The following is a 72,089-nucleotide window of genomic DNA, read 5'->3' as shown; positions in this document are numbered from 1 at the left end:
TAGGGGAGGATATGGTGGAGAAAAAGAACTGCAGGCCAATAATATCATAATCAGCTCCCATGGATTTATTCATTATCTCTATTCTGATTCTCAAATCTGCTTGTCCAGCCCTGACTTCTCTGCTGACTTCCTGTCTTGCATCTCCAACTGCCTTTCAGACATCATGACACAATTGGCCTGGGCATTCTCTTTAAGACTTCTTAAGCTCAGCATGTCCAAAGCTAATCTCATCTTTCCCCCTAACCCTCCCTCCCTCCTAACTTCCCTATTGCCGTGGGGGCACCACCACGCTCCCAATCCCACAAGCTTGCAACTTAGATGTCATCCTTGACTCTCTACCATCTCTCTCAACTGCCCCCTCCCCATACCCGCATATCCAATCTATTGCTAAGACCTTTTGATTTCTCCTTTGCCCTATCTCTCAAATATACCCCTTCTGTTTTCTGATACTGCCACCACGCTGGTGCAGGCCCTCATCATCTCATGCTTGGAATACTACAGTAGCCTACCGGTGAGTCTGCCTACCACAAACTTCTTCCCTTTCTGTTCTGTCCTCTGTTTGGTCTGACCATCCTCATTCCCATACTCAGTAAACTCTGATGGCTCCCTATTCCCTCCAGGATCAACCACGAAGTCCTCAATTTGGCATTAAAAGCCATCTTTAATCTAGCCCTTCCCCCTGATCTTTCCAGTATTCTTACATATTCCATTACCTCATATACTCTTTGATTCAGCACCACTGGCCTCCTTGCTGTTCTGTGAATAAGACTCTCCTTTCAACTCTGGGCATTTTCTCTGGCTGTCTCCCATACCTGGAATGCTCTCCCTCCTTATTCCTCTGTCTCCTGGCTTTCTTGGCTTCCTTCAAGTCCCAAATAAAACCCTATCTTCCACAGAAAGCCTTTCCCAATCACTCTCATTTAGTGCCTTCCCTCTGTCAATTATTTCCCATTTATATAGTTTGTACACATTTGTTTGCTTGTGTCCCCCTATCAGCTCCTTGCGGGCAAGAACTGTCTTTTGTCTTTCTTTGTATTCCTAGAGCTTAACACAGTTGCTGGTATATAGCAGACACTTAATAAATGTTTACTGACTAACTAACTGACTGAGGTGAAGAAGAAAGAAACTAAGAATTATTAGAGCTACCAGAAAATCATGACCAGAAAAGGCTTGGATATTATATTTCAAAAAATCATAAGTCAAAATGGCCCAGATCTCTTTGAACCATGGGTGAAAAATAGAATCTACCCATCATTTCCTGAAAGAAACCCTAAAAGGAAAATGCCCAGGAATCATAGCCCAAATCCAGAGCTTCCTAGCAAAAGAAAAAAAAATAATGCAAGCAGCCAAGAAGATAGAATTCAAATACCAAGGAACCACAATCAGGATCACATATAACTTGATAGCTACTACTCTAAAAGAGAGAAGAACTTGAAATGTTATATTCTAAAAGGCAAAAGATGAAGATGAACAATCAAGGATAACCTATTTGGCAAAACCGAGTGTAATCTTATATGGGGAAAAAATGGACATTTAATGAAAGAGGATTTCTAAGCATTTCTGATAAAAGGCCAAAACTGACTGGATACTTTAAAATGGAAATGTAAGAATCATGAGAAATAGAGAGAGGTATTCACATTTGGTCAATTGGAAAGTACAATACAAGGATGAATTGTTCACAGGCTAATGTGGAGAGAAGAAATAGACATCTTTGCAGAACCCTAATGCTAAGTCAAGAAGCATTTATTATGCATTTGTTACATTCTAGGCACTGTGCCAAGCACTGGGAATACAAATACAAGCAGAAAGAAAGATAGGTCCTGTCCTCAAAGAGTTTACTTTCTTAAGTGGGAAGACAACACTTAAAAGGAATCTAAAAAGGGGTGGGAGAGAGGGAGATGAAACTACCTGATGCAAGGGTAAGATAGAAAAAGACCAGAAAGTCAAGAGTGCATCCTGGAGAGAAATGAATTCATGATTGTCCTGGGCATCTTCCTTAAAATAGAGGTTCTGAAAGTAACCAGCCAGAGAGGGGATGGGGTTCAGGGCATTTATAATGTGAGAAGTAGTCCAGGGATGAAGTGAACTTTCAGGGTGAAGAAGTTTCTGTGGCATGGAAGAGAAAGTCCAGAGCCTCAAGAGTGCAGCCTGGAGAGGAATGTCTTCAAGGGTTGTGGAGAAAGTTAAATAAGATAATCAGAGGGACCGGGAGTACTTTGTAATAGAAGAATCTGGAAATGGAAGAGATGGGGACTAAACTGGGGAGGAAAGAAGAAGGAAGGAGAGAGAACTAACAATTTACATATAGAGGTTTATACAAAGAGGAGTATTCAAATATAGAATATAGAACTCACTCAACATAGAAATAAGTGGAAATAGGGAGAGGAGCTTTAAGAAGGAGGACCAGACACAGGAATAGTCATAAGAAACCCAGACTTCAACATCAGCAGGGGGATTGTGGAGGTGGTATTAAAAGGAAAGGGGAAAAAAAAGGAAAAACCTGTGATTAGAAGAAGGAGCAGAAATGATGGCTTAATTGAACAGATGAAAAGTATTAGGCAGACTCCTCTTTTACCATATTCTTTTTCTTTGTAAATGGAGGTGGGGCCAACAAAAGGAAAAAGTATGAGGACAAAATAAAGGGAAATAAACAAGTAATAATCATAACCATAAACATGAATGGGATGAACTCACCCATAAAATTGAAGAAGCTAGCAGAAGGGATTAGAAGGCAGAATCCAACATGTTGTTTACAAGAAATACACTTGAAACATAAAGATTCACACGGCCTTAAAATGAGAGGCTGATATAGAATCTATTATGCTTCAGATGAATTAAAAAACCAGAATTAATAATCATAACTTCAGATAACAATAAAAAGAGATCAGCAGAGAACCCATTTTATGTCTAAAGATAACATAGAAAATTAATCCATACCAACACTTATTTGTATGTATACACACACATGAGGTATATGTATATATACACATATATAAATACAAATATTATATATATTTAATTAATATATATTATATATAAATACACACACATATATATGCCCTGAATATATTTATATATATATATATATATGCCCTGAATAGCATACTATATAAAGGAAAAATTAATTTTCAGGGAGAAAGACAGAAAAATCATAATATTGGGGGACCTCAGTGCACTTCTTCCAGAACTAGAAAAATCAAACAAAAAGATACATGAGAAAGAAATTAAAGACCTGAATAGGACATCAGAATATTAGAAATTTTAGATCTCTGGCAATTCCCGGATGAGGACAGAAAGGAATTTACATACTTCTTAGGTGTGTATGACACCTTTACAAAAATTGAGCATGTACTGGGACAAAAAAAGTCACCCAAAATGCAAAAAAGAAGAAATACTAAATATGTCCTTTACCACTGATCAAAATGCAATAATCACAAAATTATTTTTGATAAAGGGTCATTGAAGAAAGAATTAAGAATTGGAAATAACCTAATTCCAAAGAATTGATGAGACAAAAACCCAAATAATAGAAAATGTTTTAAAATCTCATTAAAGAAAATTATAACAATGAGAACTTATGGCACTCAGGTAAAGAAGTTATTAGAGGAAAATTCAAATCTCCAAATGACATAAATCAATAAACTGAAGATGCAACTAAGAAAATTAGAAAAGCAACAAGTCAAAATCCCCAAACTAAATGCCAAAGTAGCAATTCTGAAAATCAAAAAGATGAAAAAAATTGGACACAAAAAAACACTCATTGAATTGATAAACAAAACTAGGAACTTTTTCAAAAAATTAATAGCTAATCTGACTTTTAACAAGAGAAGAAAGCCAAATTATTTCTATCTAAAATTTAAAAGGAATCACAACTGAAGAGGAAATAAAGGAAACTAACAAAAATTATTTTATCCAAACATGTAGTAACAAAACTGATAACCTAAAAGAAATAGATGAATACTTATAAAAATATCACATACCCAGATTAAAGGAAGAAATAGAATATTTCAATAACCCAACATCAGGAAATTAAACTGAACAACCCATGTATGAACTTCAAAAAACAAACAAAACTCAGGACGAGATGGATTTACAAGTATTTATTATTGAACATTTAAAGAACTATTTATTCTAATATTTTATAAACTATTTGCAAAAATAAGAAAAGAACAGACCCTTCCAAATTCTTTCTATGATACAAAAATGGTTTTGATGTGTAAATCAGGGAAAAACAAACCAGAGAGAGAAAACTATAGACAAGTATCCCTAATGGAGATTGATGCAGAACTTTTAAATAAAATAGCCTGTAACACATATGACATGGTTGGATTTAACCATAAATGCTGGATTGGTTTAATATAAGTTAAACTATAAACACAATAGATTACGTTAATAATAAAAATGGTAAAGAGCCAAAATTATATCAATAGATGCTGAAAAAGTTTTTGACAAAATCCAACAGCCCCTTTCTGTTTTTTAAACACTAAAAACCATAGGAGTAAATGGACTTTTTAAAAATATGGTACATATTATCTAGCTAATATTAAGAGCAAACATTATTATATGTAATGGAGAAAGTTCCAATAAGAAAAGGGGTAAAGCAAGGTCAGCCATTATCTCCACTTCTATTTAACATAGTGATGGACATGCTAGCTACAGTAATATATAATAAATATAGGAAAAAAGGAAGCAAAACTATCTTTCTTTTTCCTCAGATGATATCAATTCTATCTAGAAAACCCTGTTATCTAAAACTTAATTGAATAAGAAATTTAGCTAAGTCACAGGAATATGAAATAAGTCCACAGAAATAATTAACATTTTTATATATTGTCAACAAAACACAGCAGGTTCTTCAGTACAGAGACCATATTTTTGGCTTTCCTTGTAACCCTAACACTGAAAACAGTGCCTACCTGGTACATAGAAAATGCTTAATAAATGCTTATTGAGTGACTGGCTGATTAATATTTCAAAATATCTTGTTAGGTTAGGGGCTGGGTAAAATGGCAAAGTGCTTTTAAAGTGCTGAAACTATTGTTAATGAGTTCCAAATCTAAACTGCCATTTCACGAGAGGCCCCAGCCATGCTCCCTTCACTAATGGCTCACTCTCTCTAGACTTCTTTATTTCCTCACCTCCCCAGCACCCTTTATGTGATGTCTTTCCCCACCACAGTGTAAGTCCTCTGAAGGTAGGGATTATCTTTTTTGCTTACCTTTGTATCCCACTAGAGGAGCACAGGAATAGAGTTTTCCTTAAAATGATAAGTAGCATCTATCTAAAACTATCAGCAAGCATTATATGTAATGGGGATAAGTTAGAAGAATATCCAATAAGATCATGGGTGAAACAAGGATGTCCATTATCACCATTGTTATTCAATATTGTCCTAGAAATGTTAGCTTTAGCAGTAAGGGAAGAAAAAGAAATTGAAGAAATTAGAATAGGCAAAGAAACAAAGCTATCACTCTTTGCAGATGATATGATGGTATACTTAGAGAATCCTAGAGAGTCAAGTAAAAAATTACTTGAATAATAAATAAATTTAGCAAAGTTGCAGGATATAAAATAAACCCACATAAATCATTGGCATTTCTATATATCACTAACAAAGCCCAACAGTAAGAGATAGAAAGAGAAATTCCATTTAAACTTACTGTAGACATTATAAAATATTTGACTCTACTTGCCAAAACAAACCTAGGAACTGTATGAACACAATTATAAAATACTTTTCACACAAATAAAGTCAGATCTAAATAATTGGAAAAATATCAGTTGCTCATTGGTAAACCAAGCTAATATAATAAAAAATGACAATTCTACCTAAATTAATTTACTTATTCAGTACCATACCAATCAAACCACTAAAATTATTTTATAGAACTAGAAAAAATAACAAAATTCATCTAGAAGAACAAAAAGTCCAAAATATCAAGGGAATTAATGAAAAGAAATGCAAAGTAAGGTGGACTAGCCATACCAGATCCTAAATTGTATTACAAAGCAGCAATCATCAAAGCTACTTGGTACTGGCTAAGAAATAAAGGGGTGGATCAACGGAATAGGTTAAGTACACGAGACACAATAGTAGGTAGTGCTGACTGAGTGTGTTAGGGATTAACCTCCTCTTCTGTTAATTCCCCAGGTTGTTGCCTCCTTAGAGCTCGTCATGTCTTAGCTTGTGCATTATTTTTATTTCAGGAAGTTTTGAGAGGGTGGGAGGATCTGATAAAATGCCTAGTCATCTTCTCATTGATCATGTTGAAGGTAGGCCTTCTGATGCAACCTTTGGAACTATTAAATTCATAGGTTCATTTCCTTGACACTACCATCCTGGAAGACTCATTCACCTAAGACCAGGAAAAAACACAAAGTGACAGAGGTAATATGCTCACGACCATTAAGGCCAGAGGGACTGCTGTCCCACCCCTACCTGATTCTTGGGACCAGCTCTAAGTAGTCCTGCCTCCTTGAAGCTGCAAAGAAGAGTGACAAAGAGGTGGGTTTTGCATGCCCACTCAGTAATATCTGAATCATCAGTTCTGACTCCACAGGCAATTGGAAGACTTTTCATCATCACACAGTACAAGCTTTTCAGTCAAACCTGGTCAGAAATGGACTCCCTGCAAGTTTCTACATGGTCACTTAGAATGGAACCAGGCAACGAATATCCGTGCACACTAACAGACTTCCCCCACCCATCCACCCAAAGACCAATCCACCCGTATTATAGGAGTAAAGAGAAAAGGACGAATTCCTTATTTCCCTCTACTGTTTGCATTTCTGTGTTCCATCAAAACTGCATTACTATAATTCCCCAGTCTAGTCTTAACTTCTTTGCCTACAAGCAATAGCATATACCACTGTACATACCTGGAGTGCACCTATCCTCCCAGGTAGAGGAGATATTAAGCTTCCTAGGAATCTTTTATGACACTTTTTGATCTCTCCTATAAACTTAATGTGATTCTAATGTAATTATTTTACTAAGACTCTTGGTCTTCTTCTACATGGTAAAGTCATTGAAAGCAGGACTGTTATCACTAAAAAAAAAAGCAAACCTAAAACTTTACATTCATGTAGTATATGTTTATATTCATATAGTATTCATATACTAGCATATAGTAGACACTTAATAAATGTAGGCTGAATTGAATGAATTATAGAAGAATTCAATGATTTCTCAGCTATTTTAATCCATTGGCTAAAATAAAATAATGCAGGGATTACTACAGAGATTATTAAATATATGAAACTAAAAGCCATTCTCCAAAAGATAAGTAGTCATAGGATATAAGTGGAGAGTTTTGAAAGAAAGAAATTCTGAAAGCTATCAATAATAACATGAGGGGGGCAGCTAGGTGGCACAGTGGATAGAGCTCCGGCCTTGGAGTCAGGAGGACCTGAGTACAAATCCAGCCTCAGGCACTTAATAGCTGTGTGACCCTGGGCAACTCACTTAACCACTGCCTGCCTCAGTTTTCTCTTCTGTAAAATGGGGATAATAATAATAGCATCTACCTCCAAGGATTGCTGCAAGGATCAAATCAGATAATATTTGTGAAGTGCTTAGCACAGTACCTGACACGTGGTAAGTATTATATAAATGTTATTATTATTATTATTATTAATTGAGGGGAAAATGTCTATTGCTTATCAGGTACAGTGGTAGGCACAAGGGATATAAATACAAAAAAAAGAGTCTTTGCCTTCAAGAATTCTCTATTCTACTGGGAGGAAACAATATGGATGCAGAAAATTAAATATAGAAGATAAATAATTTCCAGGGAGATGGTAGTAGCACCTAGGGGATCAGAATAGGTTTTCTATAGGAGACAGATATCCAGCTGAGCTCTGACAAAAGGTATGATTTCAATGAGACAGAAGTAAGGAAGAAGTACATTGAGGGCGGGAGTTGGAATGTGATCATATCAGTGTTTTAAGAACATCACTCTGGAAGTGATTATTAAAGTGATATTGAAAATGGATGGGCATTGCACAAACAAAGCCAATGCAACCAAGATTAGAAGGAAAGTAGAAAATTGGGAAAGAATTTTCACAACCAGTCTCTCTGATAAGGGCCTCATTTCTAAAATATATAGAGAATTAAGTCAAATTTATAAGAATACAAGTCATTCCCTAATTGATAAATGGTCAAAGGATATGAACAGGCAGATGAAGAAATTAAAGCCATCTATAGTCATATGAAAAAATGCTCTAATCATTATTGATTAGAGAAATGCAAATCAAAACAACTCTGAGGTACCACATCTCACTTATCAGATTGGCCAAGATGACAAAACAGGAAAATGATTGATGTTGGAGAAGATGTGGGAAAATTGGAACACTAATGCATTGTTGGTGGAGTTGTGAAATGATCCAACCATTATGGAGAGCAATTTGGAACTATATCCAAAGAGCTATCAAAATATGCATACCCTTTGACCCAACAATAGCACTTCTAGGGCTATATCCTAAAGAGATCACACAAATGGGAAAAGGACCCACATCTACAAAAATATTCATAGCAGCTCTTTTGGTGATGGCAAAGAATTGGAAATTGAGGGGATGCCCATCAATTAGGGAATGGCTGAGCAAGTTGTGGTATATGAATGTAATGGAATATTATTGTGCTATAAGAAATGATGAACAGGCTGACTTCAGAAAAACCTGGAAAGACTTGTATGGTCTGATGCTAAGTGAAGTGAGCAGAACCAGGAGAACGTTGTACACAATAACAGCCACGTTGTGCGATGACTAATATTGATAAACTTAACCTTTCCCAGCAATACAAGGATCTAAGACGTCTCTAAAAGCCTCATGATGGAAAATACTACCCCACATCCAAAGAAAGAGCTATGGAGTTTGAATGCAGATCAAAGTATACAATTTGCTATTTTTTTTCTTCTGTTATGTTTTGTTTCCTCTTTCTGGGGATTCTTCCTATTGGTGTTAATTCTTCCTTACAACATCACTAATGTGAAAATACAGTTAATAGGAATGCATATGTATAGCCTGTTTCAGATTGTGCGCCATCTTGGAGAGGGTGGTGGGGAGGGAGGGGGAGAAAAATTTTAAACTCAAAAGCTTATGGAAGTGATTGTTGATACATCAAAATAATTTAAAAAAAAGAAAACGGATAGGCAAAGGGAAAGACTTGAGTCAGGGAAACCAATTAGGAGGCTATTGAAATAGTCTAGGTGGGAAATGCTAAAGATCTTGTAGGTAGAAAGAATATATGATAGAGGTTGGAATTATCAAGTCTTGGCAACTGATTGGATGTGAGAGGTGAGAAACGGAAAAGTAGAGAATAATTCCAAGGTCGAGAACCTGGATGACTGGAAGATGGTTGTGTCTTTGAGAGAAACAAGTTAAGAGGAATGGATTTGGAGGAAAGATAATAAATGCTGTTTTGTATATATTGAGTTTGAGATGACCATGGGACATCTAGATAGTTGATGATGTGAAACTGGAGCTCAGGAGCTAAATGATCAGATCTAGGGGTCATCTTCATAGAAGTGACAGGTGAATCCATGGGACCTAATGAGAGAGATAGGGGAGGAGGGACGGAGGCAGGAAGGGATGGAGGGAGGGAAGGAGAGGGAGAGAGAGAGAGAGGGAGAGAGAGAGGGAGAGAGAGGAGGAGGAGGAGGAGGGGGAGGAGGAGGGGGAAGAGGGAGAGGAGGGGGAGAGGGGAAGCAGGAGGGGGGAGGAAGAAAATTAGGTCCAGTCTTTATACAAGACAAAGGATCTGATTGAATTTCCTTTGCATCATGCCTACCTAAAAGAGCTATAAGACTTATAAACCAATTCCAAGTTGGAATTCTGAGTCATAGCTCTGACTTCCTCCACATCAGACTTGGTTTCAAGCCCCACCTTAGGCACTTACTGGTTGTGTGACCTTAAGCAAGTGACTTTACCTCTTAAATGTAGTAGTATTTGAAAAAGCACTTAGCATGTTGCAGGCACTTAATAAATACTTATTCCTTTCCCTTATTCTCCCTCAAACCTCAGTTTCCTCATCTATAAAGTGGAGATACCAATAAGGGTATTGTAAGAATCAGGATCATCATAAGAATCAAATGAAAGAAGATACTTAATAGTACTATGCAGTATTAAAATGCTAAGCAAATATCAGTTACTATGAGTAGTAGTAGTTTGATTTTGAGAATTTGGGCAGTAAGGCAAGAGGATAAAGACCAACTTTTGAAGCTGTACTAGGTAAAAAAATGATTTTTTTTTGTTTTTACAATTTGAGTATTATCATTTTTTTTTTTAAGGCAGAGTAGCAAACTACTAAGGAATAGACCATTATCAGCTAGCACTATTCTTGGCATTGCATAAGGCGTTGTCCCCATAGTATGGACAATATCACAATCCAAATGACTAGCCAGGCTTAAATAGTGCATGTAGCTTGGCAGCAAATAACATTTCCCCTCTTTCCTGCCCTTTATTTGGATTGGAAACTTTACTAATTATCAGTAAGGAGGATGGTGAAACATCTCAAGTTCATGCTATAAGTAGGGTAAGCCAAATGAATTGAACTTGACCCAGGATAAAGAGGTAAAAGATGGAGGGGAGAAGTGGATATATGATAGCTATTTAAGTATCTGAATGGTAATCACATGGAAAAGAGATTAGATTTGGGGACAGAAGAAGTATAATGGATGGAAGTTACAAAGGAGAATTGATGTAAGGATAACCTTTTAACAGCTAGAATTATCTAAAAATAGACTAGGTGCCTCAGGAGGTAATGGGTTCCCCTTCATTGGAGGTCTTCAAGAAAAGACTGGATGACCACTTGTTAAATATGCAGTGGTTTTGAATGGGGTAGACTAGATAAATACTGAGATCCTTTCTAACTCTGAAAATACATGAATCATTTATACTTTATTATTATTATTATATGGTTATGCTAAATACATACAGTTGGATGGCCATTTACATGGACTCATTGTAAGATTGGCTTTATTTAATATGGGCAGTGTTTCAACTTCTACAGTGCCCACAGTTTACTTTTACATGGTACTCAACCTTAGCAAACTATCAAATGAGAAGGCATAAAGATAACTTTAGGTAGTTATAGCCATTAGAACAATAAGTAAAATTTTAAAACAGGTAAAATTTAGTGCTTTCCATTCTCCTCTTCCACCTCTGGGTCCATCTTCCATCTTCTTCTCCAACTCAAGTTACACAGTATTCTGATGCTAACAGATGACTGGACTCCCCAACACCCCCATTTATTGTGCTGAATCTAGGCTTGCTTTCCCCAAAGTGCTCCTCAGTCTAAAACTTATCTCTTCTTCCTCCTTCTCTCCTTAATCAAAACTGCCATTCCAGTAAGTTGTTTGCTAAGTTTTAGGCAATTTGATTAAAATAATACATAATCCCTCCACTTGCTATTTTAAGACACTTAACCAGGGTCTACCAGGACAGGCAAGTTTCTGAATACAGTGGGATATTGTTTTGTAGTGTGTCTTCCAAGGACCAGCAGCCCAAGGACTAGCTAAGTTTAGATAAACATCACAAGAATCTTGACCGCCCAAAGCGATGAATTTTTTCAACCACAGAAACTCAAGAAGAATATTGAGGAAGCCACAGTGTGGTTGTAAACTGGATGGAACACACATACCAATAATTAAGTAGTTCAAAATAATGGGTCGGTTTCTAACAGTTATAATTCTTTGTATCTCCCCTTCCCTCAAAAATAATTTCTATTTTGAAATAATCTCTAATTGGTGGAACAAGAATACATGCTAGAATAATGAACCAAATTTAATAAGATGAAATTTCATAGGAAGAAAGTGTTAAAAAATTGAGAGGTTAATCAGCTGAAAAGATTAGATATACAATAAAATGAAGCAAACAAACACAGTAGCATAGTATACAATAAACCCCGATCACTAGAGGAAAGACTCACTGTTTGACAATAACAGCTGGGAAGACATAAGCCAGCAGAAATGAGGTTTAGATTAATACTTCACACCATATACCAATATAAATTCCAAATCTATCTATAAAAGGTCATATCATAAATTAGATGAGCTAGGAAGAAAATATTTTTCAGATCTACAAATAAGGCAAGAGTTCATGCCTAAACAAGTAATAATGATAATAGCTACCATTTATATAGTGCATTAAGGTTTGCAAATTATTTTACATACAGTATCTCATTTGATCCTCACAATAGCCCTGTAAGGCATTTGCTATGATTATCTCCATTTTACAGATGAGGAACTAAGGCTGAGAAGTTAAGTGAGTTGCCCAGGGTCACAAAGCTAAGGAAGTGTCTGAGACGGGATTTGAACTCAAGTCTTCCTGTCTCCCAAGTCCAACACTCCATCCACTGTGACACCTGTCATCAAGCAGGGGAGTTAAAGGGAAGGAAATAACCATTAATTTTGTGCCTGGCACTATGCTAAGCACTTTCCAAATATCATCTCATTTGATATCTCAGGGGATTGAGATCACACAAGATATAATGGACAACTATGATTATAAAAATTATATAAAAATCCGGTTATCTAAAATTTTTCAAAGTTTTATACAAATCTAATATAACAAAATTTTGTACAAGACTTTGTACAAGTCTAATACAATAAAATTGTAAGAGAAAAAGGTAAATGGGGAAAACGTTCATAGCATGTTTCTCTGATAAAGGTCTCATATCCAAGATACACAAGGAACTGATATAACGGGCAGTTTTCAAAGAAACACATCCAAGATGTTAATGACAAACATGAAAAAAGTTCTCAAAACCACTAATAATTATAGAAATTCAAATAGAAGGAACTCTAAGTCTCTATCTCACATCTATCAATTGGCAAAGTTGCCAAAACAGAAAAACTACAAATCTTGGAGGGTCTCTGGAAACACAGGCACAATAAATGCAGTTTTGGCAGAACTTTGATTGGCCCAGACAGTCAAGAAAACAATTTGGAACTATGCCTCAAAAGTTACCATACACCATAACCTTTGATGTAGCTATACCACTAGTATTTGACCTGCACTGTTGGTGGGGGTACCCTCATCAGGTATATCACAAATTATCAAAGTATTGCAGTATGAGATCATTTATAGTAAACATAGTATGTTGTTGTTCAGTCATTTTTCAGTCATGTCCAACTCTTTGTGATACCACTTGGGTTTTCTTGGCAGAGATATTGGAGTGGTTTGCCATATTCTTCTCCAGCTCATTTTAGAGATGAGGACACTGAGGCAAACAGGATTAAGTGACTTGCCCAGGGTCACACAGCTAGTAAGTGTCTAAGGCCAGATTTGAACTCAGGAAGATGAATCTTCCTGACTCCAGGTCCAGCACTCTATCCACTGTGCCACCTAGCTGCCCAAAATAAAAATACAGAATATTAAACTAAACATGTTAAAATATGTTTAAAAATGTTAAACCTAACTGAATCTTTCTATGATGAATGAAGATCAGGGCTACCGTTCCTGACACATATGATCACTGTTCATTAATTTAGCTACAATTACAGTGTTTGTGTCTAAATTTTGTACATTTCCTAGTGCAATGCTGAGGACAGTAAATGTTTGTGAATGAATTAGTACCAGCATCAGTATATATTTTGGAAACAATGGAATCTTGAATAAATTCTTGATATCAGTTCATTTTGTTGTAATTTATTATGCTCCTATAAGAGGAGTTAAAAAAAGCCCAATAACAATTGCTAATTGTTGATATCATTAATTGGCTTCAAATTAATTAAAGTGTTTTTTTTAAAAATTCAATTAGAAGGTACAAAATTTGGGACACATTTTCAGCCCTGTATTGTTTATGAATGTCTTTGACTATATGAAGGATTGTCCTAATACAAAGGTTGTTCTCAGATTCATCCATCAGACCAGTGGGCAAAATTAGCCCATGGTTTCCTTCATGTCCTTTTATGTTTACTTCCAGAGTATATGTTTAAGTGGACAGAAGCTTCTGGACAATCTCTTGAGGATTTCTGACACCTCTTCTTAATGCTAGTTGAGTTGGAAAAATTTCCTAGTGAAAGAGAAGCGTAATCTGAAACCATCTTCCTTATGTTCTTGTACAAAATTATTTAGAAGACATTGAATAAAACTAGAGAGGCAATTTGTTGTAGTGCATGGAGAGCTGGTCTTATCAAATACTTCATCTGACACATGCTGCTCTGTATCCCTGGTCAAGTAAGTGACTTTTCAGTGCCCCAGGCAATTCTCTTAAGACTATACATTGCAGCCATACCAATCAAACCATCAAAAAATTATATTATAGAGCTAGAAAAAATAACAAAAATCATCTGGAAGAACAAAAGGTCAAAAATATCAAGGGAAGCAATGAAAAAAAACTATGAAAGAAGGTGGCCTAGCCATACCACATCTCAAACTGCATTATAAAGGTGTAATTATCAAAACAATCTTACACTGGCTAAGAAATAGAGTAGTAGATCAGTGGAATACATTAGCTACATGACATATTGTAGTAAATGACCATAGTGATTTAGTGCCTGATAAACCCAAAGACTCAAGCTTTTGGGACAAAAACTCATTATTTGACAAAAGTGGTTGGGAAAACTAGAGAACAGTATGGCAGAAATTAGGTATAGACCAATATTTCACACTATATACCAAGATAAGGTCAAAATGGATACAAGATTTAGACATAAAGGGTGATACCAAAAGCAAATTAGGAGAGCAAGGAATAGTTTACCTGTCAGATCTATGGATAAGGGAAGAATTTATGATCAAACAAGAGACAGAGCATTATGAGATGGAAAATGAATAATTATAAATTATATATCATGTAAATTATTTTATAATTATAATACAAATTATAAAGATATAAAATACAAATATAAATAAAAAAGTTTTTGCACAAACAAAACCAATGGAACCAAAATTAGAAGGAAAGCAGAAAACTCGGGGGGAAATTTATAGTAACTATCTCTGGTAAAGGCCTCGTTTCTCAAGTATATAGAGAACTGAGTCAAATTTATAAGAATACAAACCATTCCCTAATTTATAAATGGCAAAGAATATAAACAGGCAGTTTTCAGACAAAGAAATCAAAGCTATCTATAGTCATATAAAAAATGCTCTAAATCATTATTGATTAGAGAAATGTAAATTAAAACAGCTCTGAGGTACCACCTCATACATATCACATCAGCTAACATGACAGAGAAGGAAAATGACAGATGTTGGAGGGGAATGTAGAAAAATTGGGGCACTAATGCACTATTGGTAGAGTTGTGAATAGATTCAACCATCCTGGAGAGCAATTAGAACTATACCCAAAGGGTTACAAAACTGTCCATACTCTTTGACCCAGCAAGACCACTAATGAGTCTGTATCCCAAAGAGATTTTTTAAAAAGAGGGCAGGGGTAGAGGTCCTATTTGTACACAAATAGTTATAGCAGCTCTTTTTGTGGTGGCCAAGAATTGGAAATTGAGGGGATGCCCATCAACTGGGGAATGGCTGAACAAAGTGTGGTATATGATTGTAATGGAATATTATTGTGCTATAAGAAATCACAAGTAGGATTATTTCAGAAAAAAAAATGGAGTTACATGAATTGATATGAAGTGAAGTGAGCAGAACCAGAACATTGTACACAGTAACAGCAATATTGTATGATGAAGAACTGTGAATGATTTAGCTATTATCAGCAATACAGTTGTCCCAAGACAATCTCAATGGACTCATGATGAAAAATGTTGTCTTAAGAGAAAGAACTGATGTCATCTGAATACAGACTGAAGCATATTATTTTTTCTCTTTCCTTCCTTCCTCCCCCTCCCTATCTCTTTCTGTCTCTCCTCTCTATCTCTCTCTATCTGTCTCTCTCTCTCTCCCTCTCTCTCTCTCCTTTGTTTTCTTGTACAAAATGACTAATATGGAAATGTTTTGCATGACTGCACATGTACAACTTATATCAGAGTACTTACCATCTCAGGTAAGGGGGCAAAGGAGAGGGAGGCATAGAATTTGGAACTCAAAATTAAAAAAAAAATTAATTGTTTTTACATATAATTCGGGAAAATTAAATATTATTTAAAACAAAAAACCTACATATTGCACTAATGTTGACTAAATCTTTGATGTCATTTCATTTTGTTGTAATTTACTACTTTTAAAAGAAGAGTGAAAATAAAATAACCATTGTTAATTTCATTAATTGTACTTGTGTAGGTAAAAGTTTACTCATGAGGCGTTCCCTTTACTGACTGACAAGAAAACTTTACAATGACAATATTAGAGTGAATGCAAATACAACTACCCAGAGTTGCCACAAGGTATAGCGATAATCTGATTTATTAATGCAAGTATAAAAAGCCATCAAGCTTGATTTCTTTGAAAAGCATGGTGATGATGACACTTCTCTGTTGTGGTCAAGACCTTATTACCAGGTCAGTCTAGTGTTTTTAATTAGTTCTAACTTTTTCATTGAAATGATTATCCAAAATAAATATTTCATAGGTTCAGCTCAAACACCACCACCTCCTACTTGAAAGCTTTCTTGATCTTCCCATCTGTTAGTGACCCTTCCTCAAATTCCTTTTTTTCAAACATAATTTTGTATGGGCATCTAGGTGGCACAGTGGATAGAATGCAGGGCCTGGAGTTAGGAATACTTATCTTCCCAAGTTCAAATCTGGCCTCAGACACTTACTAGCTGTGTGACGCTAGGCAAGTCACTTATCCCTGTTTGCCTCAGTTTCCTCATCTGTAAAATGAGCTGGGGAAGAAAATAGCAAACCACTCCAATATTTCTGTCAAGAATACCCCAAATGCAATCATGAAGAGTTAGATATAACAGAAAAATGACAGAACTGTATTTACCATAAGGGATCTCATACTGAAATACATTGAGGATTTGTGACATTCCTGATGAGGGTACCTTCTCCAACAGTGCAAGTCAAAAACTTCTCATCCTATTGGGACTCGCCACACTATTTCCTCTGGTACCTCTTCCACTGAAGGGTCACCAAACATGCTGGAGGCCCTCCTCTAATTCTCATGAAATAACATGGGTCTCAATGGGAGATAGAAGCTATCAGTTATCTCTCACTCTTGCTTCACGATCAGCACTCCTCCTTTTCTGATGGTCTCACACAATTCAGAAATGTTTTCAACAACAAGGGTCAAAGAAAAGGAATTGTCTAGTTCATAGCCAGTTAACCCAGCATACCTCATTTCTGGTGCAATTTAGTTAATTGAAGTTTTACTGCATACAGACAAAAGTGGAAAACAGAAATCAAGAAAGTAAGCATGTTTATAAGACACAAGCATGAATGGCATTAGTCTTCCAACCAAGACATAAAGATCACGTTAAAAGTAAGGAATCCTGATTTGACATACTTTTCTGGCTTTTTTAATATTACCCATCAGCCACATTTAAATATTAAATGATTATTTTAAAATACATTCCAAAGAAAACCAGAATTACCAATAATGATATCTAGAATGCAGTCAACAAACCAGCAATTTAATTCAACCAAGAATTCAAGATGTGGTCCTAGGTCCTAGAACTGCAAAAAAAGATAAAATATAAGCCCTGCCCTCAAGTAATTTTAAATCTAATAGGAGGAAGGAAAAGTACACAAGTAACTATGATACAAGACAGAGGAAGACCTGTGCAAAGGAAAACTCAAGGCAGAGTGCTACAAGAAACTAGAAGAAATCACTTGCACTTAAGAGGTAGGGATAAATAAAGTGTTCTTGGAGGACATAGCATCTGAGTTGAGCATTGAAAAACAGCATTTAAGAGATGAGAACAGAAATGGTGGGTGGATGGAGTAGGGAGGAAGTCCAACGTAGGTATGGGAAAGAGTGAGAAGCCGCACAAAGATGAAAAGGGCAGGATCAAGACTGGGGAGGGAGAATGGTTCAGTTTGGCTAGAATGTAGTAGCTGTAAAGGGAAATAGAATGAGATAGAGATGGCAGTGCTAACACTATAACCCATTTCTATTAGGCTGTGTGGTTACTGCTTTAATCAAGCAGGACTTGCAAGGTACTGCTTTATGCATAATTTTAACTGGACATGCAGAAGACCCAAATTCATACAAAGCAAGATAAACTAGCTCTTTGAATAACATCCTGCAACCTATGAAGCATAAAGAGGTGAACCCAACACAACACTGGCCTGTAAGACAAACCTCACATCTGCACGGCACAGCAGAATTCAGGACTAGCATAGTAGTGACTGTATAAAGAAACCCAAAGTTAGTTTTCTCCTGCCCAGGAGGCAGGGTAGTACAGTGGAAAGAACACTGGATTTGAAGTCAGAAGACCTAGCTTTGAAGCCAGCTCTGCCAAGGCACTGGGCCTCTCTCTGAGCTTGAGTTTCCTCATCTCTTTAAAAAAAAAAAGAAAAAAAAAGAAAATGAGAAGACTCATATTACCTTCCTCTCAGAATTGCTCAAGAAAGGCTGTAAATCTTGAAGCACTACATAAATGACAGGCACTGTGGTATGAATGGCTGGATGAAAAAGCTTTTACCATGTCCTCAGTATACTACAGCCTGAGAATACAAATAGAAAAAAAAAAAGGTAGTCCCTGCTGTCTAGGAATACGTGCTCTAATTGGGGAAGACAATGCAACAAGAGCACTCAGCTGAAGGGTGGACTGAAAGGCTCAGGAGTTCTTCAGAGGTATAGTATTTGCCCTACCACCAATGGGCAGGGGAATGGGACCAAAGGTCAGAGTGGAGAATGGGCCTGGGTTCCTTCTAGCAGTGGGTGGTAGGAGAGAGAGGAGGAAGAAGGGTCAATGTTTAGCCAAGAAGGACCTGGGCAAAAGGGGAAGGAAGCATTGGCAGGAAAAGTTGTGTATGGGCAGTCCCATTTGGTACTAGCCCCGGCTAAGGGCTCCTCCTGTACAGTGAAAAGTACACCGGACTTAGAGGCCCTGGTTTTAACTTCCCCCTCTGACCTTTCTAGTTGTGTAGGGTTGGACAACTCACATAGCTTTCCTGTGCCTCTGTTTCCTCACCTGTAAAACAAGGGGTCAGCCTAGGTAGTCTATGAGGTCCCTTCCAGCTCTGGATCTGTGACTCCAACGTATTAGTATTATCTAGTACATAAAAGACTGATGATTAGGAACTTGTTTCTTCAGTCACACCCAAGGAAACATTGTTAGTAAGCCATCTTTGAAGAGTGAAGACAACAATATCTACACTCATATCACAATAATGATATGCTTGGTATGGAAAACAGCTATAAATGTTAGACAGTGACTTTTAACAAATAACTTACATAATATAGGCAAGTGAACAAGCTTATTTATAACTTCATTTTTCAGAAAAAGCAACTCAGAAGACAGAAAATAATCAGGAACCCTCTATTCCAAACAAGGTCTGTTTAAAAGAGTACCAAACTGGGATTGATACCAGTTGTTACAATAAATGTTACTTATTATTCCTAGCCTATTGAGATGCCCAAGAGGCACCAAGGTGCCATGGAAGGAACAACGGATTTGAAGTTAGAGGTTCTGGGTTCAAATATGAGCTCTGACAGTTATAACCTGTGCGACCTTGGACAAATCATTGCCCTTCTTTTGCCTTAGTTTCCTCATCTGTAAAATGAAGAGGTTGGGCTAGATAGCCTAGATAGTTCCTTGCAGGTCTAAATCTCTGATCTTAGAAAGATCACTATACCAAAACTAAGTAAAGGCCAGTTTTCATCAACAAAGAAATTCTACAGTTAACAAAGAAAAATGACCTGGTTCAAAAGCTTAGCTGCTCATATCCTTCTCATGAACAAAATGATAAACCTTTCTGCCATCACTTGTAGTACTCATTCACACTCTTTCACTGTCTTAGTAACAACTCAGGCTCTGACTGCTTTTTGAAATGGAGTAGTTGGTAGTGAGCCAATTTCCCATCTTACTCTTCCTCTAAAAAAGATAATTTTCATTATGACAAAGGGTTCATGCAACATATTTGTTACCCTTTTTTTCCTTCTTGTAGGATGGTTGTTCTTTTCACATTTCAAAAGTGGAGATAAAAGCACAGCAAAATTATCTAGTTCAAGATTAAAGTTAGTTAGTGGGCCTTAGTTAGAACTTCTCGTTTCCATACTGAATGGCTGGCTCATACATGGAGTTCCCTAACTAGAAAATGTAGTGAATATATTTTAGCTGCACAGAAATAGTTGTAGACAGAAAGTGTGCTACCTCTTCAACTGCTATCCATCCTGAAAATGGAAAATGGTGTAGGTGGGTGATGGAGAAATAATTATCACGTAGAATCATATATGAAAGTTAAATGTAAGTGGCATCCAACATCTGTACTCATTCAACTTCTGAAGAAATGAAGACATCCTTAAAGGAGAGGAAAGCTACAATGAGGGAAAGGGAGAGTAAGATATTACCTTTTTTCTCCTGTATTACAAACAACATCACAAATGTAGCTGCACTAAGGTTCAAACCATAAGCTCTTGGCTAATGCTTTTAAAACACAGAACCCCCCTCCCCAGTCCATAAACTCCTTGGTCTTAAGGCTTACACACTTTAGATGCCTATTACAGTAGGGCATTGTACTGATGTTCATGTTACACTGTTCATTTTACTAAGAAAGTGACCATTATACTTTAAACTAAAACAGTTACACTTTAATGTACATTTAAAAATTTCATATGGTTGGCTAAGGAAAGGTTTTACGAACAAACACTCCAGAGTAAACATAATTCTCATTGACAAGAGAATAAACTCACAATCACCACTAAACCATCAAGCCTCTTCTGCCTTTGACAATATTCTCCATGACAAACTAATGGGCTCATCGTTTTTGTAACCAATCACAGCGTAGTATCTTCAATACTACATCCATTCAATACTGCAATACTTCAATCCAGATTTACTTTCGAAAAGTACAGATTCTAATTGAATTTCACCATGAGCCTGGGAAGCAAAATTCTTGTCAGTTATCACATAATCATTCATTTTATGACAAATAATATACCTTTACAAATTTCACCAAGAAGATACAGGCCCCCTCTGAGGTCTCATTATGGTATAAGAGTGTCCCTGGGCTTTTCAAAGATATGCCAACAAAACAGAAGCTTTTCTACGTCCTACCAAACTATTAGTATGTTTATCCCCAGAGGAACATCATGGCTAAGTTGGGTGACTTTCATTACCAGGCTGGCTGCAGGGTGGGAAATGTCAGGAATAGCAACTCTTAAAAACTGTCTTCCAAACTGGGGAGTGGAGGGAGGTGGGGTGTTGGGGTTAGACGGGAAAGCCTGTTTAGTCAGTCAGAGATCTGTATTGGTGGAGGGAATATCCACACTGATGAAAACACAGATCCTTGGAAGTATATGCAATATTTTTTTTTATTAAAGGCACATTTACACCATGAAAGGTCAGGTTGTGCATAAAGACTGATACAATTAGAGCTACTTGATTTCTTCAGGTATCATTTAAACATACCAAACATGGTTGCTGAGACAAACCACCCAGAAACTGAGCAGGGTTGTTGTACAAGACAGTCATAGAATTAAAAAAAAAAAATCAAAAACCACCTAGCTCCAGGTATTTTATTAGACCTTGTACTCTATTTTCCCTATCTTCCCCCAACAATACTTCTGTGAGAAATTTTCTTCTAAACCACAATTAACTGGACTTCAAAGTGTCCATATTCATTTTAGTGGTAAGATAACCTGAACCATCTCATTAAGTTGTTAGCTCTTGCCTTCAAAGAAAGCCCGCCAAAAATGAAAAACATTAGGATTGATTACAGAAAGCTTTCATTTTAAGAATAACTCAAATTTAGGAATCCATATTTTTTTTTGAGGGGGGAAGGTATGAAAATGTTCAAGTTCTATCCGAATTCAAGCACCATTTTTTGGGAAGGCCACTTTATCTGTCTAGTTTTTGTTATGCAGCAATTCTTGACAATATCTGTACATTTCAATGAAACTAATCCAGTTAATATCAGCTCCGTACACTAGAATTCTGGCTAGAGTCCCACTGCTATGCCTGTATAAGCTACTGCCTTTTCTTTGAAGGAGTACAGCTTCACAGCTTATTATTTGAAAGGTCTGTGGTACTTATGGTGCCTGTGGGCAGGTCGTTTTCCGAAGACTTGCTGATACTTCATTCTGAAAGACACACATTTCAAGATTCAATCCTCTTGTGCTATTGGCAGAAATCCCTTCAAAATGATAAGGAAATTCTAATACAAGAAAATCTGTTTCCAGGACACATAAACCACTTTTTAAAAAAAGGTGATGCCCTTATTCTTGAACTCTAAAATTTAATCAAAGAACAAAATGGCTCACATAAAATTTAAAACTTCTATAAAACTAAAGTACAATTTATTGGAGGGAACTAGATTTTAAGCAAAACCCTCCCAATTCCCTCCAAAACGAAACTAAAAAGGGTATCTGCTTATACAAGAGCAATAAAAAAAAATTAAATATTTATTTGAATAACAAGTTTTAAGTTCAAGCTGCAATGTTGGCAATGTAGATTTAACACAGATCACAAAAAAGCGTGCACAAAAAGTATTGGAGAAAAGGACAAAATAATGCTAGGAATTATGCTAAACAGCTGCTGATTTTTAAGAAAACGAAGGTCTATAACCACTATACAAAATATAAAATGTATTAAACACTACCATCCACAGAACAGTCTTTTTATTATTGATTATATTTAAAAATTATTTGTGTAGTTAATTATATACTGAATTGTAAATGAATATTATACATTAATCCCCTTTTGGTCGGCAATTCCTTGCTGCACTATAGCACATCCAATTATATTGCAAAAAGTTAGCAATTTCCCCCCTTTCAATAAAGAAAACAATTATTGATATTACAGTAAATATTATAAGGTCTACAAATATGAAATGAAAATTTCTCCTTCAACTTCAAAGTGCTTTCCATGCAGAGTTAAGCACTTGCCTTATTTAACTGGGTGCACTACTAAGTCCAGGGTCGGAAGAGATGCTCTTGGATCATAAGACTAGACTTTACAAATAAAAGACTGAAAGTAATCATGCAACCCTCTTGCTACTACTGGGTATACCCATTGTGTCATCTACCCATTCTGCCTTTCCAGAACACCATTCAAGACATCAAAAAATTATTAGACTTATAATGATAAATATACATGTAATGAAGACACAAACTGCTAAATGACACTACTACTGGTAATGTCTGTGCTACGTGAAAGCACCTTTAAAAAGAGCCTATGCGGCGAGAGATAAGTGTCTAAAGATTCAAAATGAATCAACAGTATTGGATAACAATATAATTCTCAACTCAGAAGCTGCCTCAAGATTAGGTGCATCTTCAGTTAATGTAACAGGAAAAAAAGGCAATGGATTTTATTTTATTAATTGCATCCACTCACAAATTGACCTAAGGTCACCAGATGTGTAGACACAATGAGATTTTTTTTTACAGTCTTTAATTGTAATGATGATAAAGGAATAGATCTATTTAAAAACAAAACCAAATAGCTAATTTTGTCTAGATTAAGAGGTGGCACCAGGCGTGGGATTCACATTTTGGGTGGCCACTTGTGGTGCTACTTCGATGATCCGGGGTTTGTCTATAATTCTGGCTGTACGGTTGCCTTTCTCTACAATCCCAATAATCCATGCTTGGTGACCTTCCCCATATTTTGGGGACTTAATCTCTGCGCAGAATCGAGCTGCCTGCTCACGTGGTAAACAGATCAGAAGGCCTCCTGGCAAAGAAAAAAGGATCATTGATTAGTTTTTGACTATTTCTGAGTAACAAAGTATTTCTGTCATCTTTACCCTCTTCAGATATTTGCAGAGAAATAAACTGAATACAAATCAACTTTTCTGTTCTATGAAGCATGTTTCTTTTATTTTCCTTAAGCTGAAGCCTATAGCCTGTTCTGCCTTTCCTTCTGCAACAAATTTTCATTTTATTTAGCTATTTTCTGATGAAATTATAAAATTTAAGGCCTTCTTTTTAATTTTGAAAGCCTTTCATGAAACTGTGCAGGTGTGTTTGGGCACTGAGTTATGGAATTTGGGTTAGTTATTTATTTTTTCTAGTTTGTGATTAAAATAAAAATAAAATGAAACAAAAAACCAAAGTTAATTCTTTTAATTCTAAATAATCCTCTTATCTTGAATCCCTAGCTCCCCTGTCCTTACTAAACACCAATGAGGGATCATTCCCATCATCCAAAGTCTTGGCTCATACGTTGTAGCTAAATGGAACTGGAGGAAATAATGAAATCATACTGAGAGGGTCAACTGAAAATTTAAGCTAAATAATCTCAACTGGGTCCTCACTGGAGAAAAGCAATCCTACTATACCCACAACTGACTTCCTATCCTATCCCACTCATGACATCCAAACCTTTTCTTCTCTCTTCAACCTTCCTACAGTACCACTCCCCCCACCCCGACAACTGAAAACCTCATATTTCACTGAAAAATTTGAGGCCATTTGCTGAGCACTCCCTTTTTCCACATGACATAATCTCCACTGTTTCCTCCTTCACTTTAGTCTCCAATGATGAGGTAGCCCTTCTACTCTCCAAGGCCAACCCTTCTGCACGTACCCTTGATCCTCTCTCATCACTTCCCATCTTCTCTAACACATGCCACCACTCCAACGTTCCACTGACTGTCTCCCTGTCTTTGAATAGGCTGTAACTCCATGCCTAGAATGCTTTCTCTCCTAACCTCCTGCCTTGATGACTCCACAACTTTCTTTAACAGATAGTTCAAAGACTATCACCTGTGAGAGGCCTTTCCCATTCCCCCAGATGCTAGTGCTTTCCCATCTACGGCTACTTTTTATCTACTCTGCATGTGTATCTTTTATGTACATGTTGTCTTCCCCATCAGAATGTATGCTTCTTGAAGGCAGGAGCTGTTTTTACTTTTTCTTTGTATCCCCAGAACTTAGCACAGTGCCTGGCACATAATAAGTGCTCAATAAATGCTTGTTGATTTGATTTCATCTCAATTTGATTTTCTGTAAAGGTGTCTTACCTTAAAACATATCTGAAAATATATTTTCTAAAAAAACCAGAGAAAATTAAAGACAAATGTGAGAGTCAAGTTACTTAAGTACAGCCCTTGTTCTAATGCTATGTGCCTGTGTACCTGACCTTGGGTATTCACCTCCCCTCTGTAGGCTTCAGTTTTCTCACCTGTAAAACGAGGGAGTTGAACTAGATGATCTCCAAGTTCTAACATTCAACGTGCCTACGACCCAAACTAGTAACAACTCTAAGATATATGTGGGGTGTTCTTCTCCCTGACTGCTAGGATCTGGCTGAAGAAACTGTTCTGGAATTAGGGGCAGTAGAAGAAACCTATCTGCCTAGCTTTGCTATTCACATAAACACCACCCCAAATTTGTTAGCCTACTATTTTTTATTAGATATTCATTTCACTGCCATCACTGCCATCCCAAGCTCCAAAAAGAGTAAAACAAATACAAACCGGTCTTTTTTTAAATTACATTTCTACAGAAATAGTGTTGAAAATAATTTTTATTAATTATCACTAGGGAAAACAAAGTTTAATTTGCTGGTAGTTTTCTAAGACAAGAACTGCTGAAGTGCTCAAAGTTTTAGTAACATTAGGAAGACTACTAAAAAAGTTGATGTCTAACATATTCTCTCAGAATTTCTTAAAAAACACACCATCTCAATGTACCTTGTATCTTTCTTTACAAGGGGTTGGAAAAAGAACAAAAGTCATGGTCAAAGAAAATAAAACCGAGAGTGAAGAAACAAAGAGGAAGGAACAAGAAGTCTTAAAAGATGAAAAAGTATAATCAGGAAGTGGGGAAAAGAAACAGATAGAGAGTGTAATAACAATAGATGAGTTCTCCAGAAAGAACACATTTTAAAGTCGGCTGCTTAAAGTCTATGTCTGGCCCAGTACTATAGCAGGTGATTATGTCTATATGCAGTATCTTTGGGATTCTGATTCTAACCAATTTAAAGACCAAATTTCTAAGGATAACTCAGTCATCACACATCACTTTCTACTTCATGAGAGAAGCCGAAGCACCTTAACCACCTTACAAAGCCACCGGAGAGGTACATTTGACCCTCAAACTATAAAGAAGCTCAATGACATCTACACTAATCTTTAATCCAAAAAAAAAAAAAAAGAAGACATCAAAGTCATGTCTTTTGCTTCTATATTGCTTTCTTGAAGTTTCCACAGAATTTCCTGGTACACAAAGCAATATGCCTTTTTTTTAAAAAGACAAATATGATCCCATTGTCCCACCATCAGAATGAAGCATGAGTTTTGAGGAGGTTTGCCAGAATTAGCGATAAATTTGGATTGAGCCACCCATACTCTTGACTAGTTTTCTCCACCTGTCCAATGAACAACACCAAAAGCCAGAAATCTATACGAAGAGAATGCAATTGTAAGACCAGAGCTATAAGGGTCCAGCTTAGTCATAGTATAGAGTAAAGCTAAAGACGCTGTTCCACCCAGAAACTGAATCAATGTCTTTGATCTCATTAGCGACAGGCAAAATGTGCCAAGTGGCCTCACCTGATGTCTCTGGGCAGGTTCCGTGCATAAGGCCAAACATGTTTCCACAGGCCTTACTAACAGCAGCCATCTTCGCCAACACTGGAAGGTTGTGGATGACAAAGGACACTTCATTCCTCTGTTGCTTAGCAAGGTTCTGTGCGTGGCCCAAGATCCCAAACCCTGTGATGTCCGTGGCTGCATGTGCATTAAATGTATGCATAAGTCCAGCAGCTAAAAGAGGGGGGAAAAAGATGCCACTAATTACATATATTTGGTTATCTGACAAAAAGACCAAATTTGCCATGTTTCCCCTGCATAGGCTGTTGGACTTAAGATTTCTCATCTGATAGGTAGTTGGCACAAAATTCTCATGCTTTCCTCTATTTATTGTCCCTTTTCAAAAACTAAATAAACAAAAAAATCCTGGACCTAGTTTTCTATCTTGTATATTAAACTTATGAACCACAACTTTAATCACTAGTAATTAACAGATAAATTTAAAATTTGTAAAGGGATTTATGAAAGATTAAACTTCAGGAGATGATGGAACAAAAGACTATGTAGAACATCTTTAAATGTAAGATAACACAAAATCATGCTGTTTTGTAGTAATGTCTTCTAAAATGCAGACTGGAAAAAGGATTTGGCATCAGAACATGTAGCTTTCAATCCCTCTAGCTGTGTGATCTTGGGCAATCATTTCCCCTCTCTGGGGCTAAGCTTCCTCATCTGTAAACAAACAATTTGGACTAAATTATTTCTAAAATCCTTCCAACTCTAAATCTTCAGATGACCTTTTAATTTGAATGAGGTAGTAAATATAATAGTCCAAATTATTATTATGTTTAAACAGTTTAGGCACAGTCCATTCAAGTCACTTTGCCAGTAGTAGAACAGGTAGAATCACAAATAAGGGATGACTATGACTTTGTAAAACCTTGACCTGGATTTTCTAAATTTTTCACAATTATCTCTTATACTTACAGAATAAGAGATCACAAAGGGAGATACACTTTTGAAAACAAATTGTATTGTTTATTTTATTTCACTATCACTCCCCCATCCCCAAATACCCTCGTGATAAAAGAGTACCATATAGCACAACAAAGGAGTACACTGACCATGTTTCACAATATAAGCCCCATTCAATGTTTAGAATACCCCCCACCTCTCTATCAATAGGATGAAAGTGTTTTATCATCTCTCCAAAAGCAGTTCTCTCAAAAATCTGTGGTTTCACATATGTCAGGAATTATTCCACAAAAATATATTCTGTTCCACAAAAGCAGGTTAAGGACATTACTACTCAATAGTGGAATGGTAGGTTATAAGATGCATAGCCAAAAAAGGTCACCTTCTGGACAACTCTCTGATGATGTGACTCTTTCACCTTAACTGTACTGGTCTTTAGGCAACAGACATACAGTCCAATTTTGAGTCTGTACCTGAAGTATTTCCAGTTTGATAGGCTTTGTCAGAAGTAACAGAATAGCTGTGTAGATTAGCCAGAGGCTCTGCTTCATTAAGAAAGCACTTGAGGGGCATTTCCTCTCCACAATGAGGCATTAAAAGTAGGATACTAGTAGACAGAAGTATCCATTATCAAAAGACCAAGTCAGTAATAGGATATGTATACTGAGGTACTGACTGTATTCTTTTCCCAATACAAGGTTTCTTAAATGTCTAAATCTCAGCAAACAATCCACACAAAAAATAAGAAAGCCATCATTTGACATTAAAAAAAAAACAACATTAAGAAAGACTATTACCTAGTAATTAAGATTTATCTGCCTTTAGAGAAAACTATTGGAAGTTCAGAAAAACTAAACTTGTGAGTTACTAGGGGAGAAGATGTTGGGAAGGAGCATCAATCAGGAATTTGGAGTCCTGAAGAAGGAAATGAAATCTTATGGAAACAATCAGATAATTAAAAAAAACTAATAACTAAGATTTATATAGCACTTTAAAGTTGCAAAGAGGTTTTACATATACTATTTCATCTGAGCCTCATAACAACTCTCTGAAGTGGGTGGCTTTATCTCTGTTTTACAAATTGGGAAAGTAAGTCTGAGGGAGGTTAAATTACTTGCCCAGGGTCACACATCTAGTAAGTGTCTAAAATAAGATTCAAACTCAGGTCCTTCCTGACTTCAAATGAGTGTTCTATCCACTAAGCCAGAAAGCTGCCTCTCAATTAAAGATAAAAGATAAACCGTTATTTAAAAAAGCAATATATTATAGTAGTAAAAACAAGAAAAAGAGAAAAAGAAAATGCAGGAGACAAAGTTGATAAGAGATTTCTATTCCCAACCTTTTTCATACTTTTTTCATACATTACTTTTTTGGAACTCAGAAGTAAAAGAGTAGAGCTGGGAAGAAGTCTGGACTTAATCCCCAGAGAGAGATCATGACAGTGGATATTCCTGGACATTGACCCAGGAGGTTGATACAGGTTCAAATCCTTCCTCCATTACTTAATAGCTGTATGACCATGGACAAGACACTGGCAATCTCTGAGCCTCAGTGTCCTTGTCTGAAAAAATAGGGATAATACCACCACAGGCAACTATTTCACAGGTTTACTATATTATTGTGAATGAGGTAATATACGTGAAGCACTTTACAAACTTTAAAACATTATGTAAAATGTCAGTTATTATTCTCATTTTACAGGTAAGGATTTCTATATGACTTACATGTATATAAGGTTATAGCAATTAGAAAATAATTTGTGGGGAGGCAAAGCCAAGATGGCGGAATAGTAGAAATCAATACAGTGAGCTTCCCTCCCCAACCCAACTCCTTCAAATATATTTAGAAAATGAACTGGACTGAATATTGATGGTAAAATCCAAGAAAACCGCACAGTGAGTTATTTTTCAGCCCAGGTCAGGACAGGAAGCAGACAGAGAGGTCTGTGGACACTGGAGACTAGGTCTGGCCAGGAATAGCCAAGAGAAGCACTCCAGCATCCACAGAGCAGCTGTACACCAGGACAAGAGGAGATCTCAGACCCACATTGGGCACCTTGACAAGAACAGGTACCAACTGGCAGCTTTTTTGTCCACTTTTCAGTTCCAAAGTGGACTAAAAGGGATATCTGCACCTAGGGATGGTGTTCTGTGGTAAGGAGTAGTTGCAGGTGCTAGGTTTGTACCAAGCAAGGAGCAAGTTCAGAAGCAAGCAGCAGCACCGTGGCACAGATCCCAGGAGCAGAGCAAGGTCTCAGTCCCAGCTTCCAGCCTGGTCTGAAGTCTGCCAAGGAATAACCAGGGCAGGAATCCCAGACCAAAGGGGAGGCAGCAGTTCTGTCACTCTGAACCACTGGAGCTTTCCAGTTGGCTAAGAGTCTAGCAGGAGAATGTCAGTTGCTCAGACCCACACCCAGATTAGGAATTCGCAAGTTTAGACCAGGAGCCAGCAATCAGACTTTGCCCTGGGTCACATCACTTCAGAAGCACTGAAAGGTCATTTTTATTTGTGTTTACCTTTTCAAATAGCAAATCAGTTTACCCTTCAAATCAGCTGGGGACCAGCTTGCAGATCCCTATGCTGAGCTGTCCCTGAGATCCTGCAATAACACAACACTCAACACAAAAAGCAGCAACAAAAGCAAAAAGTCCAAACCTTTTTCCAAGAAGTGTGCAGAGCCCAGCTCTGACATAAAATTGGAAGTCTGAAAATAGGCAGGAAGAATAAGCAAATAAAAAAAAACCCCAGTATAGGAAGCGCAATAGGGACACTCAAGATATGAACCAAGAAGAAAAGAATGACTACAAAACATCTATAAGCAAAGCCTCAAAGAAAAACACAGTTGGACACAAATTCAATTGGAATTCCTAGAAGAAATAAACTGGTTTTTAAAAAAAGTTTAAAAAAAAGTTAAATAAATGAAATAAGAGTGCTAGAAGAAAAAATTGGAAAATAAATAAAAGCTATGGAAGAAAGAACTGGAGCAGAAATTAACAGCTTGGCACAAGAGATACAAAACCTTAGCCAGTCATCAAACTCCCTGAAAGTTAGAATGGACCAAAGAGAAAACAATGATTCATAAGAACAAGAAATATTAAAACAAAGTTAAAGACTGGGGAAAAAATAGAAGAAAACATAAGGCAACATGTTGTAGCAAAAATTGCCCTAAAAAATAGATTGGAAAGAAAAAAAAGAAAAATCAATGGGCTACCTAAACATCATGATCAAAAAAAGAGCTTACACATTATATTTCCAAGAAATCTTACGAGAAAACTGCCCAGATCTCACAGAACCAGAGGGCAAAAGAGAAATAGAAAGAATCCACTGATCAACTCCTGAAAGAAACCCCAGAAAGGAAAACTCCTGTGAATATCATAGCCAAAATCCAGTGCTTCCAGGGCAAAGAAAAAAATACAGCCAAGTAGTCTGAAACAAATAATTCAAGTACCAAAAGATCCACTGTCAGGATCACACACAATTTAGCAGTCACCACTCTTGGAGCTTGGAATATAACATTTTACAAGGTAAAGATGACAGAAGTTTATGATCATGAATAACTTACCTAGAAAAACTAAGTATAATCCTACAGGGGGGGAAAATGAAATAGAGGATGTCTATGTATTGCTGTTGAAAAGAACAGAGCTATGTAGAAACTCTGAAGTTTAAACAGAGGAGTTAAAAGAAGCATAAAAAGATAAACACAAATGAACAGCTATGAGACTAATTAAAGAAACTGCTTACAGGGGCAGCTAGGTGGCGCAGTGGATAGAGCACCGGCCCTGAAATCAGGACAACCTGAGTTCAAATCAGGCCTCAGACCAAATACTTGACACTTACTAGCTGTGTGGTGACCCTGGGCAAGTCACTTAACCCCAATTGCCTTAAAAAAAAACCTGCTTACATTCAAATATGGGGAGATGATACATATGTCTCCTTTGAACTCTATTCTCATCAGGAGCCATAGGAGTCTAATTAGACAAGGCCCAGGAGTGGCTCTGTTATGTCTAGATGATTACAAAAGAAGAATGGAAGAAGAGGGGAAGAGGAAGACTATGGGGTGGGGGGGGGTAGGAGAAGGAAAGGAAGATTAAGGAAAATTCTTTCACATAATTGGGGTGCAAAAGCAGACATCAATACAAACAAGGAAGAGCAAATTTAGGAGGATCAGCTGACACTTGAATCTCACTCTTATCTGAATTGGTCAAAGGAGAGAAGAATATACATATACATACACATATTTGGGTACAGAAATACATTTCACTCAACAGGGAAACAGGAGGGAAAGGGGAGAAGGGAAATTAGAGGGAGAAGAGAGTAAGGGAGGGATTAGTTCAAGCAAAACAAACTCTATCTAAAGATGTACAAAACTATTTACAACTCTTTTTCACATGTCAAAGAATGGAAATCTGAAGGAGTGCCCATAGATTGGGGAACACTGGTGAACAAGTTATGGTTTACAAATGTGATAGAATACTATTTTGCTGTAAGAAATGATGAAGGGGATACCTTCAGAGGAACCTGGGAAGACTTAAATGAACTAATGCAGAGTGAAATGAACACAACCAGTAGAACAATTTATACAATGCCAATAATGTGGAAGAGACAAATCACTTTGAAAGAATTAGCAACTCTGATAAGTGTTAATGACCAGACACAAATCTAGACAACTAATGATAAAACATGCCACTCGCCTCCTGAAAGAGAAATTAAAGACCCAGAGAGTAAAATGAAAATTTTTTTTGGACATGGCCAATGCAGAAATTTTATGTATTTGTTTTTCTTTTATTGTCAATTGAGGGAGGGGGGTTGGCATAAGAGGGAGAAGGTAGATTTTTTTGCTGATAGAAAACTATATATTTTAAAAGAAAAAAAGAAAGTAATTTGTAGAGAAGGAGGAAGAAGGAGAAGGAAAAGAGAGATAAACTGTGACAGTTGCCTTAACAAAAATTCCTATAACTTCATCTATTTACTTCATATATCTCAGTAGATCTAAAAGCAGCTCTTTGTATGACCCCAATCCTCAGCTACAATACATGATCAATTCAACTCTATGTGAACAAAGAAAATGTTTTGGGATAGAGTCCTTTTAGTTTGTTTTTTGTTTTGCTAAATATTAAAAACAAAAAACAAAATAAAAAATAAAAAACTTCATCAGGAAATATTGCTTTGCTATTCTAGAAAGTTGTAAGACTTCAAAAAATAATGAACAGTGCTTCATTCTTGATTCTAGAATTGAAATATGGTACTCCTTAACCATAAATAAAGAGTAACCAATCAATCAACAAGCATTATTAAGCATTTATTATGTGCCAGACTTTGTTAAGTGCTGGGGATACAAATGTAGGCCCTGCTCCCAAGAAACTTAAATTTTAATAGAGGAAACAATAGGTACATAAAAAGGTATATCCAAGACACAGAGTAGGCGGAAGGTTACATTAGAGGGGAACTAGCCATCTGAGGATAATGAATTCCTGACTTAGAAATAAAGTTATCTTTGCCATGCATTGCTACCCCTCTCTAGAAGACAGTCTTATTACTCTATAATTTTTCTGTTTCATTTATAGTGGGGGTTTTTAATAGCTCTTATCTTGGTGGAGGTCATAATAACTATATCACAAAACAGTGAAATGGCTTTAATTATAACATGGTCACTAAAATAGCAAAAAACAAATAAACAAAAAAACCCCCAACTCATATTCCAGTAAAGGTAATGGGAGAAAAATGGAATGATATAAAGAATGACAAGCATGGAATTACCCATTTACAGACCCCAAATCAAGGAATCAAAACAAACAGAATAGTGTTAGCATTTTAGTTAACTGAAAATTATTGTGCAAATACTAGGGACTGCATAAATTTTTTTCCTTTATTTCATTTGCATTTTTCCTGAAACTTCAAGGGCATCTGATTTAAAGAAATTTAGATCTGAATGTAAGCTTAGACGTCAACTCATCATTTCCCACCTAATTGCTCTCTTAGATTTCATGATCCTCAGAAACTCATTATTCTGCAAAATAAAATCAACTCTGAAGCTCAGTTTTCTATATTCCCTGCCCCTGGAATCCTTCCCTTTCTCTGACTGGAGAGGGTGGAGAGTGGACACTGGAGAGTCCCAACCAGATCCTCTACCATTTAAGGAAGACACTCAAGGAATTAATCTCTTCATTTCCCACCTGGCTGCTCTCCTGAATTTCCTGTTGTCCAGAATCTCATCATTTTTAAGATGAATTCATTTCTGTAACTAACACCTCCTCTGATCATATTCTACCTCAGCTATTGGACGATATCACTCCCCTGGCTGACCCCTTTATTTTTCAGGTTCCTTTTATGTGTTGTCTTCCTCCATTAGATTGTAAGCTCTTTGAGGGCAGAGACTGTCTTATGCCTTTATTTGTATCCCTAGTGCTTAGCACAGTGCCTGGCATGTTGTAGGTGCTTAAAAAATGTTTACTGACTGATTTACTAATTCACCTGACCTGGTCCCCACACTTTGCAGGTAAGGAAACTGTCACTATCTTGCTCTACCACCACACTTTCCAACAGAGTTAAAAGGCAAATCATGGTCTCTTTATCAGTCTCACTAACAACTTGCCATTTTTGTTTAGCACCATTTTTGACATTTTGGAGGAACATATAACAACAGCAATGATCTGCATAGCATCTTAAGGTTGTAAAACACTTATATCACAAAATATTAGAGCTGGAAGAAATGTTAGAATCCTCTAGTTAAAACCCGTCATTTTACAGAAGAGAAAACTGAGGTCCAGGGAGATAAGAGATTGGTTCAAGGTGCCTAGTTAGCTAGTGGCAGAGGCAGAACACAAACCCAAGTTGTCTGACTCCAATGTTCAGGTTCTTTTTCCATGGGGCTACAACCCTGGACTATTAAGCAGCGTAAGCATCATATGAATGAGGAAACTAAGACACAATCACAGAATAAGTACCTGAGTCTAGACCTGAAGCACAGCACCATGGGATGTGGAGCTAGCAAGGCTTCCTCTAGTCCAGCTCCTCCACTTTACAGACTCCAAGGGCAAGGGCTCTTTCTACCTTATAAGCATCATATCTAGCTGTCCATAATTCTAGGGCACTAGACAACAAGATCTTACTAAACTGCTCTATGAGGAAGTAAATGTTCACACGCTGGCGCTACCTTATTCTCAGGGCAGAAATAATTGATCCCACAAGATGTCAACATGTCCAAAAATTAACTCATTACCTCCCCCTCCTCTTTCAAACTTCCCTATTTCATTTGAGCATTCCATCAAATTTCAAATCTACTAGCTTTGCAAGCTTGGTATCATCTCATATATCCAATCAGTTGTCAAATCTTGCTGGGTTTTTAGATTCACAACCCTTCTTTCATTCATACTCTTCTTACATTACTCACACAGTCACTGCCTTAGTTCAGGCCCTCTTCACCTTTCGCTGGGACTGTTGTAATAGCTTCCTAATATATATCTCATTTTGTACTCTTGAGTCCTTCACCACTCTATCACTGGCTGGGTAGCATGTTTCATTATCAGTCCTAATTGGCTTCCGTACCTCAAGTATCACCCTGCAACAGGCTATTAATTAACCCACATAAATCATCGGCATTTCTACATATTACCAACAAACCCAACAGCAAGAGATAGAGAAATTCCATTTAAACTTACTATAGACATTATAAAATATTTGGGAGTCTACCTCCCAAAACAAACCCAGGAACTCTATGAACACAATTACAAAACACTTTTCACACAAATAAAGTCAGATCTAAATAATTGGAAAAACATCAGTTGCTCATGGGTAGGTCGAGCTAATATAATAAAAATGACAATCCTACCTAAGCTAATTTACTTATTCAGTGCCATACGAATCAAACTACCAAAAAATTATTTTATAGAGCTAGAAAAAATAATAGCAAGATTCATTTGGAAGAGCAAAAGGTCCAGAATATCAAGGTAACTAATGAAAAGAAATGCAGGGGAAAGGGGCCTAGCAATTCCAGATCTTAAATTGTATTATAAAGCAGCAATCATCAAAACTGCTTGGTAGTGGCTAAGAAATAGAGTGGTGGATCAGTGGAATAGGTTAAATATGCGAGACACAGCAGTCAATGACTGTAGTGATCTATTATTTGATAAACCCAAAGACCCCAGCTTCTAGGATAAGAACCCACTCTTTGAAAAAAAACTGCCGGGAAAACTGGGAAAGAGTATGGCAGAAACTAGGCATAGACCCAAATCTCACACCATATTCCAAAATAAAGTCAAAATGGGTTCATGATTTAGATATAAAGGCTGATACTATAAGCAAACTGGGAGAGCAAGGAATAGCTTACCTATCAGATCTATGGAGAACAGAAGAATTCATGACCAAAGGAGATAGAGAACATTACGAAAAGCAAAATGGATCATTTTGATTACATTAAATTGAAAAGTTTTGCACAAACAAAGCCAATGCAACTAAGATTAGAAGGAAGGTAGAAAATGAGAAAGAATTTTTACAACCAGTCTCTCTGATAAGGCTCATTTCTAAAATTATATATAAGAATTAAGACAAATTTATAAGAATACAAGCCATTCCCCAATTGATAAATGGTCAAAGGATATGAACAGACAGTTCTCAGATGAAATTAAAGCCATCTATAGTCATATGAAAAAATGCTCTAAATCATTATTGATTAAAAAAATGCAAATCAAAACAACTTTGAGGTACCACATCACACCTATCAGATTGGCCAACGTGACAAAACAGGAAAATGATAAATGTTGGAGAAGATGTGGGAAAATTGGAACACTAATGCATTGTTGGTGGAGTTGTGAAATGATTCAACCATTTTGGAGAACAATTTGGAACTATGCCCAAAGGGCTATAAAAATGTGTATACTCTTTGACCCAGCAATAGCACTTCTAGCGCTATATCCTAAAGAGACCACACAAATGGGAAAAGGACCCACATGTACAAAAATATTCACAGCAGCTCTTTTTATGGTGGCAAAAATTGGAAGTTAAGAGGATGCCCATCAACTGTGGAATGGCTGAGCAAGCTGTGGTACATGAATGCAATAGAATACTACTATGCTAAAAGAAATGATGAACAGGCTGACTTCAGAAAAACCTGGAAAGACTTGCACGGTCTGAAGCTGAGTGAAATGAGCAGAACCAAGAGAACGTTGTACACAATAACAGCAACATTGTGCGATGACTAATGTTGATAAACTTAACCCTTCCCAGTAATACAAGGATCTAAGACATCTCCAGATGCCTCATGATGGCAAATGCTATCCATATCCAAAGAAAGAACTGTGAAAGTTGAATTGCTATTTTTTTTCTCTTCTGTTGAGTTTTGTTTCCTGTTTCTTATGGTTGCTCCTATTGGTTTTAAGTTTTACTTACAACACCACTAATGTGAAAATACGTTTAATGGGAATGTAAACGTATAGCCTATATTAGATAGTGCACCATCTCGGGGAGGGTGGTGGGGAGGAAGGGAGAGAAAAATTTTAAACTCAAAAATATGTGGAAGTGATTATTGATAAATCAAAATAAATTAATAAAATTATAAAAAATTATGAAAAAAAAGTATCACCTTGCACCAATTCATCCCTCAATAAAACTGGAGAAGTGAATTTTTTAAAATACAGGTCTGACTGTGTCACTAACCTTCACTGGCTCCTTATCACCTCTGGAATCAAATATAAACTCCTTTGATTGCCTCTTAATGCTCTTCACCACAGAGTACCTCTCCAGAAACACAGAACGTACCCACTATGAGTAGGTAGAGTTTCCTTCTTGGCATTTGTATCCTTAGCTCCCGGCACAATGTTTGGGCTCTCCTCATTCAACTTTTCTTCATGGAATCCTTTACTACAGCAAGACCCAGCTAACACATGAAGCCTCTCACAATCCCCCTGCCTCCCTAAATTGCCCAATGTTTATTATGCATCTACTCTGTATACACTTATGAACATAGGTGTTTTCTCCCCCTAGAGAATGTAAGCTAATTGGGACTAGGCTTCATCCTTCTTTTTTTATCTAGTACTTAGCACAATATCTGGCACAAGCAGGCACAAGAAAGGCTTGCTGCCTGAAGTATTAACTCTAATATGAGACATCAGCTTGAAGTAGAGGGATCATGTCTTATTCAACTGAATAAACATTTATAAAGTAAGTACCTGTATGCATATCACTGTGATAGGTTTGGGGCAAGATGAAAATTTAGACAAGACATGATTCCTGCCTTCATCAAACAAGCACTCTAATAGAACAAACACAAATCACTAGAATACACAACACTACATAATAAACATATTAGGAAAGAGTCAGAACAAAGTGCTACATGGAGTCGGGGGAAAGGTTGTTGTGATGGGAAAGAATCTCAGAAGGGCCCACAGAGGTAGCATTTGAGATGGGCTTTAGAGGACAGGTAGGGATTCACCACAAGGCAGCTAGGTGGATTAGTGGATAGATCGCTAGGTCTGCAGTCAGGAAGACCCGAATTCAAATCTGGCCCCAGACGCTTACTAGCTGTGTGACCCTGGGTAAGTCACTTAATCTCTGTTTGCAGGAATCCACTGCAGAAGGAAATGGCAAACCACTTCAGTATCTCTGTCAAGAAAACCCCATGGACGGCATTGGAGTGCTATGGTCTACAAGGTCATGAAGAGTCAGACACAACTGAATGACTGAACAACAACAACAAAGGGATTCACCAGAAAGGAGAGGAATGAAAACATTTTAGGTTGAGACAACATTGTAAACAAGAGAAGTTCACACGCCAAGCAAAAGCATTTAGGAGTTAACAGGGAGCCACTGAAGATTTTTAAATAAAGTGACATGACCAGATCTATGCATATTTCAATTAAAAAAAAACCCAGTAAATGCCTACTATGTGTGAAACACTAGGGAAAGAAAGACCAAAATCTGGGGCAGCTAGGTGGCAAAGTGGATACAGCAATGGCCCTGAAGTCAGGAGGACCTGAGTTCAAATCTGGCCTCAGACCAAACACCTGACACTTGCTAGCTGTGTGACCCTGGGCAAGTCACTTAACCCCAATTGCAAAAAAAAAAAGACCAAAATCAAATACTCTTTGTTTTCAAGAAGCTTACATTCCATTTAAAGGTGTTAACATATACCTTTTGAGATTCTCTGGGTGCCTCTGAAGTCAAGGGAGTAGTGACCAACTACGCCAAATTCTATGAAGTGTTTAAGGACAATAAGGATTGGGGGGAAAAAAGGAACCACTGATAAGGTCACTGGGGAGCACTGAAAAAGTAAACTGTGGTGATGACAAAAGCCAGATTCAAGAGGTCAAGGGGAAAGTAGAGGTATAAGAAGTGATTAACAGTGAGAGGGGAGAGAAAGGTGGGATGGAAACTTAATGGAGTAAAAGGACCAAGGGACAGGACTAGGGAGACCTGAGAAAACCTGTGGGTAGTAGGAAGAAATCAACAAACCCTGAACATGGATGACACAGGAGTGAAAGCTGCTGGAACAAGGTGCTGGAGGTGACAGGAGGAAATGGGATCAAGTGTACAGTTACGGCAAGGGGGATGGCTCTTCTGGGATCAGAGCAAAGGAAGAGACAGTGAGTGATAACAGAGGGAAGAAGGAAGGTGAAGAAGTTCCTTTTGGATGGCTTCAATCTTCTCAGTACAGCAAGAAGTGAATTAGCCGATGTAAGTGTAAGGGGTGATGATCAAGTTGGATGTTTGAGAAGTATAGAAAAGTTCTGGAGTAGCTACTGTGCAGAAGGAAATAGGGAGTCTATCTTAGTATCTTCCTCAGAGCCTGGCACACCATTTTATACACAAGAGACAAAGTAAATGTTGGTTAAATAGAATTTAATTATTTATTTAGCAAAACTCTGAACCAAAAGATGAACAGCTTCCCTATGATAGGTATAAAATCAGCCAGTGTAGAGCCCAAGGAAATAATAACGAAGTACCAGTATCTCAAAATTTAAAAACAAACAGCCCCATCTCAATTTATATATAACTTATCTATATTAAAACTCTTATAGATGACTAAGGTTTTGAATATCCTCAGTTCTCTACACAATAAGCAAGCAAGAACAGGAAAATCAATCTGGATAAACAGTCAGGTGAACATGCGCTGCCTACTAGCTCATCCAACTGTTTATATATTATTTACTCTGGTTTGTAAATAGCACTTACTTGGAATGAAGGAGATTCCACAAATCATCATTAAGTATGTCGACTTCATGTCCTTCACCACTTAGGGATCATCAGGTACAAGGATGGAGAAGGCTAATAACTTCATTGTGGTGACTTACACATTTTGTGGGTTTTTTTAAAGTTCTAGTCACAACTTTATTGAATTTAAGACACAAGAGACTCCCCTTCCTCCTACCTGTTCGGTTGAGCCTTGCCATGTTCATCATTGCTTCTTGATATGCCAACTCCACATCTTCCTGGGTGACCACAAGTTTAATTTTATTCCACTTTTCTGGCTAATGGGAAGTTTTAAAACAAAAAGAAAAGATACAAATGCCATTTATTTTATTTTTTTTAAACTAGTGACAAATAGAGTTGTTTTTGTTTTTGGGTTTTTTTGTTTTTGCATAGAAACCTTCAGACATTCTTTATTCCAGAGGTTTTTACTTATGTAGCTCTGTATATAAAATATATGCTTTTTGGCTTCCTAATGATTTTTTTCTATGACCAGTATTTTGGTGTCCATCAGACACTGCATCATGAAAGCCTGCCCTCCCTCAACTCACCCTTTTGTAATCAGATATTGCAGCTCACAGGATATGTAAGACCAGCGACTGACTGTTCACGTGTCCTGGCAGAGGAACATACTGGCTGCAGTGTGTAGGCAAGAAAAGTTGGGTGTTAAATACAGGATTGTAGCTCCCCTCTCATGGGGATGCAAATCACATTCTTACTCACGCCAAAACTTCAGCTGACTTTTCTCCTCATTATTCTCATTAAATGGCTAGTTCTCATCTTACATGTTATGATTACATAATGGTCATTTAAAATTCCTTTACTGTATATTTTGGGTCAGTTTATTAGTCTACCCTTGTTTATACAAGTTTCAATTAAATTGCCAATAAAAATCATTTTGAGAGACTGAGACCACTAGTTAAATGAAAGCAAAGTTTCTATCAGAGCAAACACACACACACACACACACACACACACACACACACGCACGCACATACGCACGCACATGCTCATTCACCCTCTTCACGGACAAGCTCTGTGTCCAAAGGAGTAGTAACAAGAGAAAAATCTTACTTCTTTCTTCCTCATTCTGCTCTCACAGGACTTGGCAAAGAAAAATTCATACTGACATTCTCCTGAAAATACAATTCTCTTGACCCTTTAAGTGGGACACATATCAATATAACTGGGTTTCATGGGATCTGAGTGAAGACAAAAATTTTTCCTTTTTCTACTACAACTAACTTGGAAAAGGCTAAGGGGACAGATAAGGCAAGAACTAGAGGGAGAAGATTCCATATATTCTAAGCTTCATATCAATTCTACAACTTGCGTGCTAAAATACTCCAAATATGGAAGATGTTTTGTCTAAACAGAACTCAACAAATAATACTACTGTTATGGCCTCCCAGTCTGATACAGAGATGATGACACACGACAGCTAAGCTCTTATTTATTATCATGAATGAGGACAAGAAAAATGACAAATGAATCCTACAGCCAGAAGAGAATTCCTCACTCTGCCTCTTGAGCCATGATATACCTTTTTGATGAATAATACAAAATTATTTATTTCTCTCTTTCAACTGTTCTTTAGGACTGATATGGCTTCAGGTGACAGGTGAGGAAAATTAAAACTTCCAAGATGTGTGAGAATCTGCAATGATCTTATTAATTTGTGAGTTGTTACACCAATGAAAGAACAAATCTGAAATAAAGTATGGCTGTGGCTCAGTGGAGAAGTGACTCCAGAGTAATATCTTGGTGTTCCAGATTTATTCTCTACTAACAGCTTACACATCAAATGCTCTTAGTTTACTAGCAGGTGGAGGGAGAGAAAAGGACTAAAATGATCTTGACTGCCATTGGTGCTACTTCAGCCTGATACACAAAGGACCAAGCTTACTGAACTTTTAAAATCTCACTGCTTTTTGAGTGATATACAAGGTAGGTCAATACAAGATGCCCCTAAGATGACCAAAACACACACCCACACCCCTTTTCTCTACCTTAAAAAAAATTTTTTTTCAAACCTTTCTCTATGTTATGTCTACTTAAAACAATAGCTGACACAGCAAGACTCTAATGGAATGAAAGAATACGGAAAATTTCTAAGAGTTTATTTCAACAGGGCTTAACCTATATTATAATTTCTGTGAGTAAAACAAACAGATGAGATTTAGAAGACTTTCTGAAAGGTGAAATGAATACTATGGGAAGTACATGCCCTACAGAATGTTTTTTCCCCTCATCTCCAAAATCAGTTATCTTATAGAAAGGAATCAGAATCCATTTAAATAACTAGATGCATCTGTGTATAAGCACAATGTAACATACGGGAAATAAAGCAATATTTACATATGCAATTACAGTAAGAGTCTCACCGATATACTCATTCAAATTATTTTACAAGTATCTTCACCTAACTTACCCTGATCCGATATATCATGCTTACATTTTAATTTTTTATAAAATTACAAGAATTCTTGCATATGCATACATCTGGTAGTTTACTTACAATATCCAGCCACTGGTGCACAGCTACGGCTACTTGTGTTCCCAGGGGTTTTGTCAACACAAGCACATCTCCTGGCACTGCATTATCAGGCCTAAAGAAAAAAAAAGTTAAATCACTAAAAAAGTTCAATTCCAATTAAATGTATATATGGGTACACACACACACACACGATGGGAAATAATATAAACATATTTTTTACAAATTATATATGTGTGTGTGTATGTATGTATATGTATGTATATTTTCCCCCTAAATTTTTTTTAAACCATCTATATTTGCAACTTGATGCAGAAAGCAAGGCAATACTTTTTTTTTTAATTAGGAGTTGATGATTCAGAATATGACAAGCACCTAAACAAAGGCCAATCATCCACTGAGAAAACAGGTACTTCCCATCTGGCTAGGTTTATATAAGAATAAAATAAATCACTTATTTCTGAGCCCCTAGTGGCACAACACAAAAGGCTATTTTTTTCATTAATAAATGTGAAAAATGACTGCCTGACCACTAGATCTTATTCAAATTAATTCAGATTTAGGGTTAGGGAGAGGGGAATGGGCAGTTTTCTTTAAACATTTTTCTCAAATCAGATGTATTTCCTCAATCTTGATATATCTGTGTAGCCATATAAAATTCAATGCATTTAGGGAGAATTTTATTGATACTATATGCCTGTGAATTATAGAACACTATAAACTAAGAACGTCACTAATTCAAAGGTCAATGAAAATATGCATGCTGTGTGTAAGCAGCAGTAGCATGTTAACAATGACAACCTGCATTTGAGAAGCAGCATCAAAGACTAGATCAAGAATATGCATGACCAAGAGGGAAGGTGGGTCAATCATGCATTAAGAATGACAGAATAGAGAATCAGACTGAGTAGTCTATTAAATTCCCCCAAGATACTCAAAGAACAAAAGGAAGACTTCTAATGAGTGGATAAATCCTCTATGAAAGATTTATGGGTAATTATGGACAGGAATCACATAGGATGAAAAAGAATAGATTGTCTCTAGCATTCACAGGCAGCCTCAGTTCATCATGAATTTTAATACTTCAAAAAATACTGTATACCACAGGTGTCAGATTCATGGCCTACACTGGTTGAGTCAGATTAAAATATTATTGGGAAATGGGACAAAATAAATAAAAGTACAATACTCCAGTACAGGCCTTTGCAGTAGCCATCAGGTTTCTCCCCACTCTTGTTTATCCTCCACTCAAAGTGATATTCCTAAAGCACAGATCTGACCATGTCACCATGTCCCCCTACCTCTATTCAACAAATTCCAGTGGCTTCCTATTACCTTCAGGATCAAATATAAATCTTCTGTTTGGTTCTTAAAGCCCTTCATAATCTGGCCCCTTTCTGTCCTTTCCAGTCTTCTTAAACCTGCCTCCCCTCCATATTCTCTGATTCAGTGACACTGGCCTCCTTGCTGGTCCTCACACAAGACATTCCATCTCCTGACTCCATGAATTTTTATGGTCCCCCGTGGCTAGGATTCTCTAGTTCTTCATCTCTGCCTTTTGGATTCTTCCAGGTCCCAGCTAAAATCCCATCTTTTATAAGACGTTCTTCTTGACACCCACCCGCCCCCACACTTAATGCTGGTGCCTTCATTCCAGGTTTATTCTGTAATTACTGTTTGTACATAGTTGTTTTTGTGTTGTCTTCCCCATTACACTCTGAGTTACTTGACAGCAGGGACTGCTTTTTGGCCTTTTTTTATATGCCTAGTGCTTAGTGGAGTGTCTGCCACTGTACTAGTAGCTGATTAATAAATGCTTGTTGTTTGACTTGATTTGTTCTCTATTATTCTTGATGGTCACCAGTAGAGTTGGCAATGAGAATTAACTGCTATGGCAAAATACCTTTTGGCTATTCTTACTTGATAACATATCCTAAAATCGAACCAACAGTCTGGTTTGATAGCAAAACAACATTTGCCTAATCAGGCATATATTTTTTAAAGTTACAAAAGAAAAGTCTTCTGAGACACTCATTTTAAACAAATATAGATCATGAAAAGCATAAAAATAAGTTACTGACATAAAAACAAAGATAAATCCTAGGAAAGGTATTAAACAATGGTCCTAAGAAGAGCTTCTATGATAAATGCTGGAGAAGATGTGAGAAAACTGGAACATTAATGCATTGCTGGTGGAGTCGTGAAGTGATCCAACTATTGTGAAGAGAAATTTGGAACTATGCCCAAAGGGCTATAGAAATGTGCATAACCTTTGACCCAGCAATAGCACTTCTAGGGCTGTGTCCCAAAGAGATCATACAAATGGGAAAGGGACCCACATGTACAAAAATGTTTATAACAGCTCTTTCTGTGGTGGCAAAGAATTGGAAATTGAGGGGATGCCTATCAATTGGGGAATGGTTGTAATATATGAATGTAATGGAATACTATCGTGCTATAAGAAATGATAAACAGGCTGACTTCAGAAAAACCTGGAAAGACTTGCACAGTCTGATGCTGAGTGAAGTGAGCAGCACCAGGAGAACATTATACATAGTAATAGCCACACTGTGTGATGACTGTCTTTGATAGACCTAGCTCTTCTCAGCAATGCAAGGATCTAAGACAATCTCCAGAGTCTCATGATGGAAAATGCTATCCACATCTAGAGAAAGAACTATGGAGTTTGAATGCAGATCCAAGCATACTATTTGCTCTTTTTTTCTCTTCTGTTTTGTTTCTTCTTTCTTGTGGTTCCTCCTACAATTCTAATTCTTCTTTATAACATGACTAATGCAAAAATATGTTTCAAAGAAATGTATTTGTAGAGCCTATATCAGATTGCACAATCTTGGGGAGGGAGGGAAAGAAAATTTAAAACTCAAAAGCTTATAGAAATGATTACTGAAAACTAAAAATAAATTAATTTATTTTTAAAAAAACAAGGCCCCCCTCCCCCCCAAAAAAGAAGAGCGTCTATTACTTCTGGAAAAGGGGAAAAGTAGTTTCTGCTAACAAAGAATAACAAACACTCCAAGTGAGATTTGATATTAGAAGACAATTCTTGATTAAAGCTCAGGACTTAGAGAAATGCAAATTAAAACAACTCTGAGGTACCACATCACACCTATTAGATTGCCTAACATGACAAAACAGGAAAATGATCAATGTCGGAGAAGATGTGGGAATATTGGAACATTAATACATTTTTGGTGGAGTTGTGAATTGATCCAATCATTCTGGAGAGCAATTTGGAACTATGCCCAAAGGGCTATAAAACTGTGTATATACCCTTTGATCCAGCAACACCACTTCTAGGTCTGTAACCCAAAGAGATCATAAAAATAGGAAAATGACCTATATGTACAAAATATTTATAGCAGCTCTTTTCAGGGTGGCCAAGAATTGGAAATTGAGGGAATGCCCCCTAATTGGGGAATGGCTGAACAAATTGTGGTATATGAATATAATGGAATATTATTGTTCCACAAGAAATGATGAGCAGGTATATTTCAGAAAAACCTGGGAAGACTTGCATGAAGTGATGCTAAGTGAAGTGAACAGAACCAGGAAAACTTTGTACACATTAATAGCAACATTGTGCAGTGATCAACTTTCACAGACTTAGTTCTTCTCAGCAATGATCATCTAAGACAATTCCAAAAGACTCATGACGGAAAATGCTATTCACATCCGGAGAAAGAACCATGGAGTCTAAACACAGATTGAAGCACACTACTTTTCCTTTTTTTTTTTCCTTTCTTGTGGTTTTTCCCTTTGGTTCTAATTCTTCTTTACAATATGCCTAATGTGGAAATATGTTTAATATGACTGTACATGTATAGCCTATATCTGATTGCATACCATCTTGGGGAGGGGGAAAGGGAAGGAGGGGAGAGAAAATTCAAAACTCAAAATCTTGTAAAGGTGAATGCTAAAAACTAAAAATAAATAAATATTCTTAAAAATTAAAAAAAAAAGTTCAGGACTGCCAAAAAAGTTAACTTACATAATAAACTCATTGGGCTGACAGACTGTTGTAGCCACTCCACCCAACACAATCCAGGGATTCAACACTGTTTGGCCACCAGTTACAGATGTTCCTGCTTCTTCTGCAGCATCTTTAAAACCCTGTATAATTAGGGGCATCACTTTGTCCCTTTCCTACAGATTAAAAGGGAACAAATTAAAAGTGAGTAAACACAGAGGGACAAGGAGAAATCAAGTGACAATTTCATTTCCTGGAGAAGATAACCTACTGGTTCAGAGTTTCAGGTACAAAGGCACTTCCTTCAAGTTCACATAATAGGCAGAACAATTAATACAAGCCAAGAATTATTACTTTGTAATCACTCTGTTAAATGTTGGAAGATGTTCTGGGTAACAATTTGTAGCAGTTACATAGATAAAGCTGTAATGGTTTTTTTTAATTCATTTTCACAACATCCCTCACAATAGCTGAAAAACAGTTTGAAAAGGAAACAACTGAGCTGATTGGGTAGTAGTTTTTGTTGTTGCTATTGTTTTCTTATGTGAGGGAGGGAAGGAGATGTTGAGACCTATGATTTCATTGGTGCTGGGAAATTCTGCTGTAGAAATGCCTTCTACGAATGCAGAATAGCAGCTCATGTGTAACTTAGCCTCAGAGAGCTGGCAAAACAGAAAGATTTTAAGTCAAAGTTGAAGATCACTTGAGGGGGATATTGAAGAGAGGACTACTGTTCAGGTATAAGTCAGACTAGATAAACCCCTTCTGTTGAGTTTTGTTTCATCGTTCTGATGGTTCCTCCTATTGGTTTTAATTTTTACTTACAACTTCGCTAATGTGAAAATATGTTTAATGGGTATGTAAATGTAAAGCCTATGTCAGATTGTGTGCTGTCTTTGGGGGGGAGGAAGGAAAAGGGAGAAAAAATTTCAACTCAAAAGCATATGGGAAAAAAAATAGACTAGATAAACCCCAAAGGCCCTTCTAACTGAAAGACTCTAATTACTTCATCCTGCAAAAAGGGCCCACCCACAAAAAAAAGTTAATCTGTCACTGACTGCTGTTTGGCTGCTGTTATGGAAGTAGGTGTCAAAAAAAATTAAAAACAACCCCCATAAGACTAAGTGGCTCTATGAAGACCATCTTTATTTTGGTCTTGGTTCCTTATACCTCATGTGTTTTTTTCTTATGAGGGAAAAAATAGTGCCAGTGTGCAAGTATACTTGCGCTCTGCTAAAGCACAGACTATCCCAGTGGCTGTAGCCTTTAAGACTGTTCCTTAGAAACTCTGGCACCTGATAGCACAAAAACCACTGCCTTTAATACAAAGAGCAATCCAAGACCTTTCTTACATGCTGACTGCAAAACCCAGGATGACATAAGAACCCAGGACTAGGAGGTAAAAAGCCTGGGTTCTAATTCCAGCTCTACAGTTAGCTAGGTAAGTGATCTCTGGGCATAAATTGGTACCTTCAGGTTTCAATGTCTTCATCTGTAAGAGGAGGGAGGTGGACTAGCTCTAAATATCAACACAAGATCTGGTGGAGACTAGCACTGAACCAAAAGGAATCTAACAGCCGTTAATTAACTGTGTCATCTTGGGCAAATGACTTTGTCCCTTTGTACTGAATTTCCTCATCTGCATAATGGAGGGAAAACAGAGTTGCCCTACTTACCTCACAGGGCTGATGTAAGGGTAAAATTAGGTAAGAGATGTGATTGTTAGCTTTGTAGCCTTAGGCTAGTCACTGCACTTCCCCTGGGCCTCAGTTTCCCCATCTGTAAAATGATCAGGTTGGACTAGATGAGCTCTAAGGTCCCTTCTAGCTCCAGTATTCTATGATTCAAAAAAGTGTTTTGGCGAAGTAACTGTAACACATAATAATCCATGCAAAAAACACTAACGCTAACAACTAAAGGTATTATTACAGGGATGAATAAGATGTGTCCCTCACCTTGTCTACCAAGAGAAAAAAGATGTACATAAAAAACTATAATAAAAAATGTGATAGGTGCTATAATAAAAGTACAAAGTGCTATGGGAGTTGATAGGAAGAGAGGTCACTTCTAGCTGGGCAATAAGGAAAAGCTTCATGGAGGACACAGCATTTGAATTCAGCATGATTTCTACAGGCAGAGATCATTTATCATGAGGAAAGAATAGATAAGCAATAAAGTTTAAAGTAAGTAGCAAGTTAAATACTTTCATAGTATGAAAATCCTTGAAAGCTGGGTTAAGGAATTTGGAGTTTAGACAAGATTTAATATTACTATCATCCTTCATAATTTATCAACTGCTTCAGGTAATGTATAGATTTAAGCCCTGCACTTTTACAATATCGGGACCAAGTATTCCTAAGATCTGTAACAATTGGTCTTTCCCATGTTTCTGAAAGGTTTGGATTTTCTTAGATTATTTTAACTCAAATCCCTGGCTCAAAACACACATAACAGAATGCTGAGCTAGGAGGAACCTTTGAGATCATCTAGTTCAGCCTGACTGTTCACAAATGAAAAAAATCAAGGTACCTAAAGATTAAGAGTTGTGCCCAAGGTGACATGGTTAATAAGTGGCAGAGCTTGGGGGCTCAAGCTGAAGGTCCACTAACTCAAAAGTATTTCTCAATCTTAACTGGGACAAAGGAGTAAAAAAAAGTACGTGCCAGTCAATCAATAGAAAAGGAAGGACATTCCTTTTCCATGGGCCCCTAGTTCATAAGGCCCCTCCCACCCATCAGAGGCAGGAAGAAATCACTACCCTCATAGCTCCAACCCTTTGTGGTAGCCCAGCCCCCACCTTCCCTGGATGGAAAAAGAGTGGGACAGGTGAGCAGGCCACAATCTTTCATTTTGATTTACTAATAAGCTCAGGAAATGAAATGGAACAGCATTTATTAAGCACTAAGTGCTAGGCACTTGGCTAAGTGATAGGGATACAAGTAAGCCAGACAGACCTGTCCTCAAAGAGCTTACATTCTAAAAGGTAACACAATGTACACAGGAAAGCAGGGAAGTCGCAAGCAATGTCATTTGAGAATGTTAGAGGAGGAAGGGATCACAGTCCTCATCTAATCCAATCCCTTCGCTCTTAAGATGAGTAAACTCACATCCACAGAGGTTCAGTGACTGGCCCAGGATGACATGAGCTAGTTGAGCAGTTAACAGAAAACTTACCCTGTCTGTCATTTTATTACTAATTCCAAGGAGCATCAACATGTTGTCACATTCCGTGACACCCATTGCATAAAGGTCACTTAGAACATTGGCACAGGCTATCCGGCCCTGGAAAAAAAAAAGGGAGGAGGAAGTAAGCAGATTATCTAAAACAATGTTCTCAGCACAGCACAAATCTACAAACCAGAGCACACTTTAGAGCAGTATCACTCAAAGATGGGGCTTCCGGGGTGGGGGGTAGGAACACAGGACTTCTGGACTTTTCATGACACTAAAGTACCACTTTTTTCTCTCTCCATCATCAGAGTTGCTCTGCCATTCATACTTTTCTCAATTCCCCATTACTATTTCCATCCCACTCTAGCCCTTTCATTTCTTCCTCCTACTCTCCTGGGTAAAGCACAGGAATGATGTTACCATCACTCCACCATCAAGATGGAAAACAGAATGAAAATACTATAATTTTTTTTGGGGGGGGTGAGGGAAAGACTGGGGTGGGGGAGGAAAGAGACAAGAGTCAATAGAAAAAGGATAACATGAGAAGGAGGATGGGATAAATTTTTTCCACTTTAACTGTCCCCAAACAAACCTAAAAACAACCCCTTACCTTACCAAAACCATTGTTTATCCTAGTCAGGTAACAAATAATGTTGACATCATTTATTTTCATATATTATACCACCTAGGTAGAGAAACGAGCTGTCAAAACAGCTCATGTTTTGTGTTTGCAAATTTGGGAGCTTTAAAAAAAAACCTTTTTAAGAACTTAAATACCAAAAAATTAGCATTTTCATATATAGTAGAACAGAGTATGTAAAACACTCAATCTCCATTGCTTACTTAAAAAAAAAGGTTTAATGAATTCTACATGTTCCACTCAAAACCCTCCTACTTGTCTGCTTCCTTCTTTTCTTTTTATGCGTTTAAAAAAAGTCTCAATATTCCTTTTTTTTTCTGCATCACATTATTGCTATCTCCTCCTTCCAATTAAAAACCAAGAGGAAAAGAAACCACCCCTCTAACAACTAAGACTAGTCAAGTCAGAGAACACACATGGCCATGTCCAAAAATGTATTTCTTTCTGTCCTGTGAATCCATAACCTTCTTGTCAGGAGGTCAGCAAGCATGCTTCAACATAAGTTCTCTGGAGACATGGTTGGTCACTGCTTTGATTTGAGTTCTTATATCTTTCAAAGTGTTTTTTTCCTTTTCAGTGTTGTTGCCCTTGGTATAATTTCTCTTCCTGGCTCTTCTCCCTTCACTCTGAATCACTTTATACTACCCAGGATTCTCTGAAATGATTTATTTATTATTTCTTACAGCTCAATGATAGTCCATTATGTTCATGAACCATAGTTTGTTCAGCTATTTCACAAATGATGATGGGCAACCTCTTAGATTCTAGTTCTTTTCTCCTTTTAATCCATTTAGGGACTATTTTTTCAAGGTTGTTTTTGAGATCGAATGATAAGAAACTATATAGAAAACTTAAGAAGCAGGGGAACTTTTTTAAGTGACACTGAAACAAAAGTTTCTTTTCTGATGATAAAATAAGAAGAGTAACCAATTAATCTACAAATTATCAAGAAAACAATTGTTCAAAAGTCATAGAACAATTTATCCAACGACCACAATAATGCAAGGGAAAGAACTTCGAAACTCTGATCAATGGGATGCCAATCATGACGTCAGAGAACTGATGGCTATTGTTTATCCCCTGCCTCTCAGTGGAGCCCAGATGTACAGAATGAGGCAGACATACTGAGACAAAATATAGAAAAAATGTAACACTTATAGAAGTACCTTTAGAAAAAAAATTGTTACAGATCCTTGTTTTTTTTTTACTTTGAATTTTTAACACTCTATTCACTAGGCTTCAATGTAGCAAGCCGATAAGGAAGCTTTTCTTTTGACAGCAGGATAGTGAAACATTAAAGTATTTGCTTGTTGTTGTTATTCAGTTGTGTCCAACTCTATGTGACCTCATGGACTTTTGTCCATAGAGTCTTCTTGGCAAAGATACAGGAGTGGTTTACCATTTCCTTCTCTAGTGTGTCCCCATTTTACAGATGAAGAACTAAGGTAAACAGTGTTAAGTGACTTGCCCAGGGTCACATAGCTAGTGAGTGTCTGAGGCTAGATTTGAACTCAGATATTCCTGATTCAGGGCCTGGTACTCTATCCACTGTACCACCTAGCTGCCCTGTAAGTGCTTGCTTAGTACATTACCAGTTTAAATTTTCTTATATATTTCTGCTAAGGCATCAACTATAACAAAATGTTTCAAACTAATAGTGCAAAATCAGTGCACAAGACTTCAAGTTTGCCTGACGTCTGGGGGCTAACAGCTACTCCTTTATTTTGACACCAGCTGAGGACATGACTATGTGCTTCCTATAGTTCTCTTGACTACAGCTGGAATTATGGTGAAAAGAGGGGTCCAAGTCCCAGATCTGTGTACATTTCCCTACTACTCAAGCCTGACATTTGAAGAACAGCATCTCTGGGTACTAGTGTTTCTTTCTAATAAATTTAAAGGTCCTTGAAGGCTGGGACTTTTTATCCCTATTACAGTGCCTGGCACACAGCAGGTGCCTAATAAAATTAAATGAGCTTGTAGAAATGGAGAGCTGTAGTCACAGAAGCACAAGACAGACAACTCTTCTCCCCAAACAATTCTGCCAAAGAAACGAGTACACTGGACATTTTGGTAGACGATGGCTTTCTCCTTCAGCAGAAGCAGATCACTGAGAGAGCTGCTGCAGAGGGCCAGAGATCCCTGCTGTCCTGATGTCCCTACATGGTCTTGATGCCCTTGAGAAATGAGCCTGTGAAGGAGGTGAAGCAGAGGGAGGGAGGGCTTCACAACATATAGCACCTTGCTTTCCTCTCTGTCTCTCTCCCTCCCCACCCCCCCACACTGACTCTGTTCTAAACAATTCTTTATTAGCTGAGTCACTGCAAGTTGGCCTATGGTCAGCAGTAATCTTCTCAACCAGCAAAAGTAACTCTTCTCCCTAAAGGTTCAAGAATACACAACTATATGTACTTCTTAAATTTCAAGTGATAGCTGGAGGACAGAGAAATGAGAAAAAAAAATTCTGAATTGATGTCTAAGGAGTCCATTTTTTGATGAGATATGTAAGACTTCCACTTCTGTTACAAAATATTCAAGATTGGTTTTACTAAAGGTGACATTAATATCTTAGAAGAAAACTTCTAGCCTGATTTCTTGTGCTACCAAACAAATGGAACCAGCTAGAGAAAGGCTAAACAAACTGTAGCTCAAGAACGAAATGGAATATTACTGTGTGGTAAGAAATGATGAATAGGGAGATTTCAGAGAAGTATGAGAAGACCTATGGGAATTGATGTAAAATGAAGCAAGCAGAACCAGGAAACAATGTATATAATGACTACAATGTAAATGGAAAGATCATCTTCAATGAAGAAAAAAAGCAAATGTCTAAGTTCCTTCTCTTCTTCACAGAGTGGTGGGGGGTGGAGGTAGGGCCTATAAGGGTAAAACACTAGATTTAACTTCCTTTCCTCTTACTTGCTTTTAAACACTCTCTAATCTGGCTTTTGATTTCATCATTCAAATGAAATATTGATAGAGATCTGTAGATGGATACCAATCTATCTATAGATTTATCTATTTTTCTCTCATTCTCATCTTTGTTTCTCTCCTCCTCCCCCGCCCTCCTTTCCATTCACACAGCTGACACTCTCACCTCCCAAATATGCCTAAACTACTGAAATAACCTTCTTGTTGGTCTTCCTGCCTCAAGTCTCTTGCCACTCCAACCCATCTTCTAGTAATCTGTCAAAGTGATTTTCTCAAAGTTCAGATCTGACCATGTTACCTTCCCACTCCCCCGACCCTCCCAATCAATAAACTCCAGTGACTTCCTAACACTTCTAGAATCAAATATAAAATGCTATTTGACACTGAAAGCTTTTCTCACCACTTGGCACCTTCCTACCCTTCCAGTCTTTACACTTTACTCCTCTCCCCAACACATTCTATAATACAGCTTCACTGCCCTTCTTGCTGCTCCTCAAACATGACAATGAATCTCCTGATTTCATGTATTTTCTTTAGCTGTCCCCATGTGTGCAATGCTCTCTATCTTCACCTTTGCTTCCTGGCTTCCTTCAAAACTGAGTTCTAATTCTACCTTCTAAAATAGGCTGTTTCTAGTCTCCCAATTGCTGGAACCGTCCCCTCTGAAATTGCCTTCTATCCATTCTATATATATCCTGAGGGTAGGGACCATGTTTTTACTTTTTTGTATCCTCAGTACTTAGCACACTGTAATAACTTAATAAATGCTTAATGATTTAATAAACACTTGTTGACAGACTGATTCAGTTGATGCACTGGTTGAAACATTAGTTTGCTGAACTGGTATTTTTCCTCCTGTCTCTTTCTCTGATTACAATGGTTTGGATACATTAGGAAATGAGAATTATGTCTGAACAAAAGATAGCAATAAAAATTGGAGACTTAAACCTAGAGTACAAGTGTGCTAAGGGTTTATTAGGGTATAGTCAGAGTAACAGAGAGACGGAAAAAAACCACACAAATATTTATCATTCATTGAGATAGTTAAAAATGAGTAAGCATGTATGTTTAAAGATATACATAAAAGACTATGAGAGTTCCCCAATTTTTACCTAATAAGTTTTCTTATCTTTATATAATTTATTGTTTATGTTATCAAATGTAGATACAATAAATTATCGTCACATAAAATGTATGTGTGTGTATCATTTACATCATAATTTGCATTTTTCTCTTTTAAAATAAATCTGGTTGAAATACAGAAACTTATGGGCCAGACTCACCATCATGTAAGGATCATCCACAATAGGATAAATGTAATCTGTGGTCTGAACCAAGGAAAGACCACCATGTCTCAATGGAATAACACAAGTGTCCATTCCAATGCCTGTAAAGAACAGAATTATCATCAACAGACCCATCATTAAAAGGGCAGTCACTATCTCTTACATTTAAGTTCTGAATCAGAAGGAACTTGTTTAATACTGTACAGTGCCAAGAAAGCAATGTGGTTCTTATCAAAAAGCATAACTGAAATAAATGTGAAACACAACCAGCTTAAGCAATATAAGAACCAAAAAAAGCATAAAAGAACCAAATGTCCATATAACATTACTTTTTTTTTTACCATTATTAATGCAGCAGTCTAAGTGAAAACTTAAGTTTAATGAAAATTTTTTCCATTAACACTTGTGAATAACACAATTATCTTTGTATAGTACTAGTCTATGTGATTCTTACAATCTGTAAGATCCTTTCAATAAGAATGTCTTTAACAACCACGTAATACCAGACAATGGGACTAAGGTTGCTTAGTTTGCAACTGAAAAGTTTTATACAGCATCTTATTTTCTTTTGGTCAGAAATATTACAAAATATTACCCAGAATGGGTCTATAATTCCTAAAGAACTACATATACATTTAGACACAACAACTGTTACCATCATTCTGAAAACCACCTGAAAGCATTATTAAGTGGCATTTCAATTTGTCTTGAGATAAAAAAACAATTAAAAAAAATTAATAAAATTCTCCTTCTAATAAATCAAAACTTCATTAATTCAGTGTCCAAAAACACTGACAGGACTTTACAGTAGCATTCTCTATGATAAAGGATTTGATATGCAAAATAGTAAATATTTTCAAAGGAAAATACTTAAGCCTCAATAATTACACATACATACATACATAATACTTTACAATGCATAAATTATGTGAAGTTGATGTAGAAGTATCATTTTCCCCATTTTACAGGTGCAAAGAGGTAAGGCTTTTCTATCACAGAGCAGTCACATGGGTATTAAATGTTTGGAACTAGAACTGAAACCCAGATTTCCTAACCCCCAAGTTCAGTGCCTTCTTTATACCATATGCCTCTCTAGGTAATAGATGATACTTATACAGCACTTTAAATCAATCAATAAATATGTACTTATGAAACATCTATGGTGTACTAGGCACTGCCCTAGGTACTAAAGATACAAATAAAAAGAGTGAAACTTTGATCCCTGTTTTCAGTGAGCTTATATTCTAATGGATTAGATAACAAGTATACAAATATACATACAGCATAAATATAAAGATAACACATACAGACATATATTTGTCATTGTTGTTCAGTCATATCAGTCACATCCAACTCTTTGTGACTCCATTTGGGATTTTCTTGTGGAGTGGTTTGTCATTTCATTTCCCAGCTCTTTTTACAGACAGGAAACTGAGGCAAACAGGGTTAAGTGATTTGCCCAAGGTCATACAGCTAGTAAGTGTCTGAACTCAGGTCTTCCCAACTGTAGGCCTGGCGCTTTATCTCCTAAGCCACCTAGCTGCCCTACACACCGCGTGCGCGCACACACACACACACACACACACACACACACACACACACACAACAAGGTAATTATAGTTATCCCTTCCACATCTAGCCTTTCCTCATCATGGGTTTGATATATTGTGAGTCGGCATAAGAAATTAAATGGGAATTTTTGGGGAGTTTTACAGAAACCACAGATGACACACAAAGGCCAGCAGACAACACAGAGCCTATGACCAAATACTTAACCTAAATTTTACAATGTGGTAGTGTAAACACCCCATAAAAGAAAAAGAAGAAAATCAGACTTCTTCTCTGGTACAAAGGGAGGGCCAAAAAATTTTACACAGATTTTCCAGATTGTGGGGGCTCCTTACCCCAACCCCCAAGGTATGGAAGGGATAACTGTAATTACGAAGTAATTAAATATAAGGTACCATGGGAGAGGGCACTAGCAGTTTGGAGGAACGGAATCAGGAAAGACTTCAGGCAAAAGCTGGTGCCTGAACTGCATCTTCAAGTAAGAGGGGGTCTCTATGAGGTGGACTTATTCCAGGCATGAGAGACACCCATTGTAAATACATGGAGAATGGAAAATAGATAGTGCCCAGGACAAATGAGGAACAGAGAGAAAGAGAACCAGTTTGGCAGATTCTCAGAGTTTCAAAGATAAATTGGAGCCAGATAGTGCAGGGCTTTAAAAGCTAAATGAGGAGTTTATATCTTAAGGTCTACAGCTTTAAAGTATAAAAATTGATTTACAAACATCTCATCTGATCCTCTGACAGACAGATACTAGAGGCATTTTTATCCTTACTTTACAGATGAGGAAACTGAAGCTAGTTACACGGCTGTTAACTACCAGGGGATTGAAAACCAACTGTTTCTTAATATTTAGAGGTATGTATTAAAATACAGTTGATATCAACTCTAAATAATCTTACCTATTCAGGAAGTAATATGACTCAGTGAAAACAGCAATGGATTTGGAGTGCAAAAGTGTGACAGCTGCCTCTAGCCCACTTACCAACAAGATAATTGTGGGTAATTTTTCCGAACTTAATTTTTTTCATCTGTAAAGTGGAGATATCTACCTGCCAGGATGTCGTAGGAACATTTTTGTCACATGTATCAAATGCTATAGATGTGTGGTTTTTTATTTTCAAATCAAGTTCAGATGGCTACTATAGGTATTTTTAAGTTAATATAACTATATTTCTTTTTTTTTTAATTCAGCTCTTTTACAAATTCAGACTGGCCTTTTTCTCTACTTAATTCTGGTAAGAAGGGCTGTTAATACATATTTTTAACAGGATAGCTCTTAGCATAAATATATGCACATTCTAGTTCTTTTATCCTCCTAAGTAATATTTAAATAATGAAGTCAAACAAGTAAAGGCATACAAAGTTATAACGAGATTTAAAAGAAAACAAATTTTAAAAACCTTCTGAAATTAAGATTATAAACTTAAGAACAATAAATTAATCCTGAATCAAATACTTAAAACATTCCCACAATATAATTTATATTTAAAATAAAGGACTTGAGGAAAGGACTTGAGGGGGCCAAAGAGAGAGATAAACAGGCAATCTATAAACTTTAAAGTTTGCACAAAAATGATAATTTTACTCATCTATCTGAACAGTATTTGAGTATTGCTATAAATAACTGAACTTTACACATTAATACATATATAATATACACAAACATATACACTTATATGATTTTTATATAATATAAAACATATATTTTTAAAAACAGAAATTAATCCTAGCACTAGTTCCTTATGCAGATAATTTTTCACTTCTTTTTCCATCACTACAAATCCAAAATAGAAACAAGAACCATACATCTCAGGGAAACAGTCTTTCTTATGCAGCAAAGCAGAAAAGTTAGGGCATGACTCAGTAGTACAACTGAGATTTTTGTTTCAGAAATAGTAGGGAAACCAACTCCATAGACTAGATCACTTCACAAGTAATCAGTTTTTGATTATATTCAGACAAAGATGCTTGTAATAATTCAAAGAATCAATCAGATAGCATGCTCCCAAAATTTCAGAAGAAAAAAAAAGTGGCATATTGGCCACAGCACTGGCCAGGAAGTCACAAAGACCTGGGTTTGAATCTTGCCTCTGACATTTGCCTCTTTAGGCCTTAATTTCTTATCTGTAAAATAGAGATAACATCCATGGAGATCTATGAACTTATAGAGTTACATGATATATAGATATAGATATAGATGTATCTATGATCTATAGTTTTACAAACTTTAAAAAGTTATATAAATGTGAGCTATGATCTTAACAACAAGTGTTCCCAGTGTCTATGTCAGTGTAAATGTCAGGAGCACAGGAGCCACATCTTCTGAATAGTATCTACAGTCCCTATCTCATTTGAATGCTCCCTAATTGAAAAAACAGACAATTTTGGAGATAAATTCCTATCTGTTTTAGAAAAGTAAAATGTACTTTTCCCCCTTCTCTTGAATTTTCACTTCATAAATTCCTAGAATCTTAGAGTAAAAAAAAGTCTCAAAGGTCCAAGCCCTAGTCAAAACATGAAATCCCCCTTATTATATTCCTAACAAGGGGTCATCTGAGTCTCTACTTGAAAACTTTCAAAGGCTAGGAACTCACTATCTGAGGCAGCCTAAGCAATTTTGAAACCGTTCCAATAATTTAGTCTCAATTTTCTCAGGCATCATATGAGGATAATAATAACCACAGTGTGAGGCAGCATGTTCAGGTGTCTAGAAAGCCAATCTCAGAGTCTGAAAGATCTAGTTCAAGTCCACCTCAGCCAAACACTAGATGTGTGAAGCTGGGCAAGTCTCTTAATCACTCAGTGCCCCAAGCAACTGTCTAAAACCATAAATGTCAGAAGATTGGTAGAAGTTCCTCACTCAAAGCTCCTTACAGTGATTATTAAGAAAAAAAAAAGGTTCAAAAAGAAGGCAAAACAAAATCTCTAGTACCTGGCTCACTGGGTTGTTGTGAGGATGAGACTGCTTAGTTTTCCTTGAGATTAAGCCCAACTGCCTCTCAGCAACTTCTACCCATCAGTTCTAGAAGTTCTCTCAGCAGGGGCCAAACAGAAGTTTAATAGCTCTCCTAGATGATAGTTCTTCAAATATTTGAAGACAGATAATATTTCCATCCCTCAGTCTTCCTTTTGGTAGGTTAAACATCCTCATTTCCTTCAACTCAGCTTTGGATGGGACTGTAGGTGAAAGCCTACAGAAAGAGCTACTAAAGAGTAACTGTTGAATTTATTAGTTTTCAAGTATAAATCAAAGAACTTTATACATGATTTATATGTAAACATATTATGTGATTTATACTTTGATTTATAGCTTTGATTTGTTAATAATGTATTTAGATAGACTACCCAAGCTCCAGAAGTTTCCTTAGTCTCATATTTTTAAAAGTCTTTTTTAATATAGGAATGTCTTTTAGTGTTTGATTATATGCAATTTATCAATGGAGTACCTCAGAGAGTATTAGGAATCCCAAGTATTCTGACAAGGATGAAAAAGGAGCAAGCAGCTTATGTTGTTTGCATTAACTCTTTTAGAACTGTACCTCTTTAAACCATGAGACATTTATCCATTAAGTTCAATACCTGCCAAGGATTTGTAAATCTGCCTACCTCTGCTCTAAAACACTTAAAACAAGAATCTCAAAGGCAGAGCTGTACCCCAGGTTTTATTCATTTGTTTTAAAACCCAATCACTTTATAAACTATTTTCAAAAATAGATTCCAAAAATCACAAAGCATAGCATGTCATGGACCCACTCCCTCAATTAAATGGGAGTCACATTACATTTTCACTGGCAACTATGAGTCTTAATCTCCAAACTCTTTACAGAGGCATATAATAAATTATCACCTTCACTGATATTATTATATTGTACATGTGGAAAACTACTGACAAGTCACTGGTGAGGCTGCCTTGATGAATTAGCATGATAGAACAAAATGAAATTTGGATGTCATGATACCCAGCCCTTTCCTTTGAATCCTTACTGCAATGTACAAAGTAATATAGGAAAACTTCAATTCTTCAGAACCTTCTAGGTAACTGAGGATTTACATAGTTACTTACCTACATATTATTTTAACTATTTTGAGTGCTAATCTTTATAAAAGGCATAGCACTTCTCAGTCCTCTTAAATTAGCACAGTAAAGGATACATAAGTATACCTTTTCTTGATGACTGTCACCTTTGAGAACATCGGTTTTGTAGTCACTGAGAGCACTGGACTTGGAATCAAGACCTGGCTCTCCCATTTAAAGCCCTGTGCCCACTGGCAAGTTACTTTACTCCATAAGCATTAGTTTCCTCTGTAAAGTCAGGAGAATAACACTTGAACTATTTACCTCTCTCAGTTGTGAATAAAACACTTTATAAAAGCTAAAGTGATACATAAATGTAAACTATTATTTCTGAGTTACAATTACTACTACCCTACAGTGATACTATCAGGACCTACTAAGGTATATAAGGCAATTTGCTGGTATGCTAAATTGTTTCAGACAGCTTGCTTTCTTGTGAATGCTTTAAATAGTTCATAGATTTAGAGGTCAAAGAACTCTTAGAGGCCTAATTTGTCTGAATCTCCCCCAGAATCAGACTGTTAAATTCTCAAAGCTTTTAATTGGTAGTGGGTTTGGAAAGTAAACAACTGACATTACAATTACATGTGAAGTAAGAGTCAAAAGGTTCTAAGTAAAGGGCCAAGGGAAAGGGAACAAGCATTTATACAGCACCTACAACCTTCTATGAATAAAATGAACGAGATTTAGGGCATGGGTTCTGATGCAATTATTTTGCCTACTCAGAGGTCATTTCCTGTGACAGTTATTTTTTTGGTTTCAGAACAGATAAATGAGGTTGTAGATTAGATGATGTGATGCTAAATTGATACTCAAAACAAAGGACTTAAAACTTTTCCCCTTAAAGAATATAATTAAATATTAACAATAGCACCATCTAGTAATTACCCTTTATATTTAACTAAGTGGTTTATTTCCTCTACTAGTTTATTTAACACCTTGATAGATCTAGTCTTCATGTTTCCATACAAACATCTTCCTTTCACTTCTTTTCTGACTCATGATATAACTTATATTATTTTAATTTGAAGCACCCAGTATGTACTGAGTCTAATGACTATACTAAAGACATTAAAGCAAAAAAACCCCCCCAAAACCCATAACACTAGACCAAGTATGTAACAAATCAACTAGGTTCATACTGGAACCACAAGCTATAGAAATTCCCAGATCATACTCCCAGAGTTCAAACTGACCATTTACTTGTACCGTGTGTTTATCAACCTAGTGAAGCAAAACCTGCATTAACTAGATGGAAAGAAATTCTTTCCATGGTTTTCAGAAAAGAGAGACAAGTTACAAGACAACTAGTTAATGTCAGGAATTTAGTAATGGAAATACAAAATATCCTAGGATCAATACAGAGAACTGGGCTACCTCACATCATAACATCCACTGATGTTCAGTTCAAAATAGCTCCTCCTGTTCCTCCTCCCTTCCCCCACAACTATAGGATCCTCAAAGAAATACAACCTGCAAAACAATAAATTTACTGAGGCAGGAAGGTGAATTCATACATTTTGAAGGATTTGAATTAGATGGCCTCTGAGATCCTTTTTTACAATGACATTGTATGGCTCTCAGAAAACAAGGTGGGGGGGCGGGGGGTTGCTTGATACTTAAACAGGAAATCGAAATACCTAGATGCATCCTGAGAATTCTATTTAATGGAAAGTTTCACTGTCAGAGAATGATGCTCTTATCTTAAAATAGCAGGAGTGCCCCAGTCACATATATCTCCAAAACTTGGTGTCATTCAAGACTTTTTTCTAGCATTGAACAACTTATAATTATTTGACACAGTTAATTTTGAGTTCCTATTTGGATCATTTTTGTTTGGATAAAATAACTGACAAGGGAACACAGTAGAGGTGCTAGAACTAGGACAGAAAAAAAAATCCTAGCTACAGCTGGATTTGTCCACAGATATGCTATTGAGGTATTAAGGTAAAGATATGGTTTGCTTACCTAGCCTTGGCATAACTGCTCCCAAAAATTGTTCATCTTCCTGGAAGTGATTCTCTTGTAAGGATTCCAGCAATTTCTGTAGGACATCTTGCGGTACCTTGCAGCCTGTGCCCTTCAGTTCAGTGAAACGGGTTAGCCGGAAACTCTTGTCCAATTCATAACTTTCTGGGTTAAAGGATTCCCGAACAGACATGGCTCTTAGGCACACACACTCACAGTTTAGTCTTTTTTCCCCCCTCCTCTAGTCTGATGGTGTCTTGCCTGGTCCACCTATATGCAAGTCACAAAAAGGCAACATAAGAATATCATCTAATACCTTTCAAGTAAAGAGACTGAAAAATAGAAAAAGAAAAGTAACTCCCCCCCCCAAAGGGCAATCCATAAAAGACTTTTCCATTTCAGGTGATTCAAAGTCAGTGGATAATTGCACTATACATCACTACTCTTTATATTGACTTTTATGAACCAGAACAATAAAGACACATCTCTAAAAGTTACTTGGATTGGGGAGTTGGGGGGGGGGGAAGGTTGCACATACTTTCTCTCTAGCAATCTATATAAAACCCATAGAGCTCATCTAAAGGAGAGTGCAATGCCTAAAGCATTATTACATCATAGGGTCAAGACAGAGAAAAGATGATATAAAAGAACTGGAAGTTTATTTCATGAAACTTCTTTCCTGAAAAACAGGTCTCAAAGATCCTCAAAGCACATAACATTAGAAATTAAAAAAAAATGTCAGACACTTCATCTGGCAATTGGCATATTTTAAAAGTTTAAAGTTTTTGGCAAAAAAATAACTTTCATGGTAAATCTTTTAACAAGGCTGCAAATGCTCAAGAGGTACAAGGCCTGTTAGAAAACCCATGGAAAAGATGTTAATGCAAATTCATTTGATGAAATTCTCTATAATGCCAAAATCTAATTTTAGAAGAAAATGTTTTTATTCTGAGTCAGAGGTATACAACATAATCCAAAACTAATAGGAGGTCCCACTAAAGTACACAACTTTCAAATGGGAGTGCCTGTTTTACATGGTACAATATAGTTGTATGACATAGTTGTACTACTGTAGATTTTCCAATTTTTAAAAAATGAAATCCCATTTCCTAGACAGCAAATATTCTATCCAACAGCAAGTTGCATCACTGACAAAGTACTATAGGTACTCTTTAATAGTGTTTCATTGCAAGGCTTACAATTAAATCAAACTAATCACCAGCACTTAATGTGCTGTCCAATGCCAAAAGCTATTCCAATGGGCCTTTCTAGATTTGAAGTCTTTTGAGTTACAGCAAAAACCAAAATTCAGCTCTTGGGTTTAACAAACCTTCAGGACTGCTTAAGGTGTGGAATTACACAGGCAACTCAAATTTTAGAGTCACTTTCCTCTACAAAACTTCAGATTAAGAACATAACTTCCATTTACAGCAAGTGTTTTTCCTCCCCTGGTAGGCATACCACTTATTGAAAACACATCTTATAAAGCCTAAGCATGGGCAGTAATCCAAGCCTTAGTTACCAAAAAAAAACCAAACCAAAAAACGTGTCTGGGATGAGCGACGATTCCAGTCTCAAACTTGTGACTGTAGAAAAGGCCTATACCACTAGGTAAAAAACAACCTGTCAAAAAAAATATGGGGTAGCATTCTATCATTATAACAAAAGTCAGAGATTGTTGTGTTTGTTTTTAAAAGCAGTTTGGTGATTTATAGGAAAATTTTTAAAGAAGGCTTTGACTCAAGAGTTAAAAATAAGAACCTCTCCATAGAAAAAGCACAGCAAAAGCCTACGGACAAAATCGATATATTCCTCACATCTTCTAACCGCACTGGAGTGGGGCCGGGGAGACAGACCGGTGTTGACGGCTGGTGTATATGTACCAGCATATTTACATGTCACTTCCCTAGATTGGTTAAGAATGTAAGGGTAGGTAGGAGTATCTCCAAGCTCCCGAGCTCTCCCATAGAAACTTGAATGCGAACACGAGCCACAAGAGAAGCAATTCCGGAGGGGGGAAAACAGGAAATCCCTATTTTTTGGTCAGCGATTGGAAAAGACCAGGAATGGTCAGGGAAATGGGCAATTACTGTGGCGGTGGAGGTGAAAGTCAATTTGTTTAACAAGAGGCTACACCTCCCCTGGCTTCTCCCGCCCCCAGATGTTTACAATACTTTAAAACAATGACAAGAATAAGTAAAGACGAAGTTTAACCCCTTCCTCCTCGGACACTTTTAAGGATTTTTAAAAGTGCCAGGGGGCAGGGAGGACGGTGCCCCAAGCCCGCGGCCGCTGCCTCGACCTACCTACCGCGAGCTCCGGGAAATAAACAATGGAGCGGGCACCACCACGCGGGGGCGAGGCGGCGGCGGGCCGCCTGTCCATGCGGCTGCAGGGACGCGACTCGGGGACACCTTAAATGCCAAGCCGCTGCCTTTAAAGGCAAATCAGGCCTCGGCCGGCGCTCTTTGTGCGGCCGGCGGGGCGGGGGAAGCCGGCGCTTTCCACCGGGACATCCCCCCCGCCCCGCGGCGGGAACACCCCTGCGCGCTCCCTCGGCCCCCACCGCCGCCGCCGCCAATGGGGAGCGCGCGCCAGGGGCGACCCGAAGGCCCCCTCCCCCCAATCGCTGGTTTTAGTGAGGGGGAGGGAGGTGCGAAAGGCCGTTTTTTTCGGGGGGGCAGGTAACAAGAGCAAGTGTCACGAGGGGGACGAAGTTAACCCTTTGTGGGTGTCCAGAAGGGACGTAAAGGAGGAGGCCGCGTGAGAGTGAGCGCGAGTGTCATGGACGAGTGTTGTGCGTGTGGGGGAGGGGTGGAACGGGAGGTGCCCGGGAGCCGCGCGCGCCGCGCTCCCCGGGACGCCCGAGCTGGATTTCCTCAGCGGCGCGCGCACGCGGACGCGCAGCGGCCCGCCAGCTGCAGCGGCCAAACAAAAATGTCGGCGGGTGAAAAAATTAACCCGTGCGTTGCCACCGCCGCCGCCGCCGCCGCCGCCACCCTCCCTCCCCCCCACACCCCTCCCCTCCCTTGTTCCCTCCCTCGCTCGCTCGCTCGCTCCCTCCCTCCTTCCTTCCCCAGCTCAGAGCGGCTGCTGGTGGCGACAGCGGCGGAGGCGGCAGCTACGGAGCGGGCGGTGCTTCTTTTTTAAAGCGGCCCCAACCACCCCACACTCCGGCCCCCCGCGCCAAGCTGGGCTCTAGCGGGCCAGCGGTGCACGTCTCCCTGCCTGTCCGGGGCCCGACGGAGCGGAGGATTTGCAAAGGGCGCTACGGGGCTTATTGATGAATATTCCCCTTTAAGCCAGGCGTGTCTCTCCCCCCCCTCCCCCCCAGTCAGGCTCTTACCGGTTCGCTTTTCGCCCTCCTCCTCCTCCTGAAAACGGGACTCCCGGCCGTTCCCACAATGCACCGGGCGCAGCCGGGGCTCCCTTAAGCGTCGCCTGAATAAAAATGCCGCTCCAGGCTGCTGGGAGGCCGTGGAGGAGGGGGTGGGGGGTGGGGGTGAACCCCAGACCCGCACCTGGGCGCCTCGCCGGATCCTCGGCTTTTCACTCTCTGGGTCCCCGGCTCCGAAACGGGGCTGCCAAAGGCATGCTGAGCACAAGGTGTGAGGGTCCTTTAAGGGCTGGCTACCTCCCTTTAAGGGGCGGTAGGGGCAGGAGACCTCGGAGCTGTTCGGTGGTGTGCGTGCGGCTCGGGGAAAGGGGAGGGGGGGGAATGCCTAACCCTGAGCCATGCAATGATTGGTCTCGGGGGAGCGGGAGGAGGATTGGGGGGGTGGGGGGGCGTTTGCAAACTCCTGGTGCCACAGGCATCCGTTGCATGATGCAGAGGGATTGGTTTGAAAAGTTGCGAGTTGTATTGGCACGGACAGATGGGCTCGGCGGCGCGTGGGGCTTCTGGTCGACCTAGACTCGGACGCGTTCCAGGGCCGGGGATAATCCTCCCCGACATATCCGGGCTGAAGCGCGCTACGTGGGGCGCGTTCCTCTTACCTGCTCCAGAGCGCTTCCTTTACTCGGAACTAGAAAACAACGGATAAGGCCACAATTTTTTAAAACGCTTTTTTTAAAAAAAGTGTTTAAAATAAAGGTTCCAGAAAAACGGTTTCTGACAGTTAAAGAATCTGAAACGTAAGAGATCAGGTTGATTTGAAAATTAATTTACCCTCTTCCTATTTTATAATTTTGCACCGAGAAGATAAACTCTTGAAATACAAAAATCTCTAGAAAACTTTTTTGAATATTTTAATAAGCTGTGTCGGACGTGCAAAGATCAAGATTCTCATGGCATTAACTCAGTTGCAGGGCGTGTACTTTATAGGCATGTAAAGATACTTCATTGTAATATTCTTTGAGATGAGGGAAATTATGAGAGCTTGGGACATAAGGCTGTTTTGTTACTGATTAAATAATATTTTTCTAGGGCTTCTTTTAGAGGGAGGACAAAAGCAAGCAAGGTTTATTAAGTGCTGACTGTGCCAAGCCTTGGAAGGTGGAGGAAGATTGGGCATCTTCTAAAAGTGTTTTGTTAGGGATGATTTTTGGCCTCTGACTGTATTTCATATTACATCAGGTTTGTGGGTTCCATAGATGCCCTTTTACTCATTTTTTTAATCTCGATGGCTACTCCCCACATTCCTTTTAGTCACTTGCTGAAGTAAAGTTCAAAACTGAGGTAAATGCAGCATAGTCCTCATTGTGTACCCTTTCTTCTTTCCAATTAAGGATGGAGCCTTAGTGGTCTGTAATTCCATATTATAAAGATTTCTAAAATACATGGTGTAGTAGGTGCTGAAGTCAGAGATCTTGTTTTTGTTCACTGTGGTGTCCATGGGGTTTTCTTGGCAAAGATACTGGAGTGGTTTACCATTCCCTTCTCCAGTGGATTAAGGCAAACCAGGTTAAGGGACTTGCCCAGAGTCACACAGCTAATGTCTGAGGTCGGATTTGAACTCAGGTCTTCATGACTTTAGGCCCAGCTCTTTATCCACTGAGCTACCTAGCTGCCACTTCCTGACCCAATTTGGGGTTTTCTTGGCAAAGATACTAGAGTGGTTTGCCATTTCCTTCTCCAGCTCATTTTACAAATGGGGAAACTGAGGCAAACAGGGTTAAGTGACTTGTCCAGGGTCACACAGCTAGCAAGTGTCTGAGGTCAGATTTGAACTCAGGTCCTCCTGACTCTATCTACTTCTCCACCTAGGTGCCTCTGGAATCAGATTACCCTGGTTCAAATATTGGCCCAGCTTTTCAGTTTCTGTGTAATTTTGACCAAGGCACGTAACTCTGGGCCTTAATTCCTTTGAAGGGGTTGGATTAGACGATTTTGTCTATCTCAAATTTTAATCTAACAAAAACATTTAAATGAGAAATAAAGTGGCAAGAGGAAAACCTTCATTTTTCTTTACTTCATTTTATTAATTTAAGTCAGCATTTTCTGAACTAATTTGTTAATGGACAATCTGGGGATTTGAATACTGGAAGAACAAGAAAAAGTGGTGTTAATTTGACTGCTGGTATGTCATACCCATGGGATAAAGGGAGTGGGGAGAGGTCATAGAAATATGGAAGAAAAATAGAGGATCAAAGGAACAGAAACATTAGAGATCACCTTGTCCAACATCTTCATTTTCCAAATGAGGAGACTGAGGTCTAGAAAAATTGTGGGTTTTTTCCCCCTTGAAGTCACACTTACATGTAAGCATTGTAGTAGAATCAGTAATGAAGCCCAGAGATAGGAGGTGGTTAGGGCAGAGGAGCTGGTTCCAGTATCCCCTCTGCCACTTACAACCCACATGACCTTGGGTAATTGATAGAACCTCCCTGGACCTTAGTTTACACATCTCTAAAAATAGGAGATTGAAATGTTGGTCTCACTTCCAGCACTAGCTTGATGCTCCCATGTTCTGCCAGCTCCAAAACCTTTGCTTTTTTCCACTCTACTGCACTGCCTCTCAAGCCCATTTTCATGCAGAAATTGTTTCTATGTAATATGTATTTAAATAATTTAATGTTTGATGTTTTAGGGGAAAATATCACTGGTATTTAAATGGAATCCATCTTGTGCAGATAGTTAAAACACTGCTTTGAGCAGTTGTTATTTAAGCTTTTTTTTTTTTTAGGAAAACAAGCATGAGTTCTATGCTTCATAGAAGGAACACTGTGTAAGAAATTCTACAGCTACAGAGAGCTCTGTGCTGACCAGTGTTCAAAATTCCTTTGAAAAATGATCATCCCTGATATTGTCATGGTAATGCTTTATGGTTTTAAGGTGTTTACTTAGTACATTCTCATTTGATAACTGTATTTTTCTTATTCCTATCACTTAAACCAAAAAACCTTTACACTATTTTTCACCTAATATCTATTCTCCAAACACATATTCATTGCCCTGGACAAACTTACGCTGGACAAAACTTACTGTCTTATTAGTTCCTAGTTACATATTGTGTAATGTTGTGTATGTATATAAATTCTGCTCCTCCTCCCTTTCAGTGAAAAAAGGAACCGTGTCCTCATTAACTTTGTACCATATGGCCACCTGGCACAACATTTTGGACATATTATTTAATAAAGGTTAAATACTAAATAAATGTTGTTGTTTAGTTGTTTCAGACATGCCCAACTGTTTGTAACCCCATTTTGGGGTTTTCTTGGCAAAGCTACTAGAGTAGTTTGCCATTTCCTTCTCCAGCTCATTTTACAGATAAGGAAACTGAGGCAAACAGGGTTAAATGACTTGCCCAGGGCCACAGCAAGTATCTGAGGCCAGATTTGAACTTGGGTCTTCCTGACTCCAGGCCTGGTGCTGTATCTACCTCGACACCTAGCTGCTCCACTGAATAAAAGAATCACCTTTAAATGGGAAATCTTGAGAGTGGGCTCAATTTTTTTTTTTTTGGCAAGGCAATTGGGGTTAAGTGACTTGCCCAGAGTCACACAGCTAGTAAATGTCAAGTATCTAGTCTGAGATTGGATTTGAACTCAGGTCTTCCTGACTTAAGGACTGGTGCTCTATCCACTGTACCACCTAGCTGCCCCTCAAACATTTTTTAAACAATTGAATTAGGTTTTTTTGTTTCTTTTCACAAACTTAACCAAAGAAAACAAACATTTTCTACAAAGGAGAACAGAAGATTTGTAGAGAGTTGAACTTGAAGTCAGAGTAACCTGGGTTCAAACTCTACCACAGGCACTAGCTTGTATGGCTCTGGACAAGCCACTTCTTTGCTTCAACTTTTTCATCCTGTAAAGCGAGGATAATAATACCCCTAAGTAGATAGGGTTACGTCCAAAGAAATAACATGGTAAATGCTTTACAAATCTTAAAGTGCTGTATGAATGCTCAATATTATTATAAACTTTGAATATATTATGTACAGCTTGCTTTTACTTTAACTATATAACAAATTCAACATGTAACTTTCAAAGCTGTACTGCTTGTCTACATTTCCTTCTGGACTCTTGTTCTCTGGAGTTGAAAAATACTTTAAAGACTTTCTTTTTCCAACCCTATTACCACCCCCTTCTTCCTCCCACTGCCCCTCCCTCATTAAAAAAAAAAAGGAAAACATCCTTTGTTAAGCAAAACAAATTCCACATTGGCCACGTTCATACGTGTATATCTCATTCTGTACCTTGAGTCTATCATCTCTGTCAGGAGGTGAGTAGTATGCTTCATCAGCCATCTGGAATCATTGTTGGTAATTGCATTGATCAGAGTTCTAAAGTCTTTCAAAGTTGTCTATCTTTACGATATTGTTGTATAAATTCTTCTGGTTCTGTTCACTCTGCATCTGTTCTCACAAAGTCCTGAGTTTCTTTGAAAACATTCCTTTTGTCATTTCTTACTATTCAATAATATACTATTACATTTATATACCATAATTTAAGCCATTTCCCAGTTGATAGGCATCCCCTTAGTTTCCAGTTCTTTGCTATAAAAAGAGCTGCCACAAACATTTTTTGCATAAATGGTGTGTAACTCTTTGATCTCTATAGTAGAGGCCTAGTAGTTCATTGCTGGGTGAGGGTATGCATAGTTTGGTAACTTTGGGGCATAATTCCTAATTGCGTTCCAGACAGGCTGGATTAATTCATGGCTCCATCAACAATACATCACTGTTTTCTCAAAACACTTCCAACAATCATGTTTCCTTTTTTTGTCATTTTTGCCAAATCTGATGCTTGTGAGGTGGAACCTCCATTTCTCTGTAATAATTTGGAACATTTTTTTCCCAAAAAAATGTTTGTATTTGCTGTGATTTGACTTGGTTTCCCAATATATTGTAAGCTCCTAGTGAGCAGTGAAAGGTATTTGTTAGGATGTCAGGAACATCAGCAAATGTTTTTCATTTGACTGCCAGACTGAAAAGAAAGTTGTTGTAAAGCAGACTGTGAATTTGGGGAAACAGCCTTAGAATGGAGGGTCATACATAGTCTTACCCAGAACAATTTCATATTGTTAAAAGAGAAAATCCTTTCATTTTAGAGACACAGATCCTGAGTCATTAGCATCATTTATATTTGTTAATTATCTGAAATGAATTAGGAACATTACCTGGGGCCATACAGAGTGCTGACAAAATGTACATGTTCAAAGGTATTTAGGTTTTAATGGAAATGAGATTTTCAGAGCATAGATTGTTGTCCTATTTGGCTAATTTGAGTCCTGTTAGGAAGGTGGAATGCTTTACTGGGAGTGTTGGAGCCAACTGATTGTTCACATCTAATTCTGAGGAGCTTTGTCCCAGAATCACTTAGAATACTGAAAACTAAGGACAAATTAAAGTAGGAAATGGGGATGATGAGGATTTCAATGATATTGTTTAATAAGACAGTTAATCTGGAGTCAAATTAATAGAAGCTTGATGCTTATAATGAGAGAGATGATCCTCCCACTGTACTCTGCCCTGGTCAGACCAATATCTAGAGAAACATGTCTAGTTCTGAGAGCTACTTCTTAGGCAGTAAGTACATTGTTAGCCTATAAAGCATGCAGCTAGGTGGTGCAGTGGATAGAGCACCAAGACTAGAGTCAGCAAGACTCATTTTTCTGAATTCAAATCTGGCTTTAGACAGGAGCTGTGTGACCTTGGGCAAGTCACTCAACCTTTTGACTCCAGTTTCTTCATCTGTAAAATGAACTGGAGAAGGAAATGGCAAACCACTCCCATTTCTTTGCCAAGAAAATCCTAAATGGAGTCATGAAGTCTTATACAACTGAACAACAAAGCATGCAAAGGAGAGGGACCAAGATGGTGAGGAGACTGGATTCCATATCCTCTGGGGATCATTTGGGTGTACTAGGGAGTGTTTAGCCTGAGAAAGAGAAGATTTAGGTGTTAGAGGGAAAAGAGGATAGAGTGGGGGGGGAAGAGTGACATGATAGTTACAGAGGAACATATAGGTTTGAGTGAATGCATGAATTTTTTAAAAGCGTGTGTATTAATCACTGTGTGCCAAGCATGATGCTAATTGCCAAGGATACAAAACAAAAAAGATAGTTGCTGCTGCCATAGAGCTCATACCCGATGTGGGGAAGATAACACATGTAGGATAGTTGAGCTACAGTTAATGGAAAGGTCTGAAGTCATTAGGCTGCACTGGAGAGTAAGCCCCACATGATGGCTGCCATTATTGGGAAAGAGGGAGTAGGTCTAAGGGTCAAAGTGGACAGGAGATGTTTGGTTCCCTCCAGCAGTCAGGGATAGGGATGGGAGTGGAAAGGGGGTGGATCAGTATTGGGCCAGGATGGGGGAAGAGAAAAGGGGAATTGATGAGAAGCTTGGGTGTGGGCTCTGTGGCAATCCAAAATGGAGAAGGAAGAGGTTGGGTCTAGCTTGACACCAGATTGGGTCTAGGCCCTCCAAGTTTCTTCCATGGAAGAGAGGAGAATTGTTGAATAGTATAGCAGAAAGAACACTGAATTTAGTGTAGAGGACCTGAGTTTGAATGCCATCTCAGCCACTTAATTACCTTTGTGTCCTTGAACAAGTTGCTTAATTTCTTTGGGATTGTCTCTTCCTCTGTAAAATGAAATGGTTGGACTATGTGATTTATAAGTACGCCTCTAAACCTGTGATCTAATTCCTTCAAGTCCTTGAAGGGTTATCCTGTGCAGGAGGAATGTTCTATTTGGTTTCTAAGGATAAAACTAGAATCAGTGGATAGAAAGTAGGGAGTCAGATTCCAGCTTAATGTAAGGGAAAAATTTCCTAACAATTAGATTAGATGCAGTGGGGTGGTACAGTGCCTACAGCACTGGGCCTAAAGAAGATCTTAGTTCAGATTTGGTCTCAGACATTTATT

At 37.8% G+C, this 72,089-nt stretch overlaps 1 protein-coding gene across 5 annotated transcripts; it reads right to left on the bottom strand.

Annotated features, from left to right (window-relative positions):
- Positions 1–21,312: 21,312 nt before the first annotated feature.
- On the bottom strand, positions 21,313–65,475 carry SEPHS1 (selenophosphate synthetase 1). 5 transcript variants are annotated; one of them, XM_020999702.2, is made up of 9 exons: positions 65,122–65,475; positions 61,776–62,045; positions 54,158–54,261; positions 49,307–49,414; positions 46,154–46,308; positions 42,169–42,259; positions 39,832–39,931; positions 26,517–26,729; positions 21,313–23,692 (listed from the first exon to the last, which is right to left on the bottom strand). In XM_020999702.2, the coding sequence occupies exons 2-9, from the start codon at positions 61,966–61,968 to the stop codon at positions 23,478–23,480; spliced, it is 1,179 nt and encodes a 392-aa protein (XP_020855361.1). In that variant the 5' UTR covers positions 61,969–62,045; positions 65,122–65,475; the 3' UTR covers positions 21,313–23,477. The 5 variants fall into 5 exon arrangements, with proteins under 5 accessions (XP_020855361.1, XP_020855363.1, XP_020855362.1 ...); XM_020999704.2 differs by lacking the exon at positions 65,122–65,475 and adding an exon at positions 64,082–64,731; XM_020999703.2 differs by lacking the exon at positions 65,122–65,475 and adding an exon at positions 64,086–64,731.
- Positions 65,476–72,089: the final 6,614 nt, after the last annotated feature.

This window comes from Phascolarctos cinereus, unplaced genomic scaffold (genome assembly GCF_003287225.1).
Source record: "Phascolarctos cinereus isolate Bilbo 61053 unplaced genomic scaffold, phaCin_HiC Scaffold_1;HRSCAF=81, whole genome shotgun sequence".
In the NCBI taxonomy this organism is placed as follows: domain Eukaryota; kingdom Metazoa; phylum Chordata; class Mammalia; order Diprotodontia; family Phascolarctidae; genus Phascolarctos; species Phascolarctos cinereus.
The sequence above is the reverse complement of the archived record's forward strand: the minus strand, read 5'-3'. Positions and strand labels throughout refer to the sequence as shown.

Coding starts and splice junctions, on each gene's coding strand:
- SEPHS1 (XM_020999702.2), bottom strand. CDS start 61,968: ATGTCTGTTCGGGAATCCTTTAACCCAGAAAGTTATGAATTGGACAAG. Junction 42,260..46,153: donor CAGCCCAATGAGTTTATTAT/GTAAGTTAACTT, acceptor TTTTTTCTTTAG/GCCTGATAATGCAGTGCCAG. Junction 26,730..39,831: donor GGCAAGGCTCAACCGAACAG/GTAGGAGGAAGG, acceptor CCCCTCTTTTAG/CTGCTGGACTTATGCATACA.